We start from the raw sequence: 72,089 nt of genomic DNA, 5'->3' as shown, positions 1-72,089 counted from the left end.
TTAAAATATTAAGATGTATACAGTAAAAGACTTTGGTACACTATCTATTTGGTTATTGGTTAAGAAGTTCTGTTTTCCCTATTCTTCTTCTTCCCACATCTCTGAATATTGGTTATACGTACCTCAGTTAAGATGCTGAGTGATTGGAATGTAACATGCTGGTGCTCCCATGTGTCTGCTGCCCTTGCTTTTCTTGGTAGAGGTTATCAATTTGAGGTGTTTCGATTGGAATATTCCTTCTGAGCATATGAAGGCACTTTCAGATGGTGCACACTGCAACTATGGTGGTGCATGAAATGAATGCTTAAGTGGGCTGCTTTGTTATGAATGATGTTGAGCTTCTTGAGCTGCATTCACTAAGGGAAGACCCCAACTTACAACCATAATTGGGACTGACAAATTGGTCACATCTCGGAATGGATGCAAGTTGGAATTGTGCCTGCATGCGTGGAGTACCAAAGTCTTAAAGCAAACTTTTTAATGAATCTTTTTTCATCATACATTTGACAATAACAACTAAAGCTTACTGGATTTGTCTATTAACCTTGGTGAATTTTTCCACATTCTGGTCCATGCTTACCTTGTTAATTGGCATTCCGAGGTCCCGTGGCCATCTTGGTTTCTGTGCGCATGCGTGAGTCTTCGGTTGGCGCATGCACGAGAGTTAAGCGCCCTGATGATATTGAAATTACATCCTTAACTCTCGTGCTTGTGCCAACCTAGCTCCAATACGTGAACCTACCATGCATGCTCCTACTGAAGACTCACACATTCGCACAGGAATCAAGATGGCTGCACCTAGCCCCAAGATCTCGGAACGCCAACAAACAAGGTAAATACGCACATTTTGGCTCTTACCTGCCCTGTATCCCTGTTATAGTTTGTGAAATAGAACATAAACAAAATAAATTTAATATTTTTTATTTATATATATATATTTTAAAGTTGGGGACTACCTGTCATGCTCATTTGAGCCTTGGAGATGATGAAAAGCTTGGGAGGAATGGAGGCGAGTTGCTTGCTGCAGGATATTCAGCCGCTCAATAGTTAAACTTCTGGTCATTGGAATACTTAGGATGCTGACTTTGCTATGATGATTTATTGAATGTCAGGATATTTGGAAGTGATTATTGTCCATCACTTCTCTGGTCCAAATAAATGTGGTCTAGATCTTGCTGTGGGAGACTTGAACCTGAGTGTTGTCCAGGGAGAATTTCATTATTTTTAAGACAGTCCTTTTGCAACCACAGAACTGCAATAGATTTGACCCTAATGAAAACCCTGCCACAGGTGATGGGGAGAGTTAGTACTTACTTCAAGAGATGGTATACTCCTGTTGTTTTTGTTGGGGTTCCTTGTTCTTCAGAAGCAAATAGAAATTCTCAGTGAAGATTTTTTTTGTGTTTTGAGCAGTTTAGGTCAAGAATTCCCAGAAATAGGAGAGAATACAGTTCTTTGAGGAACTTTGAGAACATTCTTGAAGTGTTTTCCCCCTACACTCTTGGTAATCTCTTGTCATGGTACAGCTCAGGGCCTGTCCACCCTTGCTCACTGCCTACTCTGCCCCTCCCCTTCCATTCTCTTTTTCCTATAATCTTCCTCCCCGTGACCCATCTTACCATCTGTGTCCTTGCAACCTAATAGAGATTGATTTTTGTGCTTTCATATTGAATTGTTGCATGGTGAATTTGAAGTAATAATAAAAGTTTCACACCCGATGTATTGTGCAAACAACTAAAGCAGAATGATATCATAGTTGGATGATACTGATGATACTGTTGGATAAGCATTTTATGATTTGAATAGTGAATTCATCTCTACCTATGCAATTCTGGCACCCATGTTTATAAATTTTAGAGTATCTTTACACAGCAGTTGTCTCTTTTCACCTTCTTCTTTTTCCTTTAGGATGATCACAGACGTACAGCTGGCCATTTTTGCCAATATGCTAGGGGTATCTCTTTTCCTCCTCGTTGTCCTGTACCACTACGTTGCTGTTAACAATCCCAAGAAGCTAGAGTAATGTAATGACGAAAAGCATGATGTTTATCAGGTAATAAACTACATTATGTAAAAAATCATGGAGTTGTAAATTGTTTTGAACTTTCATCATTGGGATATTAAAGCTTTGAGTGTTAAAATAGTTTGTGAATTTTTATTTTGTAATGGAAAACTTTCCAGAAGATTATACACAAGAATTATTTTGTTTTTTTGTTTTACAGTGTGAAGATTAGGACCAATAAATAATTACTTGAAAGATGGAAGCTAGTTTAGCAGATGAAACAAGATACACATTGAATTTCACCAATATTATATTCAACAGAACCATGCTTTCTACTGAAAAATGTGCCTTGTCAATAAATATTTAAATTGCCAAAGTTGTGAACTGACCTCTGTGATTCCTTTAAAATGGTTTGTCATGTAAAATTACTGTGAAAATTGTGTTAATTGTGAAAAATGGATATTTGCTATCTTACTTTTAGTCAAGTTAACGTTTTAAAAACACAATGCTGAAGAAACTCAGCTGGTCAAACAGTGTCCTTTATATGGCAAAGGTTAAAAATACATAACTGACCTTTTGGCTTGAGCTCTTTATCAAGGTATGGAAAAATGTCAGCAGGTGTTTGAATAGAAAGGTAATGGGAGCGTGGGGGGAGGAGCATGGTCGCAAAGTTAAGAGGTAATAGGTGGAGAAGGAAGGGAGGGCACAGCTGCAAACGAGGAGGAGGGATGGCTTGGTGAATAGAGAGGGATGGAGTGGAGAGGTGATGGAAAGAAGGGAAGGGAGGGGGAAAGGAGGGCAGGTTAGCAGAAACCGGAGAAGTCTATGTTAATGCCATCCAGCTGGAGAGTGCCCAGAAGAAAAATCAGGTGTTATTCCTCCAATTTACAGGTTGTCTTGGTAGGATTCTACATGAGGCATGGACAGACGTGAATATGGAAGTGAGATGAAGAACTGAAATGGTTGGTCACTGGGAGGTCCCCATCACTGGTGTGGACACTGCGAAGCTGCTCAATGAAATGATCTCCCAGTCTGCACCCAGACTCTCCAATGTAGACAAGGCCACAAAGGGAGCACCGTATCATTCTTGTGTATACACAAGTGAAGTGTTGCTTCACTTGAAAGGCCGATTTGGGGCCCCAGATTGAGGTGAGGGGGAGGTGTGGGTGCAAGTGTGGTACCTCCTGTGGCCACAGGGGAAGGTGCCGGGGGAGGGATGAGGGCACAAGGGTGTTACAAAGGCAGCAGTCCCTACGGAATGCAAAGAGGGGAGGAGAGGGGAAGATGTGTCTGATAGTGGCTCAAGCCTGACACATTGGTTATGTATTTTATCTTTTCTATATGAGGGACATTGTTTGACCTGCTGTGTTTCTCCAGCATTGTGTTTTTACTTCAACAAGTGTCTGCAGGCTTTCGTCTTTTACTCCTGTTCAAATTAACTTGTGTATTATCATTTGCAGGGCTGACAAGATATGTGCACCTGATATTTGCTCCGAATGGTTAAAGGATTTCATTTCCTGCATGTGTTGTCAAGGTTCTCATTTATCATAGATTTAATTGGCCACATAATGATCATACTCCAATAATTATACAACAGTAATATGTGCAAACTTGTAGGCCGTAAGTCTTACCATTTATGAACTGCATGGAAAAAAGTGTTTTTTTTTTCTTGCCTTCCCCAATGATGTTAAATTCCTTTCCTTTTGCTCTGTCCATTCATTTTTAAGCTTTCATTTTTTCAGTGCAAGTCTTAATCATTAGAAATTGTATCTTACAAAAAAGCATAGACACGCAATAACAATACTCATATGCAAAATTTTTTGAAAACCTGTAGCTCGCTGGATGCTTTTCAGTTTTTTCTATTATCTGGCCCATTTATTTTTATTAATGTGCCAGCTTTAAAACATTGAGATAGAGCATGGTAACAGGCCCTTCTGCCCATAAGCCTGTGTCACATGAATACACCAATTAACCTACAAACTCTAAGTTTTCGGAGGGTGGGAGGAATTCCGAGCACCCAGAGGAAACCCATGAAGTCATGGGGAGAACATACAAACTTCTTACAAACAGCACCCGGTTCGAACCCTGGTTGCTGGCACTGTAATAGAGTTGTGCTGACCACTATACTAACATTGCAACGTTACCCACCTCTGGCAGCTTGTACATCATACTCATTGTCTGAGGAAAAAGTTGCTCTTCGGGTCCCCTTTAAATTTCCCTTCATACATGCCCTCGAGTTTCAAACCCTGGCTGATTAATATTAGCAAAAAAAAAACTCAGTTCCTCATTTGCAAGAGGCAATCGATCTTCAGATTTGCTGGGAAGTTGTTTTCCATGATGGTAGACACAGCATTTGTTTCATTTATCTGGCATTTCCTCATTCCCCATTATGTGCCTGAGGAATTTTTATTAAAAAATACACACTGGCATGTTCCATGAAGTTGCTTTATGTTTTCATATGCATAGAAATTCCTCTTACTGGTGATAGGTGTCTGAGAACATGGCCTAAATCCTTTTAAATATTTATGAATTTATTGGATCTAGGACAGTGCAGACTAGTTATTGTCTGCACTGAACATGATGATCAAATTGATCTAAAACTCCTGTTTGTATATGATATATATCCCTCTTTTTCCTGCTATTGTCATTTTGGAAGCCTCTTAAATTCTACGAGTGCACCTGTTACTATCATATCTGAATTTGGGCAGAATTGATGGAGCTCATTGGTAACAACTGTTCTGTGAATTTTCTTCTTAAATTTTATTCAGTTTCTCAGTGCTGTTAGGCAAAAAGTCCCATAGTTTCAGACTGATGCAGCAAAAAGTGTTTTTGGTTCCAATCATGTTGTTGCAGCAGACTTGCAGATCGAGCTTCACAAGTTGCATTTCAGAAAATGTTATTCTCATTTGTCTCATTTATACATTACTAACCCCATTAATATTGAATAACTTGTAAAGATTCAACATCAAAAACCAGAAAGAAAATAAGCAGCAAAAGTTTTCCCGAGGGTGAGATTACACCCAAGTAGCTGCAAATTTCTGAGAGACAGGAATTAAATTTGTGTATGCTCTCATAATTTTCACTCTAATGTTTAAATTTTACTGCATACCATTTATAGGAAATACATATTTATACATTAATGCAATGATTAAACAAAAAGTATTATGCAACATTTTGGATGGGGAAAGAAAACTTTTGCATGGGAAGTGCTTTGGAACATTCTGGGATGTTTAAGAGCGTTGGCTCATGAGGATTTTATTCATTTACAGGAACGGTGGTAACTTGGTAGATTGTCTTCTGTGGTTAAGATCATTTTGAATCCAGAGGATAGTGGTGGAGTTTTTCTGTGACCAGAGGTATTCCACAAGGACAGAAACAAGCCTTTTGCCCATCCAGCCCATGCCAAATTGTTATTCTGCCTGGTTCCATCAACCCTGCTCTCAATCCATAACCCTCCATACTCTTCCCATCTCAGTACTTGTCCAAATTTAAATGTTGAAATAGAACCCACATCCACCACTTCTGCTGGCAGTTTGTTCTGCACACTCATTACTGTGATATAGAGAATTTAGGTTAAAAAGACTTAAGTTAAAATGTGATGATTAATCAGAAACAGGGAAGCCAGAACGGACAGAGAGTTTACTAGCAGTCAAGGACAGAAGGAGCTGCTGAATATGTTTTTTTAAACCTATCTTTTCATGGTCATAGTGAGAGACATGCAGGAGACAAAGGATTGATAAGAAGTATGAGAAACAGAATTCAGTGAATGTAGAGTTCACAGCGTACGTAACGAACGTGATAATTAATAATGCAGTTATACTTAGAATGTTTTTGTAATACTAACCAATTAAAACAGTATTAATAAGAAGGGGAAGGGCAAATAATAAAGGTATAAAAATCAATGCACTGTATGTATCGGGGCTTAACTGGTGAGAAACCAGTTGAGTCCAACTCTGCAGACTTGTAAATAAAGCTTGTCGTGTCATCAGTTTTAAAGAGACTCATGTGTGAGAAGTTTTATTTCTGACAAATGGGGGCTCGTCCGGGATATACACTCCGGCCGTGAGGGGAGGCGAGAAGAGGGACATCGGAGGCGGTGCACCCCGCTGAGTTCAGCGGCTCCTAGTCCCTTGCTCGTCGCTTCGGGCGGCTTGAGCGAGTGGTATCCGGACAGGGTGACACGACAAGACGGAGAGGAGAAGGGTGACGGTTCAATCCCCGGGAAGACACCGGTAAGTGACGACTTACGATTGTGGTGTGGGGATTGGGTAACAGGTGTAACGGGATACACCTGTTTGGATAAAAACCTAACGGAATAGATTAAGTATAGATCTTTTGTCGTTGTGTGAGGACCCTGTCGCGGGACTCTAGGATAGACCCCAGGGAAACCTCGGCGGTAACCGAAGGAGGGACAGCACCTCCGACGAAGTGCCGAGAAGAGAGGGGTCAACCCCAGGAAAACCTCAGCGGTAACCGAAGGAGGGACAGCACCTCCGACGAGGCGTCTGAGAGGAAGGGAGTAGGGTCCAGAGCGAGAGGGTCCTCAGCAACGATAAACAGATCTAGGTGGGAAAATGGGAGGATCAAAATCTAAGGGCTCGTCTGAAAATTCAGGACAATTCCTGGGAGTACCCCTTGACAGCCCTTTGGGGAGAATGTTTGAAAATTGGGATAGTAAAAGATATCGGGACAAAAACAAGAAAAAGATGGTCCAATATTGTCTCCTTTGGTCAAAACAACCTATTAAAGGTTCCTCGGTCTGGTGGCCGAAATTTGGATCTGATGAGGATTGGGTTAGACAAGCATTAAACATATATGTAAATTCGAGACCAAAGGTGAATCAAGAAGAGTCAGCATATGCATTTTGTTGGGTTCCCTGGCCAGGATCCTTAACAGAATGTTTTAAATTGAGAGTGGCAGGAGAAAAGAAATGGGAACCTCTGGACAACCTTCCCCCTCCTTATATTCCCCCGGTGCCTACTGCGCCCGAGGAAAGCTTATTACCGGAGGGGAAAGGTGATGAATCTGATTGCCCCCAAGGGGGCCGGGATAAAAAGGATGAATTAAGGGAGTCGGACCCTAAACTTCCACCGGTAAACCGACCCTGGACAAGATCCCAGACTGGTCCAGGACCATCAAAGTTTTCAATAAACCTAAATCCCCTAAGAGAAGTTCCTATGGGAGGACCGGGAGGGGGAACGGGATATGTGAATGTTCCCCTAACTAGTACAGAGGTGCGGGGATTTAAGAAAGAAATGAAAAAGTTATTGGAAGATCCTATAGGACTGGCTGAACAGCTTGACCAATTCTTGGGACCAAACACATATACGTGGGAAGAGATGCAGGCAATAATGGGAACATTATTTTCACCCCAGGAGAGGCAGATGATTCGACGGGCTGCCCTCCTCATGTGGGAATATGAACAACCTGGGGACCCTAGACCCCATGAACAAAAATATCCCTTAAATGAACCCAGGTGGGACAAACGAACACCCGAGGGATTGGCAAGTATGAGACAATATAGAGAGTGGACAATTAAAGGGATACGGGAGGCTGTGCCAAAGGGTCACAATTTTACCAAGGCATTTGGGAACCACCAGGGGAAAGACGAGTCCCCTACTGATTTTTTGGAGAGGGTGAGGAAGAATGTCCAACAGTATGCTGGTGTGGACCCTAGTACACCAATGGGTGAACAGCTTATTCGAATTGAATTTGTTTCCAAATCATGGCAAGACATTAGAAAGAAACTAGAAAAGGAGGAGGACTGGAGTGAAAAACCCCTAAGTGAACTGTTAAAAAAGGCACAAAAAGTATATGTGCAGAGAGAAGAAGAAGATCAAAAGAAGGCGACAAAGGTTATGGTACAGACTATCCGACAGATGAATGCTGAATCCAGAGGGGAAAGAAAACAAAACCTTCCTCTAAACAATCCAAAATATCCAAGAGAGGGAAGACCCCGGAGGTTCGTTAAGTGCTATTACTGCAATGAGGAAGGACACTTTAAGAGGGAATGCCCCCGATACAAGAGGGAATTGCGTGCCCTCGAACTTATGGAAGAAGATTAGGGGTGTCAGGGGTTCCAAATGTTAGGGACCAAATATAAGAGGGAACCCCTGGTAAAACTAAAAATTGGTCCCAAGGGAGAAGAGGTGGTGTTTATGGTGGACACAGGAGCGGAACGAAGTAGTGTAATAACTGTGCCAATCGGAACTGAGCCTATAAAAAGTAATTTGACAATTTCTGGGATAGAAGGGGCTCCCAGAATGGTATCAATAATTCCCCAAGTAACAGTGAAACTGGAAGAAAGAGAAGGGGTACAAGACCTCTTGTTATTACCTTCGGCTGGATTTAACCTCCTAGGAAGGGACTTACAGGCTCTCCTAGGTTTGGGTGCTCTCCCTGTGGACGGAGAAGTGCGAGTCCACCTCTGCGCTTTAAAGGAAGAGGATGAACGGCAGATTGACGAGAGAGTCTGGTATAAGGAGGGAAATCGAGGAGGTCTGGACATCCCACCTTTACATGTCACATTAATACCAGGTCATCAGCCGGTAAGGAAACGTCAGTATCCTATTTCTTTGGAAGGGAGAAAAGGGCTACAGCCGGTAATTGAGACTTTAATACGAGACGGACTATTAGAAGAATGCATGTCACCTTATAACACCCCTATACTCCCAGTAAAAAAGTCAGATGGATCCTATCGCCTAGTTCAGGATCTAAGAAGTTTGAATGCTATTGTTCAGACCCGCCACCCAGTGGTGCCTAATCCCTATACTATTATGAGTCGGATTCCCCCAGACCATGAGTGGTTTAGTGTTATCGACTTGAAGGATGCCTTCTGGACTTGTCCGTTAGAAGAGGAAAGTAGAGATATGTTTGCGTTTGAATGGGAAAATCCATGGACAGGTAGACGGAGACAGTTTCGGTGGACTGTATTGCCCCAAGGGTTCACTGAATCTCCAAACCTGTTTGGACAAATGCTAGAACAAATCCTGATGGACTATCCACAATCTGATGATTCCCAACTAATGCAGTATGTGGATGATTTACTATTATCAGGACCCAAGGAACAAGAAATGAGGGGAGAGACCATTAGACTCTTGAATTATCTGGGGAAAAAGGGTCTACGAGTGTCCAGAAACAAGTTACAGTTTGTTGAGAAAACTGTAATATATCTGGGACACCAGATAAGTAAAGGACAGAAACGAATTACCCCTGAACGAATTGCGGGAATCACTAGAATGCCTTTACCCCGTAATAAGAAGGAAATAAGACAATTCCTGGGACTCTTAGGATACTGTAGGTTATGGATAGAGGACTACTCAGCTTTGGTGAAGTTTATGTATGATAAACTGACAAATGAAAATGACTATCCATTGAAATGGACCCAGGAGGAGGAGGGATGGTTCGAGGACTTGAAACATCGCCTAACACGAGCCCCAGTGCTCACTCTGCCCTCTTTAAAACAGCCCTTCCAGCTATTTGTCACTCATAACCAAGGAACAGCTGTGGGAGTTTTAACACAGGAAAAAGGTGGTCAGCGACACCCAGTAGCTTTCCTTTCCAAAATGATGGACCCAGTGTCTCGCGGATGGCCGACGTGTATCCAGGGAGTAGCGGCTGCTGCTCTGTTGGTAGAGGAAGCACGTAAACTTACTTTTGGAGGAAAGATGACTGTGTACACCTCCCATTCTGTGAGTGTTTTATTAACACAAACTGCCCATCGATGGCTGACTGATTCTCGCATATTAAAGTATGAAACCATTTTAATGGTTGGAGAAGATTTACAGTTTGCAAAAATTAATAGCTGCAATCCAGCTCAATTTTTATACGGCAGTGAAACAGAGAAAGAGGTGGAGCATGACTGTGTCGAGTTGACAGATCTTCAGACCAAGACCCGAGAAGACCTTTGCGATACTCCGCTGGGAGAAGGATATGAATTCTACATTGACGGCTCCGCCAGATGTGTTGACGGAATGAGAAGAAATGGGTATGCTATAATAGAAGGAAATACTTGGAAAGTAGTAGAATCCACGAGACTACCCGGAAGCTGGTCAGCACAATCCTGTGAACTATATGCCTTGCAGAGAGCCCTCAGAATACTGGCAAAGAAAATTGGAACGATTTACACAGATTCCAAATACGCATACGGGGTAGTGCATACCTTTGGTAAGATCTGGAAGGAGCGTGGTCTAATTACATCAAGAGGAAAGGAATTGGCACACGAACAGATGATTACTCTGACTTTAGAAGCCTTAACATTACCCCAAGAAATAGCAGTGGTCTACATACCAAGCCATCAAAGGGGAGATAACCCGACAGCAATTGGAAACAGACTGGCTGATGAAGAAGCCAAAAGAGCAGCCATGCAACAAGAAGTCCGTTTGCTGACTTTAATCCCAATAAGGCAAGGCATAAAGACAGCTCCCATTTTCACTGCTAAGGAAGAAAAGAACATGGATCAGCTGGGCGCAAGCCAATTACCTGATGGAACATGGAAAACACCAGATGGAAGAACTGTTCTAAATAAAGAAATAACTCGCAATATTTTAAAACACCTGCATCAACAGAGCCACTGGGGCACCCAAGCCTTATGTGACACAGTGCTTCGAGAATATGTGTGTAAGGGAATCTACACCTTGGCCCAACAAGAGGTGCAAAATTGTTACCTATGCACAAAAATTAATAAGAAGATAATGAGGACAGGGACCATGGGAGGTCAACCATTAGCCATACGCCCTTTTCAACGTATCCAGATCGACTTCACAGAGTTACCTCAAGTTCAAAGATGGAAATATCTGTTGGTGATAATAGATCACTTTACCCGATGGGTAGAAGCCTTCCCAACAATAAATACTACAGCCTCTACAGTAGCTCGCCTCCTCCTAGAGCAGATAATCCCCAGATATGGTATAATGGATTCTATAGACTCAGACAGGGGTCCACATTTTTCTTCAAAAATCCAGCAATTAATTTGTGATGCATTACAGGTCTCTTGGAAATTACATACCCCTTGGCATCCACAAAGCTCAGGGAAGGTCGAACGTATGAATGGAACACTAAAAATCCAATTGACAAAGTTAATGGTGGAAACTAAAATGCCTTGGATAAAGTGTCTGCCCCTAGCCTTATTGAGAATTCGTACTGCCCCACGAAAAGATGTAGGGCTGTCCCCTTATGAAATGATGTTTGGGCTTCCCTTCTGGAGTACAGTTGAGGGGTGTCCCACCTTGGGGGAAGGGGATATATTTGTTAGGAACTATTTACAGGCACTGTCACGCTCTCTTACAGATTTACGAAAGAGAGGACTATTGGCACAAACACCGCCTCTAGACTTTTCTTTACACAAAGTGGAACCAGGAGACTGGATTCTTATCAAGACCTGGAAGACTGAAAAACTCCAGCCCCAGTGGGAAGGTCCATACCAAGTTCTCTTAACTACAGAAGCTGCAGCACGAACAAGAGAGAAGGGGTGGACACACGCATCCAGATTTAAGGGACCTGTAGAGGCGCCACAGGACCCTGATACGAACTCAGATTGGACTTGTATTCCTGGAGAAAAACCTCTTACCTTACGATTTCGCAAAAAGACTTAATTCACAATGTTATTGTTATGTTCTTTGATTTTTCTTAGTTTGCCTATGTCTTTATCAGGTGTGAAATGTAAGAAATGCAGAGATACAGTGGTCCTGTTTCAGGACCACATTTGGGGAAGAAAGGAAGGTAATTTCATTTCCCATACCTCAGTTCCTGAGAAATGCTGGGCAGAAAATACCACTCCTTTCCCTCTTAATGGTTGGAAAGGTGACTCGAGCCCACCATGCCCTGATGGACTCTGGTTTTGCATACACCAACGTACTGTTCCAATGAGAATTTACACTCCACACTTGAAATTGCCTGTCCCTTTAAGACAGCCGGACTTAGTTCGAGTCCATCCAAATAACCATGTAAGTTTCGGAAATGCAATTGGGGGAGATAACCTTTTTGTAGATCTAGCAACTAAAATTGCAGGAACTTTTAATGTAACCAATTGTTGGGTCTGCGGGGGTCCACGGATGTCAGAACAATGGCCTTGGTGGGGAGAACCTCTCAATTCATTGACCATGATTTCCCGCATTTGGACAACTAACCGAACGAGATCAAGAGAAACCTGGTCTCTCTCTAACGTCCCCTCTGGTTTTTATTGTCTCTCACGAGCCGGCAAATACCCAGTAGGAGAAAGTCCCTGCAAGGCTGTATGGATTCGCATTTCACCTGGTGTTTTCACTTGGTTTCCTAAACCTCAGACTTGGTTCTTATCTACTGTTTTTAAAACTAATTGCCTACCCCTGTCTAATAGCAGTATTCAGTTTTGGAATTGTACCACTTCCACCATCACAGGACCATACCAATCAAATCCTGTTCTTAAAAGAGTTTGGGAAAGGGGGTATGGAGTATCCCCAAATGGATTATTCTGGGTATGTGGTAATAAAGCTTATACTCGTCTTCCCTCACAGTGGAGTGGAACTTGTTTCCTAGGAATAATCCGCCAGAATGTTTCCTTCTACCCCACGATCACGGTCATAAATTAGGCGTGAAGATCTTTGATACATTACATCATGCACCCCGCTCTACCACGGTACATTTGGGAGAATGGAGAGATGATTGGCCTCCAGAGCGCATAATTCAATATTATGGTCCCGCTACATGGGCTCAAGATGGATCTTGGGGTTATCGTACTCCTATATATATGTTAAATCGTATAATTCGCTTACAAGCAGTGCTTGAAATTGTTACAAATCAAACAGCTATAGCCCTGCAATTACTTGCATCCCAGCAAGGTCAAATGCGCTCTGCTATATATCAGAACCGTCTAGCCCTAGACTATCTCCTAGCCACGGAAGGAGGTGTATGTGGCAAACTTAATTTGACTAACTGCTGCTTACAGATTGATGATAATGGAAAAGCCGTTCGTAAAATCGCTGATAATATTCGTACATTGTCCCATGTACCGGTTCAAACCTGGCATCCTTTCCCACAATTTAATTGGATGGACAAATGGTTTGGAGGAACCTGGTGGCGTACCTTCTTGTGGGTCATCGGAGGTATTTTATTCCTCCTACTTATTTTGCCCTGTATTATTCCCTGTCTACGCAGCCTGGTGATTTCCATGGTCGAACAAGCTATGCAACCAGGGGGGATGGGAGACCCTGTAAGACTTTTCTTTCAGCGTGAGATTAATGTATCATAAAACATTTTTCTTCCCTAGCTTAGAATCCCCATTTATATCTATACATATGTTCAACACATTTTAAAGAGAGAAAGGGGTGGATTGTGATATAGAGAATTTAGGTTAAAAAGACTTAAGTTAAAATGTGATGATTAATCAGAAACAGGGAAGCCAGAACGGACAGAGAGTTTACTAGCAGTCAAGGACAGAAGGAGCTGCTGAATATGTTTTTTTAAACCTATCTTTTCATGGTCATAGTGAGAGACATGCAGGAGACAAAGGATTGATAAGAAGTATGAGAAACAGAATTCAGTGAATGTTGAGTTCACAGCGTACGTAACGAACGTGATAATTAATAATGCAGTTATACTTAGAATGTTTTTGTAATACTAACCAATTAAAACAGTATTAATAAGAAGGGGAAGGGCAAATAATAAAGGTATAAAAATCAATGCACTGTATGTATCGGGGCTTAACTGGTGAGAAACCAGTTGAGTCCAACTCTGCAGACTTGTAAATAAAGCTTGTCGTGTCATCAGTTTTAAAGAGACTCATGTGTGAGAAGTTTTATTTCTGACAATTACCCTCTGAGGGAAGATGTACCCCAAATGTTCCTCTTAAATATTTCACCTTTCATCCATAATGTATGTCCTCTTGTTCTTGTCTCCTCCAACTTCACTGTAAAAAGCTTGCTTGCATTTACCCATCTATATCCCTTGTAATTCTGTATACCACTATCAAATCTCCCTTCATTCTCTGACACTCCAGAGAATAAAGTCTTAACAGATTCAACTTTTCCCAATAAAAGCTCTGTAATTTTTCTCTATACTTTTTCCAATCTTATTCATATCTTTTCTTTATGTATATGACCCAACTGCACTCAATTCTCCAAGCATGACTTCAACAGTGTTTTATGCAACCAACATAATAATCATCCTATTCCTGTACTGAATACTTTGTCTTATAAAGGCCAATGTGCCTAAAGCTCTCTACAATCCTATCTACGTGTGTGGTCACTTTTAAGGAATTGTGTGTCTGTATTCCTAGATCTGTCTTACTGCACTGGCAATGCCTCACTGAGTAAGTTCTCCCCGGCTTGCCTTCTCAAAGTGCAAGACCTCACACTTGTTTGCATGAAATTCCATCTGCCACGTTTGAAAAGAATAGATCACTGGAAGATAAAGCTGAGACGGATTTTAATTTTCTTATGTATATTTTGGCGTTTGCTCTTAATGGAGAAAGATAAAGGGTATCAAGAATATGTAAAACTTACTTTATATACAAGTGATGAGAAATGAGTCAGACTTTGTAACCAATTTGGAAACACTGGGCTGAAGAATATCCTTTCATTGCTGCAAATTTCAATGATGCAATGAAGTGATGGGGCTTGTGCAGGGAACCAGAACTGGGGAGGTGGAAGAACCAACCCCACAGTTGAGAAGGAGAAGCACGGGAGATGACCCTACAGGGAAGGTGATCATGGCAGTAGACCAGAGAGGGGATCAGAGGCTGAAGGACCCACACAGGCTGCGAGTGGTCAGCAACTTGCGGTCAAAGGACACAGGTTCCTGGAGACTGGCTATAGGAACCAGGTATTTGTATCCTATGCCATAGGTGCTCTGATGTAAAGGATTACATCAGGAGGAGTATGTGTGGAAAAAAAATTGGTTAAGAACCACTGGTGATGAGAGGGATAGAAATTCTAACGCAGAGGGGCTGGACTAATGTGGGACATTTTGGTTGGCGAGGGCAAGTTGAGCCGAAGGGCCTACTTCCATGCTGGATGACTCGTGCTTGAATTGTGCTTGGTTTTTCAGTGAGAGGGGCGAGCGTGGCGATGTAGTTTTAGGTGACACAAGGCAAAAGGTAGATAGTACTTTTTCTTTAAAAAAAATCAGCATAGATTGGTTGAAATCAGCAAGAAATTTCAACCAAGATTTCATTGGACACTCTTTCAAGCGTCCGCAAGTAGCGAGTGCCACGTCTCCCCCGCTACCTCCATCCACCAATGAGCGGCGAGGTTCAACACCGGTGTCATCATGCGTAACCAGTCGAGTGCGAGGTTATAGGCCGAAGTAAAATCCCCTTGGAAACGGGGGGGGGGAGGCGTCGTGTCGCTTTGGTACAGATGTATATTTCAGAATGATATTTCTGAGCTCAACTGGCTCCTTGTTGCTCATTTCGCCCTGTTTTCAATCGAGCTTCTTCCCTGATCTGCCCCAATCGGCCACTCTTTAGGGGGGAGAAAGGAACGGGCCCCGAAGTGCTGACCATGGAGTTAAATTTAAATCGTGTCGACTACCTGCAGGTAGGACACTTGATGCAGAAATCAGTGCATTTAAAAATAAGATTCTGGTGTCTCCGTTTCAATGTAATTCCTGAAAACTAGGGTCCCCCCCCCCCCCCCCCCCGAATCGTAACCTTGTCTGCGAGTGTATTCACAACGGACATTTGGAAGAACTGGAAGCAGAAGTTGGCCAGGCTCCACCATTCAATAAAGTCACGGTTGAGTTGGCTTTTATATTCAACTTAATTTTCCGACCAGAAACGTAAAGTCCTGTGGTCTGAAATTAGATCCTCCATATATTATATGGAATTCCAGATTCAGAATCATTGGAAATTCCTCTTCGTCAACCTTGTGTAATTGATTCCTTAACCTGACACTGTCCTGTGGTTGTAAGCTGCTTGACATCCATTCCTATAACTCCATTCTAAGGCAACATCCTGATGAATCTCATCTGTTCTCTTTCTGTAGCTACTGTATCTTTCCTATTACATAGAACTATACAGGCCTTTCCTCCGTTGATGTTGTGTGAACCTATAGATTCCTATCAAAACTAAACCCTTCCTAACTCGTAACCCTCAATTTTTCTTTTATCCATGTGCCTAAGAGTCTCTTAAACACCCCTCATATTTCAACCTCCAGACCAATGGATTCTAGGCACCCACAAGTCTTTTTTTTTTAAATCTACCCCTGATGTCACCCCTAAACTTTCCTCCCTTCACTTTGTAGAGATGTCCTCTGGTGTTTGCTATACCTGCCCTGGGAAAAAGGCATTGGTTTGTCCACCTTCTCTATGCCTCTCAGAATCTTGTAGACTTCTATTAAATCTTCTCTCATCCTTCTGCACTCCAAAGAGAAAAGTCCCAGCTCTGCTAACCTTGCCTCATAAGAATTGTTTTCCAATCTAGGCAACATCCTGGTAAATCTCCTTTGTACCCTCTCCATAACTTTCACAAACTTCAGATGAGGTGACCAGAAATGAGCACAATACTCTTAGGTGTGGTCTTACTTTGTAAAGTTGCAACATGACCTCTTGACTCATGAAACTCAGCATCCCATTGGCTTTCTTAACTATCCTATTAACCTACGCAGCAACCTTGAGATGTGTATGTACTTGGACCCCTAGATCCCTCTGTTCCTCCACGTGGTTAAATATCTGACCATTAACCCTGTACTCAGCCTTCTGGTTTGACATTCCAAAATTCATCACCTCACACTTATATGGATTGAATTTAATTTGCCATTTTTCTGCCCAACTCTGCATCCATTTTATATCCTTTTGTAACCTACGACAAGCTTCACCACTCCACAACTTCTCCAAACTTCTGGATCCCAGAACAGATCCCCAAGGAGATCCACTATTCACTGACCTCCAGGTAGAATATTTTCTGTCCACTACTACTTTTGCTGGGCAACCAGAACTGAACACAATACTCCAAGAATGGCCTGGTCAATATTTTGTACAGCTGCAACATAACATCCCGACTCTTGTGCTCAGGCTTATGAAGACAATATAGCAAATCCCTTCTTCATTACCCTACCCATTTGTTGTCATCAAGCTATGGAGTTTGTACTCTTAAGGTGATAATAATGATGATGTATATTCTACAATGTGCATGACAATAAACATGCACAGAAATTCTTACTTGCAGTCAAACAGGTACTTGTAAAGGAAAACTGCAATAGTAAACTGAATTAAATTAAAAGAGACAATAAATGCATGATAGATGATAAATATTCACAATAATCCTCGTGCAACAAAAAAAAACATGTATTAGTGCAGGAAATCGTTGTGTTGCCAGAGCAGTCTATAATTTGTGTACCAAGGGAGGTTAAAGGATCTGATAGCTGTTGAAAGGCATTTTTTTTAACATAGAGGTGCTGATTTTCATGATCTGTTCCTTCTGCCTGACAGTAGCAATGAGTGTAGGTTATGACCAGGATAGAGGGGGTTCTTTATGATGTTGGTTATCTTCTTGGTGTAGCAATGGATGGTATGTCAGAGCCTTTGATGGACCTGGCTTTGTTTGCATACTTCCGCAGCCTTCTTTATTCCTGCGTACTTGAATTGAAAAGTCAGGCTGTGATGCAACCAACCAGTGTACATTCCACAGCTCACCTGTGGAAGTTTGGTAGAGTATATGACGACATGCCAAATCTCAGACTTCTTAGAAAATTGAGGTATTGGTGTGCCTTCCTCACAGTTCCCTCAATGTGCTGGCTGTCGGAAAATTCTTCTGAAATATTGCTCATGAGGTTTACTGGTATGATGGTGTTGAATGCCAAGCTGTAGTCAATGACGGTCTAAATTCCATCTGCTGTCCCTGTGTTGACCAGCACCGGGTATTTCCCTTCTCCCAGTGGCCATCCACTGGGATAAATGGCTTTGGGTCACTTAGGTAGGACCGCTGAGCAGATCTGCTGAGGACCCTAGCCTCCATCCTATGGAGCAGGGATCACATTGTTCCACCCAGTAAGGGGGTTGTCTGGTGCGACAGGGTACCTTTGTTGGCCATTTCCTGTCGCATCAGGGAGATTATTAGCTGGGGCCACCTCAGGTGGGGGAGGAGTAGAAGGCTGCATAGTGGGGAACGCGTTGGGAGGCGCAGTGGACAATGTGGGTTTGCACGGGTTTTCTCACAGTATTCCTGCCACGTGGCGAACATGGCAGTGGTGGAGATGCCATGTAATCGGGCATGATCTAACCCAGCACATTCTAGGGCATAATACATGTCCCTACGAGACAAGGGGAATGCGGCTACTTTCAGCATGCTTTGCCTCCACCCAGCGAACCTTGCGGGGACCCCTTTTTCGGGTACTCCCCATTCTAAATACTCCAGCCTTCCAGAAGGGCAATGGCTTCAAGGACAGTTTTGCCACATGCCATTCCCATCAAGGGCAAACCTGCCCCTCTGAGGTCGGGACAGATAGTGGTGACTTGATGCCTCACCAAAACAATAATTACCCTGACGCCCTCAGTGAGTTTGTGCCTGGGAGCCCCACTGTAAAGGTTGGTGATGGGGGCCCATTCCCTGATGACCCTCTTGCTTTCACTAATGGTCAGCATGTCAGGTCCCATTCTAACAGTATGGGGATCCTGGCCTCCACTATAGTCAGTACCTGGTCCCAGAGCGTGCTTCCCTCCTCGATGCCCTCAGGAGGCACTTGCAGGGAGTTTTTAACTGAGTGCTACATGGACAGACAGCCTAAAGTGTTAGCCTCTGTGGGGGGGGGGTGGGGTAAGGCCAGCAATGTAGCGACCTGGCATGGAGTGATGTCCGGGGATTGGACCACGAGGCAGAGAGAGAGAATATGCTGTGCGTTGGTGTTATATACAGTGCTAATCTGTGCTTCTAGCCAATAATGACCCTAGGTGATTTAAATTAGCCAATTCTTCTTTGGCTTGGCTTCGCGGACGAAGATTTATGGAGGGGGTAAAAAGTCCACGTCAGCTGCAGGCTCGTTTGTGGCTGACCAGTCCGATGCGGGACAGGCAGACACGATTGCAGCGGTTGCAAGGGAAAATTGGTTGGTTGGGGTTGGGTGTTGGGTTTTTCCTCCTTTGCCTTTTGTCAGTGAGGTGGGCTCTGCGGTCTTCTTCAAAGGAGGCTGCTGCCCGCCAAACTGTGAGGCGCCAAGATGCACGGTTTGAGGCGTTATCAGCCCACTGGCGGTGGTCAATGTGGCAGGCACCAAGAGATTTCTTTAGGCAGTCCTTGTACCTTTTCTTTGGTGCACCTCTGTCACGGTGGCCAGTGGAGAGCTCGCCATATAATACGATCTTGGGAAGGCGATGGTCCTCCATTCTGTAGACGTGACCCATCCAGCGCAGCTGGATCTTCAGCAGCGTGGACTCGATGCTGTCGACCTCTGCCATCTCGAGTACCTCGACGTTAGGGGTGTGAGCGCTCCAATGGATGTTGAGGATGGAGCGGAGACAACGCTGGTGGAAGCGTTCTAGGAGCCGTAGGTGGTGCCGGTAGAGGACCCATGATTCGGAGCCGAACAGGAGTGTGGGTATGACAACGGCTCTGTATACGCTTATCTTTGTGAGGTTTTTCAGTTGGTTGTTTTTCCAGACTCTTTTGTGTAGTCTTCCAAAGGCGCTATTTGCCTTGGCGAGTCTGTTGTCTATCTCATTGTCGATCCTTGCATCTGATGAAATGGTGCAGCCGAGATAGGTAAACTGGTTGCTCCCCACCATGACTACCAGCCCCCCCACATCTCCATCGGGCACACAAAACTCAAAACGGTCAACCAGTAGCCAATTGCAAGGTGTGCAGTAATGGGTGGCTGGAGTCCAACCTTGATTGACAAGTGATGTGAGTTTCAGGCGGGGAGGACACATAACCACCTGCAATACACACATTCCGATTGTATTGAAGGGTTCTTGGGGTGCAGCAGAAAGCAAGCTCCAAGACTCTGATCACAATCACCAATGATCTTTATTAAATAACCAGTCAAACAATAGAACATTCACACACTCAGACAAGCATGCACATACTCGCGCTGACCCGTACCCAACTGTGAGACCTGCTGGGGAAGGAAGAGGCTCAGTGTAGTGGGAGGGAAGAGGGGGGGGATTCCCACGGGGATTTCACAGCCTCCAACTTGAGGAATATGGAGGACTGTGTCTCTGCTCCGGTATCTCCGTATACTGGAATACCCTGGCTAGCCTCAGGGAGCACAGTGCCCTGTTATCTGCTGATGGCGTTCTCCGTAGCAACCACAATCCAGGCGAGAGCGAGAAAGAGGCCACTCAGACTTAAATATGTCCAGCTCTTCTGAACAGGGGTCAATGATGGCACCTGAATTTCCCACTCTGCAGAGCAGGGGCTAATGACAGGGGCCAGCCAATGGCAGTGCGCTCAGGTTTTTAGGTGGGCACGCACCTGATTGGCTTGTTGCTGGACAGCAGGGTGTAGCTTTTGATAAAAGAGATTGCTGATTGGCCAGTGGTATGTACCACCCCCTTGAAAGCCATAGTGGGCTGATGCAGTTGTGTGGGCACTGGTGATGGCAATGTCTCCCCAGTTTCTCTTCCCTACCAAAGTGGATAGTTTGAGTGTCGATGGGGTGAAGTGCGGTAGGGGAAACAGACTAAAAATGATTTTAGTGGCTCCTACCTGGCTTCTCCTCTGAACCCATCAGCAGTGCTTGCTCTTTTGGGTTGCCCATCAGAGCTATTGGTAGACTTTTTGATGGAGGTACCCATGATGTACCTTGCTGGTGATTTACAGCACTGTTGGTTGCTCTTCTTCTGCTCATTTTGGGGCAGCCTCACTGGCCAAGCACCATGTAGTGGGGCTGAGAGAGAAAGAGTGTGCCAAGGACAGTCGAGGACGAAGTCCAATTGAGGGTTAACGTTTCAAACCCCGTAGCACTCCAAACCATGGGTTGTGCTGTTTGGAGGGTTCCCTGGGTAGTCATCACCTTAATGGAGGTGGGGTGCCCTGGAAATGAAAGAAGGGGGAGGCTGGGTGCAGGATAGGCACACATACACATTAACTGGAGAGAGCCTTAAACAAGTCAAGAGATAAAATACAATCAAACATGAAAAGGTGCAAGCAAGCGTGCAATGTTCAAAGGCAAAAGGGCATCACACATACATAATCCGTTCAAGTATTTACACAGTAAAGTTCCAAGCTGTCTGGTGGCAGAGAGGGTTGCACATTGGAGGCAAGGTGGATGGTTATGGATCTCCCACCCCATTTCGTGCCAGTGAGGCATCCAGACCGCCATCCCATTAGCCATGCCCCAAGAATCTGTATAGATATGTCCCGGGCCAGTGCTGACGTGGATAGCTAATGTGATAACAGCCAGTTCAGCCAACTGACTCGATCCCTCCACCCCTCTGCAGCTAGGGTCTTGCCTGTCACTGGGTGTAGGGCTGCAGTCCTCCAGAGCTGGCTATCATTTTTCCAGCAGCTGGAACCATCCGTGAGCGTCGAAAGGCCACCCCCACGAAATGGGAGGGGGGTTATCGAAGGGGAGTTCAGGGGGTACTTCTTCGCCGGTGGGGAGGATCACGACCTGTTCATGGAGCCAACTTATTCCTTCCGAGCCTGCCTTGGCGCGGTCGGCAATGTACCAGCACCATTTGACAATGGTTGTCTCCTGGGCATGTCCCACTTTATGGGTCTTGTCAGAGGACCTAATTCAGCATATGATAGGGGGGCTGGAGGATGACAGTTTCACCCATGGTCTGGTGCTCCATGGTGAGGACTGCCATGTAGCAGGCAAGAGGTTGGTGTTCAAATGGGGTGTAGCTCGTGGCAGTAGTGGTGAAAGAGTGGTCCAGAATCCAAGTGGAGCTCTGTGTCTTTGCCAGAGGCTCCACTCAGCAGTGGTGTCAGTGCAGGAGACCTGGAGCTCAAAGGGTATTCCAGGCTCGCGAGGCACTAGGAGAAGGGCGTGCTCAACAGCCTGCTATACTGCCTCAAAAGCAGCCTGATGGTCAGGTCCCACTGGAAGTTTGCTGCCTTGCGGGAGACTGGCAAGGTGAGGAATGTGCTGGTACCAGTTACCCAGGAGGCCCACAAAACTCTGGGTTTGAGTCTTGTTGGTGGGTTTCATAAATGAACAAATGAATTCTTTCGCTCTCCACCATTTCCACAACTTCTGATTCTATGCCCACTTTCACCATGAATGTCTAGCCTTTATACCCCTCTATTCCCCATGAAGGTCTTCAGACCCTCTGCTTTACCCTGGAACAGAGTTCAAACTACCTCCCCTTCATCAACATTCTCATCCACCTGGCAGAAGCTTTTCTTGTATTCTCTTGATTTCTGATTTTTCTCACCTAGCCACGTGCACCCACATGGATCCCAGCTATATTTGTCATTTTGTTGTTAATGTGCAACAGTCCTTGTTCCAAACCTACTTTGGTGCCACTCCTCCAGTTTTTCTCTACCACATTGATGACTACATTGATGCATCCTCCAGCAGTCATGCAGAACTCATCAATTTTGTCACTTTTGCTATGAACTTCCAACCTGTCCTCAAATTCATTTGGATCATTTCTGAAACCTCTCTCCCTTCTCTGAATCTCTCTCTTCTACTAACATGTACAATAAACCCACTCCCTCCTACAGTCATCTTAATTACACCTTATCCCACTAAGAGTCTTGTAAGGACTCCTTTTCTTTTTCTCATTTTCTTTGACTCTACCTCATCTGTTCTCCAGATGAGACTTTCTATTTCAGGACGTCTGAAATGTCCTCCTCTTTCAGGGATGGTGGTTTCTCTTTCATTAATAGGTGGAGCTCTCATTACATTTCCTCCATTTCTGGAACAGCATCCTCACCTTTCATCCTACAAGACTTCATGTCCAGCACATCATCCTTCTTCATTTCCTCTAGTTGCAACAGAATCCCATTGACACTCATATCTTCTCCCCACCTCTTTTTGCTTTCCACAAGGATCGCTCTTCATGACTCCATGGTTCATTCATCCCTATCCACCAACCTTTCCCTGTCCCTTGGCACTTTACTATGCAATTGTAATAATTGCATCATTTGACCCTATAACTCCTTCCTCGCCACTATCCATGCAGTCAAACAATTCTTCCAGGTCAACATGCAGGTCCTCCAACTTCGTCTTCTGCACTCATTGTTCTCAATGTGTCAATGCTTGATGAGACCAAGCAGAGACTAGGAGACAATTTTGTGAAATGCCTGCACTCTCTTTTAAATGGTCTGCCATTTCAACTCACCTTCCCATTCCAGCACTGACCTGTCAGTCTTTGGCCTTCTCCACTAACAAGGTGAGGTCAAGCTCAAACTAGAAGAGCAGTACCTCATATTCTGCCTGGGTAGTCTATAACCCAACAGTATGATCGTTGAAGTTTCCAACTTCAGGTAACCCAAATTCTCTGTGCTCCTTTTTTCTCTTGCCTTATATAGATCTCCCTATAACCCCCTTCCCCCCCCCATTCCTTCCAACTTCATTTCCCTACCCCACCTAGTTTCATCTGACTATTATCTACACATACTAGTTCTTACTGTCCATCATCCCTCCCTCATCAGGTTCCACTTATCACATTCCATACTTATCAGATTCCACATCATCTTCCCTCCTCACCTCCGCTCCCTCCACCCTCTCCCTCCCCACTTGGCCCTGCCTGTTGCCAGCCAGCCCCTGCCTTACTCCTCCTCTCACCTCTTTATACTGACTATCTCCCCTTTCCACTGTCAATTCCGAATGACCATGGATAGGCCAATTGAATTCTTTAACTGTATTTAATGTTTATGGTTTTAATAGGATGTGGTGGACTATTTATTTTCTTCAAAGTTTATTTTGTATTTGCTTTTTTCGAATGTCCAATAAAAATCAAGATGTTTTTGTTTTATTTTATTCTCTTAAGGATTGTACAGTAAATTGTGCATTCAGATTCGATAATCCGTTGTTGGGATAATGCTATAAATTTTATTCCCTTTATTTTTAACAAAGGTGGGAGTTACTTCTCAAAAAACTATGAGGCTTTTACCTGCAACAGGACGCCGAGCAACCCAAAAGGTCAATTATTTTTATAATTACCAATGAATATAAATTCATAAGTATTATTCATTAGAATATTCTTTTTGTTGCATGGGTTAACATCACAGCTTTTAAAAAGTGCCATATTTTTATGTTAACTAAAAAAAAAGAGTTAACATAAAAAATACATTTTAAAGAACTTAGAATTTTAGCTGTTAGTTCAGGTAAATAAGAATTCTGCAGCTGCTGATTCACAAAAGTACTGGAGAAACTTAGCAGGTCATACATCATCCATTGAAAGCAAAAGACAGGCAATATTTCAGGCCTGAGTCCTTTTTCAGGAGATTTCTTCATCTTAAAACAATTAGTTTACATTTTACTGGGTCTTGGCAATCTTATCAAGGCCCTCATTGCCTTGAAATGAATAACACGCTAGCCATTTTCAAAACAATCCAGTAATATGTGTGGTCAACATTACTACCAAATTTCAAATTATTAACTAAATTTAAATCCTACATATACTGTGATGGGTTTTGAACTAATTTGTCTGGATTGTGAGTCAGACTTTTGGATTACTGGTTTTGTAATTTTTACTCTGCACCACCATGAAACTATACTGTAGCTGTAGATAATAGTGAACTTTGACCTGTCACATAGTTGTGAGAAGCTTCAAAAAGATCAATGACAATGAGTTACAAGAGTAAAGTTAGTAATGTGAGAAATATCTCTGGCATAATCTAAGAGTGCTGGATGGGAGATAGTGTGGTGGGGCTGGGTGTTGAAGAGTGTGGATGGTTGACTAGGGTGCATAAATGAATTATAGAAATGGAGAGGAGGCAGAGATAGAGCAGCGAGGAAGTGTAGGGGAAGGAAGAGGAGAGGAAAGGAAATAAGTAAGGGAAGGTCGTGAATGGGGAAGGAATATCGAGCATAGAGAAAGCAGGGGTGGCATAGATAAAGAGATGGAGTCCAAATAATGGGGTGGCAGTGAGAATAGAAGTAGAAGGCGACAATAAAAAGTTGTACGGGACTGAAAGAAGACAATAGAGAAAGAGTTTGACATTAAAAAGAAAGGAAGAGGGCATGGTCATGAGGAATAGGGATGAGAATAAATGGAAAACAGCAGGAAAGGTACTGGAGAAAGATGAGAGGTATCAAAGAGGTTGATCAAATTAGCAAAGGAATGGATGAGGATGGAGCTAGGAGGAAGACATTCCTAGGAGTCAGGGTATAAGTTGGAAGAGGGGATAAGAAAGAGTAGGGGGAGGGTACAGGAACAGTAGCTGAGTCGTCAGGTGATTAAACAGTGGTGGTGCATGGAGAGAGTAGGAGTGTGGAGAGAGAAAGGGTAGAATGAGGGGAAAAAGAAAAGGAGAACAATCTGGGAAGAGAATACAAAACAACTATGTGACACATTTCACTGGAGCTCTATTGAAACCATGCACCAAAAACCTGCAGAAACTTTGCTGAGTTGGCTCATAGGGGTTATTACAATGACACAAAATTCCACAGAGGACACAAAGGAGTGATGAGCAGAAGGAAAAGGGCAGAGAGGAATAGTAGGAGCAATGTGGCAGACAGTCAGAGTAGAAAGGAAGTGTAGAGGAGAAGTGGTATCAGTGAGGAGAAGAGGAATTGGAGAATTTGGAGAGGGGGTAAAGGTTGTGCATGAGGGAGAGAATGGGGATAGGGATAAGTGGGAGACTTGTAAAGAATAGGGAGGGAGGTTGAGAGGTATCAGTGCTACTGGAGGGGAGAAAAAGCTGCAGAAAGGGATGTGGGATAGTTGGGGCAGAGAGTCTTGTGGGGGAGGAAGAATGAGGAAGTGAAGAGATAGCAGAAGGAAATAATATTGTTGAGAATGGGAGGGGTGGAATGAATGGGAAAAAGAGCATGTGTGAGGGAAGGGTGAGAGCTATTTGGGGAGGCAGGAAAACTGGTGGAATCAAAGGGAGGGAGCAAATGTGTGAAGGATGGAGAAAGGAAGTGACCAAAAATAAAAGTAGAGAAGGGGATAGAGCAAAAATTAATTACAACACCCCGAGATAATTTCACATTAAGGAAGTGTAACAAGTGTAACTATTGAGAGAGGACAAGAAAGATAGTGCTCTTATCCTGATAAAGAATAATGCAGGTGCCTTTCAAGGGTTTATTTGCCATATGTCATAAGGATATTGGAGACTAGACTCTCGCTGGAATCTGATATTTTAATTTTATTTCAACACTAACATTTTTTTTCAAACTGATTACAATATTTATATATTTTTATTATTTTAATTTTTTTTTAATTTTGTTTAGGTTGTTATTGGAGATCAAGATGGAGTGATTACTTGTTTTGGAATTAAAAAGGGAGAGGCAGTTGTAAGTATCAATGTCAATGCAAGTTTATTGTCATATACAGTAAAACTCCTGGTATCCGCTGCCAAAGGGAAATTAATAGGGGCTGGATAAGTGAATTTTCCATTTGCTTGAGATTGCATGTTGTGTGGATTGGCAAACTAACCCACTAGGAGCACTAATTTTAAAATTTTGGAAGTTTTACCTATTTCTGTGGGGTTTTTTTTGCCATTTGAGGCTTCAGTTGCTTGAATTCTGCATAACGGAAATTTTACTGTAGACGAGTACAATAAACAGGCGGACCAAGATTCTTACTTGCTGCACCCCTACATTTCAGTAGTGCATACGGTTCTTTTGGTGATCCTGGGGTAGTTTATGATTTGGGTTAGGGTAATATAGGGAGGTTCAAGAGCCCTGATAAGATGCTGGATTAAAACTTGCTCTTCAACTTGGAGATAATAAACTTTAGACTTCTGTACTTTCTTCCTGGAGGCAACAACAAGAAAAGAGGGCAAACAGGGTGATGGGTAGACTTTAATTTTTATTGTTATCATATTAGACTGTGAATTTAAAAAATAGATATCAAGTTTTCTGTAGCTAGGAGAGTACCAGGCATTTCTGTGATGGCAGATTTGATTCCAGTGCAATGTGTTACCTCCTTGATCCCTGAGTTAAGAATATCACTGAGAAGCTGCAGAAAATGCTGGTGGGAGCAGGTGAATAGCCAGAGTTTGTGGGGCATTTTAGCAAAATAACATCACTACAAAAAGGAATGAGATCTGTAGGCAGCCTTTAAGGATTTAGAAAATTGTGAAGAAATGGGTTCTCAAAGGCGTTAATCTTCATAGTTGCCCCCCCCCCCCCCCCACCTTTCACTTGCTGGTGGCCATAATGATAGGAAAATAGTCCTGTAAGATTGAAGAGACTATGCAGGAGGGAGGGTTGTATAAGCAAAATACCCCATTATCTGGAATTAAAGCAACTGGGAGCCTCAAGCAACCACCAAAAAAAAATCAAATCAAATAAAGGAGTAAAATTGGCACCCCTAGTGGTCAGTTCACAAATCACGCAATACACAGACTCAATCAACCGGAAAATTCACTTCTCTGGCATCTACCAATCCTCATAGATCCTGGATACCGGGGGTTTACTGTTTTACTGTATTTCTGGGGTACTGAGACAAATTTCAGGACAAGTGGATTTGCACAAGCTGGATAAATTGCATCTCATGGGCTGGGGCCAATGTCCTCTGTGGGTATGGAGGGAGGTCTAAAGTAATTTGCAAGGAGGGAAAATTTGAAAAGGAGAAAAAGATGCGTAGGGTAGGGAGAGCGAAATAGCACCAGAACAAAGAGCATTTTTTAGTAAAAAATCAGACTAGAGTACAAGAATATCATGGAGTTTACAATTCATGTACATTATTGCAAGAAATATATTAAAGGAAGGTGTTAAACAGTAGGCGCTAAACATTCCTGGATACAGATATTTAGAAAGAATAGGGAATAGAAGAAAGGAAAGAAAAAAGCAGTATTGGTGAAGGAAAATATTGCCATGATAGGAGAAAGAATGTTCTTTAGAGTTACCAAGTGATAGAGGTGTGATTACACTACTGGAACTATGATATATGCCACCCACTAAAGGATAGTGAGGAGCAGATTGCAGAAGATGTGGAATTGTAATTGCAGTGACTTCAGTTAACCAAATATGATTGGGTAGCAACAGCATAAGGGAGAATAGATGAAGGAGTTTCTGAAGTGTGTTGAGGAGAGCTTTTTTGATTCAAGTATTTGTGCCCAAGAATAAGGCAACATTGTTGGAGACTTGATTCTGTGGCATTACCTTGGCAAGTAGAGCAAATATTATAATATCCTTAATATTTGTAATGTCTATGAAAAGGATATAAACCATTTCAAGATTAAAATAGTTGGAGAAAGGCCACGAAAAAAATGGGTCCAGTTGGATTAGAATCAAAGCTTGACAGGCAAAAACAGAATTGAAATTTATTTTAATTGAACAATTAAAAGCTTTTAAAGTGAAGTTATTACCGTTTGAGTCAAGGTACATTCCCATGAGGTAGCAAAATGATGAAAAAGTTTGGCAGTGAAACAGATCAGAAAAAAGAGTCTGTAAGAGCAATAAGCTATCAAACGACCATCAAGATCTCACCATATATCTGCTACTTGAGATCTGACTGTCATTTGTGGCCTGATTTGCTTCCTGGGACAATGACAGTAGCAAGGTCTGGAGCTTGTTTGTCACATGAAAGCCACATCAAGTACAAGACCCTTTCAGGTGGACTCTCCGCCTTGAGGGCAGCGGCAGAAGCGGATCTTAACCTGCAGACTCACCTTTCAAGTGGCAGCCCTAAAAGGCTGCTGCAGCGTTGCCTGGTCCACCTGAAAGGGCCTATTCATATCCAGAGGTGCCTCAAAACACCTTCGATCTGATGGAAGCGGGGCGACTACTGCCACAGTACTACCCATCATAAATATGCGGCATTGTAATAGCCATCTTCCCTACCCATAATCCCCCACGCAGGTGGAACCGTTCTCTGTTTCCCACACAGTTCTAGCTGCGTGGTGATTATGGGTAGGGAAGACCACCATTACTATGCCGCATTTTGAGCCGCAGAGAGTGGCCCCAGTGCAGGAGCGGCTAGCCGGGCTATGACATCCCGCACCAGCCGCACCCCTGACATCCCCCTCTGGCCGCCCTTGCCCCAACGTTCCCCTGCCAGCAACCCCTGCCCTGACATTCCCCCGCCAGCTGCCCCTGCTCTGATGTTCCCCCCCGGCCACCCCTGCACCGACAGCCACCGCCGACCTCCCCTCCCCAGGCAGCAGGGCAGTTGAAGGCCGGTGGGGAGGGGGGCTGTCAGGCAGCGGGGAGTTGGGTTGCCAGTTGATAGGGTCATCAGCCCACCCCCGCTTACAGCGGCTGCACATTCAGGTGCCTCAGCAGAGCCTGGCACTCCGCCGATTTTCCCTCCCAGAGGAGGGTTGGTGTTGGTGCCTCGGAGGCGCTTTCGGAGCATTCAGGTGAGTACTTCCTTAGCCGCATGCGGCTTTACAATAGGGTATTCAGGCCACCTGAAAGGGCCTACATTGGCTTCATTTGGTACCAGTGGTTAATAATTTCTTGATTTTAATCCAAGGAATGATGTTATCTGGCGTGGCATACCCTGTAGTTTACCTTGCGTTTTTGAGGGTTTTTTTACTGTAGATGCTGTAGTAGAGTTAATAGGTAATGATTTATTGTCTCCTTGCACTTGAAAATGCTCTACCATGTTCTCAAAAATGTGATAGATTGATATGCTTAATGGGATGTTTTTAAAAATGCAAAAGGTATATGTATCCATGGAAGTTAAAATGTATGATTTCAATTGTACACAGCCAGTGTTCAAGACCTTACCAGGACAGAAAATTTCCAGATTGGAACTAGGAGGAGCTATTGGTACACCACAGGAGAAGATCTTTATAAGTGTTAGCTCGGAGGTGCAAGGGTTCACTAAAAAGGGAAAGCAGTTCTTGTCCTTTGAAACTAACCTCATGGAAAGTATTCGAGCTCTGTAAGTGGCCATCTTCTTTCTTTTACTACTTTCTATTCAATAGAATATCCCATTTAATGGTCAAGAGCAGTCAGGATTTGTATTCTTCCTCTCCTTCATTATCCTTCTGCCAGCTAAATCCCCTTTGTTGCTTTTGATAATATTATCTTTTGCCAGTTAGTGCTTCAATCATGAATTTGCATTTGTTGCCCATTTTCAAATATAATTAGGTAACATATACAAATAATATTTTGTTTCATTTCATCCATTAGGAAATATGTATGCGTGTGAAGTTGTGATTTTCACTCCTGCTGTGTATAAACCTGAAATTCTCACTGCACTTTGGTTTCTTGTAGGTATGTGTCAGGTGCAGATCTTTTCTTGTGTGCGAGTTATATCTATAACCACTATTGTGACTGTAAAGATCAAGACTACTACCTATCCAGTGACAAGATCAATGATCTAATCTGCTTGCCAGCGGAAAAAGTAGGCAATATTACACCAATACTTGCCTGTCAAGACCGGGTGCTTAGAGTTTTAAAGGTAATGTAGTAAAGCACTTGTGTACGTTTGGAGCAATGCTTCAGAGACAGATTTGAAGAAAGTGTTTTGGATTAACTTACTGTCATGTTTATAAAAAAAATGGATTGAGACAAATAAAAAGTTAATATAGTAATGAAGTACCATTTTAGGTCAGCAAAGTTAGCGTAGTGGTTGGTGAAATACTGTTACAGCGCCAGCATCCCACGTTCAAATCCAGCACTGTCTGTAAGGAGTTGGTACATTCTCTCCATATCTGTGTGGGTTTCCTCCGGGTGCTCTGGTTTCCTTTCGCTCTTCGAAATATACCAGAGTTGTTGGTCAATTGGGTGTAATTGGATGGCACAGGCTCATGGTCTGGAAGGGCCTGTTATCATGCTGTCATATGTATGTATGACTGAATTTGTTTTGATATTTTTCCTCAAAGATTGCAAATGATAATTTCATGGCCTATCTCAGGAAACCCAGTAAACTGTTGAATCAACAACTATCTCCTCCAAGAAACAAAGTAAAAATATTCCTTAGGGCTTTATCTGTGATTTTTCAATTGATTTACACTTTGATTTACAAAAGAAACAACTTTTAATAATATAGAAGGCTGAAACCAAACCTTAGTTAGAGGTCAGACACACCTCTCTTACAGTCAGTGTCAGAATGCTTTTCTCTTGACAAGTGAACCTCAAGTAGACTGACCTAAACTGGGATCTCATACACGGATGCCGGATGATTTTGGTATAACCAGCTCCAAACCCTCCACCCCCATGTTAAGCCCTGCCTAAAAATGAAAAACCACATGAAAATCTGTGCAAATAGTTCTCACTTCATTGGATCAGGAATGAATAAAATACAGGAGAAAGACATGTGGCAAAAAGCTGACACTCATGGCAGGAAGTTGCTCAGGAGATGCAGGAGTTTTATGATTGTATGCATTTTGAGATCCTTGTCAAGCCTCAAATGGCGAACATACATAAATACCCACACAGCTTTCAAGACCAAGGTAACCCTTGGAAATATTCATTCACAAACCGCTAAATATCTGTGATGATATATTGCCACCAAAGTCAATAATTTCTCTGCTAGCAAAGTGGAAATCTTCAGTTTTCATAACTGTGATTCTTGCACTTTTACTGGATTGGGCATTTGATCAAACAGTGGTACTCTTAAAAGGGTGACTATTTCTTGAGGGCATTTATGTTTTTTAAGCAACTTATTGCCACAAGTGATCTTTACATAAAGTAACCTTCCGATACGTGCAGATTTCCCTCGCCTCTGGGAGAACCAGTTCCTCCTCCCCACCCCACCCCCCCACCCTTCATCATTGTAAACTCCTGTATAGCAGAAAAGTTCAATAATGTGGTGGTGTGATTCTTTAGTGGCAACTTTGACTTCAGAACCATGAGGGACGATGCTCGTGAAACTGTAAATTCAACCCCTAGTGTCTACACTTCCAGAAACAGCCAGCTGGCACTATTTCTTAAACACTGATGAATTTTCTAATAGTTTTTTGAGACCTTTTTGAAACTGTGTTAGGTACATTGCAGATAAGTTTTAATGCAAAAGAAGGCACAAATGAATTTCTAGACTCTAATCTCCTAATTTTTAATCGTAACCAAAATATATGATACAGAAATGGATAAAACTAGTTTTGGTCATCCTTAGGCAAGGATATAGCACTTGGTTCTATATTTGCATCATATTCCATTTTTAAAAATAGAAGTATGATGGAAAAAGTATAAAAGTAGGAATGAGAGTATCCTCAATCTAATCATTTATGCCTCCTGATTCTTAATAGATACTCTTCTGTTTGCAAGAATATTTGAAATACTGCACATGTTCAATAAATCTAAAAGTTAAAAAATCTGATGAACTTTATATTGCCGAAAGTTGGGAAGAGGATTAACGGAATATTGACCAATTATAATTTTCATATTTTTTAAATGTTTTGTAAAAGTTAGACAGTTTGGAATATTTGAAATCATTTTTGCTAACTTTATTCTTGGCTTACAATCTTGTACTCATTGTATATTTTACAGGGGTCTGATTTGTTGTATGAGGTGGAAGTCCCTGGAATACCTAATGTCCTGGCATTGAACAACGGAAATGGGGGCAAGTATAGAACTGGAGTCAGGAGTAAAATAATAATTGTATGTTTGTGCCCAACAATTGTTATCCACTACTATTGTTACATTGAGTGGAAATTTTGACAAAATATTCATACCACACATTTCCTCCCAAGTGCGTGTTTTTAGTGACATTTGAAGAAACATTTCATTTGTCTAAATATTTTTTTCTTGTAAATGATGTTGGGTATTAACAGGACTATGTATTTTTTAAATATGCGTAGGTGACTCTGCAGAAGAATTAATATATGGAACATCTGATGGGAAATTAGGACTGGTACAGATCACAAAATCTTCTCCATTACATCGTTGGGAAATCTCCAATGAGAAGAAAAGAGGAGGTAAGGGATGTTTTGTATTGCCATTTAATTAGGTTTGGATAAAGGGAAGGAGAGTGTTTACATTTGCTTTACAGCAGTTGTATCTCACACATCTTTTTGGTTCAGTTAACCAATTAATCCCCAAAAAGTGCAGGCATGGTACAAATAACACATTTGAAGCAGAGTAAAACCAAATAATAATCCTGATAACAAATACAATAATTAGTTTAAAGCATGAATAATTAAGATCATTTAATCAGCCTCTACAAATTAATTCTTTCAAGATCATGTGTTTTTTTTCCAGTTTAATTTACTTTTGGATTGTCAGTGACAAAATGATTTCATGTGACTACAGCCAGAGTCTGCTACTGATTTGTTATGTAATTATGTAGATTACATAATTTTTTATTCCTCGTGAATAACAACAGTGAAATGAAGTCCTGAACAAAGTGTTTCAGGAAAGAAGTAGCTGCTTTTCTTCCATGATTTCTTAGTCAATTGCACAATGCTACATTACTGAGATATGAACATACTGATTTTATCCTCTGAACTGTTATTTGATCTAATCTAGGATAGACTGTTGTAGTAGCCCATAATTTTCCTAGATCAAGAAAATAATGAGGAGTTAAACAAGCACTTTGAGCAATGAGAGTTGGTGAGTCAACGTGAGATCACAGCCCAGAAGGGGGAAACAACTGAACTTAAATGACTTAAATTAAATGAACCAACCATAATACAAACCTGTGACTGAACATGTTTATTGCAACCATAACATCTTTATCCATAAACAAGAAAAAAGAGGGGAAGGGAGAGGTGAGCACATTGGCTACCAATTCCATTGCTCGAATAATAATCATCAAACTTCACATAGGTAAGTGCTCCTTTAACTCCTCATCGTTCTTCACAATGTACATTGGTTCACCAACGTGAGAGTTTGTAGTTCAGTGGCTTATCCCCTTCGGTTGGTTTGACAGACCATAATCAGTTTAATGTGTCCCCTTTCTGCAGTCTTGTTCAATCTGCCGTGTGTAAGATGAAAGCTGTGGAACTCAGCCCCTCTGAATTTAAAGATTCTCTCATTCCTCCAACCCCCCCCCCCCCCGGCAAAGGATGTCCCATAAAGGGACCTCGGCCCTATTGGCTGCCAAGGTCGCTGCCGCTCTAGTTGAATTGGTCCCAAACTGAGAAATATTCACTCCAGCCACTCTCATGACCTCCCACAGCCATCTGGCCAACATCTGGGGCGGTGGGAGTAGCCAGCTGATGGGGTTTCTTATAGCATGTAAAGAGGTATTTCTCATTTAGTCTAATATGTTTTATACATACAACATATCTCTTTAAACAATCCAACAAACATAAGCTTTCATCTTCCTCAAAAGCATAATGAAAATTCTGTCCCAACTCTCCCTTGCCTGTTATATTTCAAAATATCTGTAACTTGAATGCTTACACAGTCCTACTCCCAACAAATATAGTCCATATGAATGTGAGACAAAGTTTGTACCCTCTTGGCCGATGTCAAGGCCACCAGTTGGTGACAGTAACCTTAGATAGTCCAAAACAATCTTTACGTCCAAAATTTCCTTATATCAGGTTACCGGGGGACGCAAGTGGAACATTTCTTTCATAAATCTTTTGATCATCTCATGCTCAGAGTCCTGGAACATCAAGAAAGCAGCCAACGCATTCTTCGCTGTATTCACCGCGCTGTAGCTGGCCCCCTGCACATAGAACATATCGATTAGAAAACTCAGCCTCTATCGGAGGGAGGCTGACTGTTCATTCAGTCCAATTTGAGCACAGTACATTTTCCATTTCCCCACATACGAGGCATACTGTTTATGAGTAGACTTTCTCCAAGATGCCCATGGGATGTCCAGAGTTCTATGCTGCAGAGGGTTTATATTGATCCCTGCTCTCCGATCCATCAACCAAACAGACTTAAGTGAGACAATGGATGAGATATCTTTGATTAGCAGACCTCTGCTTTTCGTGAATACCAGTGGAGTCCCCACCATAAGCCTAAGGAGGATGGGGAACCAACATTGGCCAATTAGGCACTACCAGCAAACCCAAGGCACCGTCTTCCTGTATCTTATTCGGGCACTTCGCCACAAAGGCGAACGGGGCAAGCGCATAAAAGTTAAATTTTGACCAGTCTAGGTTAAAGGTGTCAATGGCCTCCACTTGGGGATCCGGCAGCCAGGACACGAATCTTGGAACCTGGGCATTTAGCCTGGATGCAAACAAACCGATCTCCAGCATGCCAAAGGTGTCTGCGAGCCGTTCAGAATATTTCTTACACAGAGTCCACTCAGTGCCATCATTGAATTTCCTGGACATCAGGCCCACCTGTACGTTGATCCGACCTGTCAGGTAGGCGATAGTAACCCAAATGCTCCTTTGAATACACAAGCACCAAGTCTCAATGGCTAACTTGTTACAGGAAGGAGATTTAAGATGTCCCATATTATTGAGGTAGGCCACAGCTCAAGTGTTATCTAACCTCGGCAGTACATGAATGTCAGCTTATTCGCACAGAAAGACTTTAGTTCTAGAAACCCCGCTCACATTTCTAAATAATTAATGCCTGACTTAGAGGCCTCCCTGAACTCTATGTCCGTCCATCTGCCTCCAGCAGAGACCTTAGATTCATGGCTCCCCAACCTTCGCCACTGGCGTCTGACCTCATCTCCAGGTCCACCTTTTTGAGCTCAATCCTCGCATAAGCCTGCGAGATATGGTCGATCCACCATACCAGGTTGGATCTGGCCTCACTAATTAGCCTCATGGGCCTGTCAAAAGTGTCCCCTGGCTGCCTTAAGAGCAGATATTTTGTCCCTTTCCAGGAACCTATAATTTAGCGGGCAGGGAAAGCCGCCACCAGTTACCCAATCAACCTAGCCACCTTTCTTATGGAGGCACAACACTCTGTCATGAGCCCTCTGCAAGCGTTCTTGATCTCTGCCGCTTTATCCTCTGGCAGGGTAAGTCTCATGTCTTCTGTATTAATAATGAAGCCAAGGAATTTTAACCTCTTGGTAGGCACCAACACTGATTTCTCGGGATGTATGAGAAACCCCACATGGCTTAATAATCTCGAGGTGGCTGCTACTGCCCTCTTTGTTTCCTCAAACGATCTGCCCATGATAAGAGTAATGTCTAGGTAACCCATTACCGTGTGCCCCTCTTTCCTAAGCTTGGAAAATACCGGCTTCAGTAACTTAGTAAATACCCTGGGCGCCAAGCTCAGCCCATTCAGCAAAGCCTTATACTTCCATAGCTCTCCCTTCCAGGAAAATTTTTAAAACTTCCTGTGTTGTGGGCAGATCGCGACCGAATAATATGCATAGAACCATAGAACATTACAGCACAGAAACAGGCCCTTCAGCCCTTCTAGTCTGTGCCAAACCATTTTTTTGCCTCATCTCACTAACCTTTACCCAGTCCATAGCCCTCCATACCTCTCTCATCTATGTACCTGCCCAAATTCTTCTTAAATCTTCCAAATTTTTCAAGGCCATGTAATAGCCCTTACGTAACTTAGGCATCTCAGAATATATGTTATCCATTTTAAAATGCCTGTACAATACATATTCATTAAGATCTGATAGATCCAGTATCACTCTCGTGCCACCACTTCTTTTGGATCGCATGAAGATATTTGATACAAACTCGTGTTTTCTTGGTTACAAAGTTCAATAACGTTTTTCCTTTTTAATGCCGTGATCTTGGCATGTACAGCCTCCATCAGTTGTGGTCTGCACATATATGTATATAGACTCTTCCTCCTTATCGGAGGGGATTTCTGTGGGTCAAATTCGATTTTATACCCCTTTACTGTCTGCCGAACAGAAGCATCAGTGGTAATATTACACCATTTATCGTAGAATAGCGTTAATCGATCACCAACCTTTAAAACCTTGTAATTATTGAGTACTCAACTGTAAATGCATAGCGTTCACTTCCTTGACCTGCTTAGTCTGCGAGCTAATGCATTCTGGGCCCACCTACGCGAAGCACTTTGAGCGGGAAAATTCTGCTGCTGCTGTCTCCACGGAGGAAAATTCCCTTGCGTACCTGGGATAGGGGATAACAAGTTCTCTTGCCTGCGCTCTCGAACCTCTGACCACACCAGCCGCTGCCTTCTGATGCTCATTCAAATCTTTCACCTGTTTGCTGAGATCGTCACCAAATAGAAATTTCATTACAGAGTTAGATGGTCTGCACAAATGAGCATAACTTACATTTAGGTTGGGCTTGATCAGCTCCTTCCTGAAGGCATTCAGTTCATAGTTTGCTTGGGATAACAGCCCTAGAGTGTCTTGTTGGGACTCCGATAAATCGTGTGAGAGCATTTGTGCGAATGCAGTGATACCTTTAACCAATGACCCCTGTAGACTTTGCAATTTCATGTCTTTTGCCCTTGTGGGGACCTTCAAATTGTCCCATATCATGGGGTTTACCTTAGACACCTTCAACAGAGGGCAGTTACAGGGCAGGGGTACTTCCTGATAGATTCTTCTAGTACTGTCTCCTGAAAAGCATTCGACACCATATAAGTTATTGACCCTGCAATATCATCCTCTAGTGGCTGGCCGATACCCTTTGGTACTGCAAACTTCGCAGCAATAGCTGGTATATTCTCCTCCTGACTGGCCTGTGTAGTTACTGGCCATTCATCATCTTCCCATGTATAATCATTAATGTCTGAAGGTGTAGGAATCCATGGCTGTCACCAGTTCCTCCAATTTGTCCAGATGACTTACAATTTCGACGCTGGTTGAGGCTTCTGCTCTCTGGCAGGCCTTACTCTCAGGTCCTGATTGAGCGGGTGCCCGATGTGCAGAGACTACACCCTTCTTTAGGCTTTTTCTGGTTATTCTCGCTGGTCGAGTGGGCGGCTTTGCTACACAACATGTTAATTTTGGCTTAGGTCCTACCTGCTCTTGTGTGGGGTACTCCCCCTCGGTGTCACTCGATATACTGAGGTCCAATCGTCTCATGACAATCACCTCATGCAGTGGCATAACAGTATCACTGCTAGCTTTTTGAGGCCCCAGCTTCCATGAAGCCAGGTTGGTGCAGCCAGACTTGGAACCTACCTCAGCGAAGGTAGAGCTCTGTCGCCTGATCCCACCCCCAGCAGAGGTAGATTGGCATCGCTGCTATCGTTTTCAGATCCCAACCTCAATGAATTTTAAAATTCAGTTAGATAAATTTTTACATGATAGAGGAATTAGGGGATATGGGGAGAAGGCAGGTAGGTGGAGTTGGGTCATAAATTAGATCAGCCATGATCGTATTGAATGGCGGAGCAGGCTCGATGGGCCATTTTTGGCCTACTCCTGTTCCTACTTCCTATGTTCCTATGTACCTATGAAGTTAGGTCAGTGCAACTATCATCGGGCCCCACCTTCAATGAAGGTAGGCCACTGCCACCTGATCCCACCCACAACAGAGGTAGATTGGCCTTGTGGCTCCTCAGCTGGAACATTGCACCCCGGCAGGCCCGCTAGATTTTTGGCACTAACGAAGCGCTATGGGGGAGGCTCTCCTCCTTGGGCTCTTGCCACCCTGCCTCTGCCCCAGCCCCTCATCGGGACCTAGGAACCTCCCGCTGATTGTCCCTGACCTTTTCCGGTACACCTCCGCTTCCAAAGGGCTGCATCGGGGCCTCCCCTCATCGGGACCCAGGAACCTCCCGCTGATTGTCCCAGACCTTTTCCGGTACTCCTCCGCTTCCAAAGGGCTGCATCGGGGCCTCCCCTCATCGGGACCCAGGAACCTCCCACTAGCAGTCTCGGAATTTTTACCGCTCCTTTTCTTCTCCGGATGGCTCGTTCAGGGGTTTGATTCCATTTTGTGGATTGCACTCTTGTGATCTCCCTCAGGGCTCTGCTCCTGCAGGCCCACTAATTTAGCACTTTTTTGGGGATCACTCTACTGCGATTCCCCTCTGATTCAGCGCTTTTGCTCCCTTGCCAAAAACGTGTGATGCTGCTCGCAAGTCAACGGATGTAATGGCTGAGCATGCGTGAATGGGATCTCACGTTGACAAAGCAACATACATTGCGAAGAATAATAATTCTTAGCTTCTGCTTACTGCAGTATTAATCTGAATGCAATGCAGATTACAAACCGGCACTTGCAGAGCTGCATGATATGATAAGTAAACAAGAGACGACCCAACCCGATGCACAACAAATCTAAGTCGCAACTTTAACTAGACCTGTGTCAAGAAAATCTGGCCAACTACCACCAGCATGTACCAGAGTTCCCAGCACACTCAATCATTGCTACACCAAGAAAAGGAAGGCAAGTTGGATCACCTTCTACCTTCATACAGACAGAGCTTTCAAAGAGAGGCTCGAGAGGTCAGGAAAGCTGAAGAACGGTTACATGATTTCCTCAAGTCAGTGGTTTGAGCAGTGTTCAAGGACTCAGGTGAGAATCTGATTACACCAGGGCTGTCTCAGACTTTATCAAAACTGCTGTGGATGAGTGTGTCCCCACCATATCATTCAGGTATTTCCCCAATCAGAAGCCCTGGATGAATAATGAAATCTGGAACCTGATGAGAGTCAGATCACAGCCATTTAAGTTCAGAGATCCAGATCAATACAGAAGGAGCAGGTATGACCTACAAAAAGCTATCTCTCTGGCAAAGAGGAGATTCCAGATGAAAATGGAAATAACAAAGGACACCTGACAGCCATGGCAGGGCCGAACTGCCATAACCTTGTTCAAAACCAAGTCCAGTTCAGTAGCAAACAGTAAGCCTTTGCTCCCAGAGGAACTCAATGCCTTCTACTCCCAATTTGACCACAGTAACTGGGAGGAACCACCCCTCCACACCCCCACATCCCCTGATGATCCTATCCTGTCTTTATCGGAGGATGACGTTAGTGCTACCTTCAGGAGAGTGAATTAGAGGAAAACATTCAGCCCAGACGGAGTATCAGGCTGAATATTAAAAATCTGGGCTGACCAATTTACCAATGGATAACTTCAGCATCTCACTCCGACAGGGTGTGGTACCCACCTGTTTCAAACAAGCTTCAATCATATAGTCCCCAAGAAGAGTATAGTAACCTGCCTTAATGACCATCGACCAGTAGCACTTATATCAACAGTGATGAAGTGTTTTGAAAGGCTGGTGTTGAAACATATCAACTTCTGTCTGAGCGACGACATAGATACATTTCAACTTGCCTATCATAGCACCAGGTCTACAGCGGAAGCCATTTTACTGGCTCTAAACAAAGCCCTGAAACACCTGGACAGTAAGATGCAAACATCAGGATGATCTTTATTGACTATAGTTCGGCATTTAACACCATCATCCCCTGAAAAATGATCAGCAAACTCCGAGATCTGGGACTCAACACCCCACTGTATAATTGGATCATAGATTTTCTCACCTCCGGATCACAATCAGTGAGGATTAGTAAGAACATCTCCACAATCTCCATTAGTACCAGAATGCCACAGGGCTGCGTTCTTAGCCCCTCTGCTCTAATCACTACACCTACGACCGCGTAGCTCGGTACAACAATAACACCATCTACAAATTTGCCGATAATACCACGGTAGTGGGTAGTATACAGAAAGGTAATGAGTCAGCATACAGGAGGGAGATTAAAAACTTGGCTGAATGGTGTACCAACAACAACCTTGCTCTCAGTGTCACCAAAACTAAGCTCATTGTTGACTTCAGGAAGGGAAAACCAGAGGTATACAATCCAGTGATCCTTGGGGGATCAGAGGTGGAGAGGATGAGAAAATTTAAGTTCTTGAGAGCTTCTATTTCGGAGGATCTTTCCTGGACCCAACACACTAATGGTATCATGAAGAAAGCGCCCCTACTTCCTCAGGAGTTTGCGGAGAGTTGGTATGACATTGGAAACCCTGTCAAACTTACAGATATGTGGTGGAAAGTGTGTTGACCAGCTGCAAAATGTTCTGGTATGGAGACATTAATACCTCTGAGCATAATGCCCTCCAAAACGTAGTGGGCACAGCCCAGGACTTCAGAATCAGAATTTATTGTAATGAACAAGTCATGAAATTCAGTGTTTTGCAGTAGCAAAAAAAAACTTCCCAACACAGGCAAACCTCTTCCCATCATCGAGAAAATGTACATACAATGCTGCCAACAGAAAGCAGTAGAAATCTTCAAGAACCTACCTGACAGATTCCAGACAGAGAGGCCACATGACCCTCCACAATCAACTCTACAGTGGGTGATTGAAAATTGTCAAGATGGAAAATGTGTTACTCGTGGTGTCATTTGAATCTATGCACGAAAGGAAGCAAGGTTAGGAAGGAATTTTGGAATTTACGACACATGCTGGATGGAGCACACGTTCATGAGGCGGAATGAAAGGGAGCAACTGATGTGTGAAGGAGAAAAAATGTACATGGGCTCCATCACTGTGTCAGATCTGTGAATGAATCATTGATTCATAGAAGGAAATGAAAAGTGACATTATTGTCAAATCGTTCAAGAAATGTGGAATTTTGAATTGGATCATACAGAAGACAATTATCTATGGGCTAACTAGGATGACGAAGAAGATGCAGATGTACTGCCTCAGACTACGAAGAGCATGGATGATGAAGCGGGTCCGTGCTGAAGATATTGAATTAACATTTGCGCCTGAAAGCCTTATAATGGTAAATGTTTACTGCATTTTTTTTTGCATGCATACCATGAATAAAAACTTATGACTGGTAATTATTTTTGTTTCTATTGTCATTATTTATTTTGAAAATTTTTGGCTTAAGATGCATTGAATGCATTAAAAACAAAAATGCAGTAAAGAAAATGTTACTATATTCCCGTATATGAAATTGTGGTTAAAGTTTTTGTGATGTGAGCAGCTACAATATGGTTGCAGCAGAGTATTATGGTAATTTCAATACACAGTCTCCATATTATTACTTTAATTCATTGTGTTTTAGTTATTTATTCATTACAAGATCATTGGGATTTCTGCTACTGACAATGGATTCATGTGTGAATTTCAGTTCCTCAAAAGTAGTATCCGTGTAAAAGTCGACGCCCCCCCCACCCCAAATTTGAAACAAAAATTGGTCCCCATAACTCAACTATTATGCAAATATATAAGGTATTTGTTGCCTCTCCTTGTTGGCCAATGTGTGGAGTAGATAGTGATGCACCTTCCTAAACTGCTTTCATCCTGGTGGTGAAAAGGCACTGTTCCCACTTTCTAAATATTGACCTGCTTCATGAAGTAACTATAATGTATTTTCAAATCCAAATAATGTGATACTGGGAACAGAATTGGGGAAGGCAGTTTTGGAATAATTGAAAATTTCCAAACAAAGTTGAAACTGAAGAGATAAAGAATATTTTTTTGGATGGCTGTAGGTGTTCTGTGTGTTGACTCCTATGATGTTCTGGGAGATGGCGTCAAAGAACTGCTTGTTGGTCGTGATGATGGAATGGTAGAAATCTATGGATTTGATAACAATAATGAGCCTGTCCTTCGATACAAACATGTAAGTCCAATTCATGAATGAAGATTTTAGTGCTCCAATAGTTAATGGATTAAATTTATGCATATAAATCTATGTTTTAAATTGTAATCATCTTCCTCTAGTAGTGTTGGCTATTATTGTTTTTGTCTTTCCCTTTTTCCTTTGTGTTGCAAATGTTTTTATTATTTGGCTTTACTATAATTTCAAGTCTTTTGATATCATTTGGTAATCTGTGTGGTACAATATCTGCCATCTTGATATTGTACACTTGGGCATGGTCAGCATATTTCATTCATTAAATGCCTGTTGATAATTATTTCATTGATTTTCTCTTTCCCCCTTTGTGCTACAGATATTATTCTTTACCCTTCATGCTAATTTCATTATTTAAGTATCATTAGGCAATCTACAAGGATAATCTGATAACCCACGACTCTTGGGACTTCGATGTTGCTGGATTGACAAATTTTTCAGCCAAAGTTTGAATATTTCTGCAATTAATATCCAAAATCACCAAATTCGCTTTTTTTAGATACACACAGTGGGACAATAAATTTCCTAGTAAACCCAGTAGTTTAAAAGGAGCACACGAAACAGAGCCACAGTGAGTTTAAAGAAACCATATCTTCCTATCCTTTGACTTTCAAAACCTATTGAGCTGTTCACAGTTTAACAGTGAGTTTATGGTCTCTGTCAATATCTGTGGATTTAATGCCTGCACTGGCCTTGAGCTCATGCAGCTTGTTGAAATTGTGCTCCAGAGAGAGATATTTCAGATTAAGATAGACACACACAGCTGGTATGAAGGTAATAGAACTAATATTGAGCTATAACTTACATAATATATCTGTAAGAAAACAATCAGATAAACTTTAATTAGATTTCATCTTAGTCATTAATGCTCTAAAGAATATTATTTTTCTCTCCCCTCCCATGTGAAATTTACTATCTATAATGTGGGACTATTTTAAGAAAGCATTGGCCACACATTATTAGTTGTTCTGTAAAAGCCTTTTCACCACCGACAGTTCAGGAGTATGAGAAATATTAATTGTTTGTCAATGGCTGCTTCAAGAATAATGAAGAAATTCAATACCAGTTTGGAAAAAGTCCCAACAGCATGGGATAGTCCCAACAGCATCCCAATAGCACTCAGCATGATGTTGTTAGAGTGCCAGTGACCCAGGATCGAATCTGGCATTGTTTGTAAGGTGTTTGTACATTCTCCCTGTGACCTGTGTGGGTTTTCCCCAGGTGCTCCACCTTCCAAAGTGTATGGGTTTATAGCAGTGGTTCTCAACCTTTTTCTTTCCACTCACATACTACTTTAAGTATTCCCTATGCCATAAGTGCTCTATGATTAGAGTAAGGGATTGCTTAAGGTGGTATGTGGATGGAAAGAAAATGTATGAAAACCACTGTTTTAATCATCCCACCGTGCTATGTGCACGGTTTCATAACTCCAAAGAAAATGGGCCAAAGACAATTTTTCTCAAGCAACATATTGCAGTAACAATTGAGTCTAGAGCACTGATTCTCAACCTACCCTTCCCACTCACATACCACCTTAAGCAATCCCTTATTAATCACAGAGCACTGATGGCATAGGGATTACTTAAAGTGGTATGTGAGTGGAAAGAAAAAGGTTGAGAACCATTGGTTTATAGTTTCATTGGGTGGCATGGGTTTAAATGGCCAGAATGGACTTCTACTGTGTTGTGAATATTTTTTGTTAAATATATTTTACTTGCATTGCTCCACCTACCACTGGCTTTCCACCACTGGTATGCTATGGCTACTGTATTTATTATGATATACTTTGATATTCCCAGCTATTTGGTGGGGGGTGGGGGACGGACAGATGATCAGAAGTTAAAGGAAGTTATTTCTAGCTCCTACCCTGCCATCTTCTTATTCTAGAGTAAATTTTATAGTAGCCTATTAAGCTTCAAGCATATTTTGGGGTGTGGGAAGAAACTGGAGCCACCACAGGAAGTTTATGAGCATACAGAGAATGTCCATATTTGGCACAGATGGCAACCTAAGCTATGATGAAATCTGGGTCTCTGGAATTGGAGTTCTGCAGAATCAGCAATAACTGCTGTGCTATCCAGTGTAAGGATGAGGCGGGCTGCTTAATATCCCTTTCCATGAAAAAAAATTGCATAATTACTTCATCATATGTAAAAGGAAATTTGCGTTATCATTATGAACTGCATATTCAGATGCTTGTGGAGTGTTTAAAAATGAGGTGTGTGTACTGTTGCACTTTCTAGGCTTTGTCTGAAAGTATCACTTCTATTCAAGGAGGATGTGTTGGAAAAGAGGGATATGATGAAGTTTTGACAGCCACGTACACAGGTGTGTAAATAGATCATTTAATTTTTGTTCTTTTCAGATCTGATTAATTTCTTTCATGAAACAAAATCAAATGTATGTAACCTTAAATAGCTAAATAGCCAAATCTAATGTTTGAAGTCCTATGATATTATAGATCATATGTTATATAAAGATTTGCATATTGAAGAAGTTTATCTCGAGTTGTACTAGTCTCACTATTTCAATAAATACAATTGGCATCTATTGTCTGTAGATGAAAAATAATCTATCTTTTGTTGATTAGTTGCTAAGAAGCAGTATATTTCTAGCCTTTCCTCAGCATTTTAAAGTTTGGCCCCTCATCGATTTTTGTGAACATTTCTCTTGGCTGATTCCATTTCATGATTCTACCTTTCAATGAAATGGGGTCCATCCATTGCAGCTTCAGTCTACAGGAGACAGGAAATTTTAAAGATTAGAATGGTGTCAATCTTATCACAGGCTCTAGACATTCATGAAGGATGAGGAGAAATTGTACACGATGTCATCGAGGACATTTTGATAAGAACTGTTTCATTGCCTTTGCAGGAAGAGGTGTGATTGGAGATGTTCAAGCATGGAACTTAAGGAAAGATGGCTATGTAATTGTCAAGTGACAGTGCACTTACTAAAGTTGCCAGGCAGAGTGGAGAAGAATTGAGGATGGATTTTAAAGGAGAAGAATCAGATTTGAAAGGGAGGGATCAATTACCTGTACTATGGCAGTTGAAATATGCATAATGTCAGTGAGCTTGTGGGGTAAGAAGGAAAGAAAGATGCTCAGTAATCTAATAGAATAAAATTCAGAGAGCAGGAGGTGGGCGTATGGACTAGTGAAGTGACCTTAGGAGAAGCTAGTGGGAAAAGAGGAGGCATGCCACAGGTTAGCTTGGTAGATGCCTTGTAAGTTTTTATGGGATTGTATATTTGTGCTCTATATTTGTGCATCTGGACTATACTGTATAAGAATTCATTCTGGGTTATTACATGTTAGCTGCTAGACAATTCCATTTTTATTAGTTTTGTGCATCAATATGTGTTTCATTGATAAATTGGCAGAAGATTAATACCTGACTAAATCACCTCTGGAACATGACATTTTAAAATGGATATAATGAACTATGGACTACATGAGCTAGCTGCTATATATATTTACCACAACTAATTATATTTTAAACTGAAACTCAAGATTATTCTTGTGCTATTTAGTGATGAAAGAAAGCAAGCTTAACTTTTCTTCATACTATTGTGTAAAAAATAGAAATGTTTACATTAAGGAATTGCTTACATTTTCCTTTGATATTACATGCCTATTTATATTATTTCCTTCATAGGCTGGGTGATGGCTCTAACTACAGAGCCAGTGCAAAGAGAGCCAGGGCCATGTGATGATTTGAAAGTAAACCAAGAGATGCAGAATAAAATCATGAATCTGAGGTCTGAAATAATAGACACTTTTATATTTGACCTTTTTTTTTTGAAGTTTGAAGAATGTTTTAAATTAAAATAGTATGTTGTAATTAAATCCACATGCATAAAACAACATTCTAAAATTTCTTATTGTGCAGTATTATTCTTAATATAGAGACATATTAGACAGGAGCACTATTTGAATAGTTATGAATAAATAGAAAAGCAGAAAAAATAGGTATTTCATTGCATTCAATAACTGATTTTCCTATTTGCATCTGTTTCAGCAAAAACACCTCATATGCTAATGTTAATCTTTGTATTTCTTAATTCAGTTTATTTGTGACAGGATATTTAAATTCTATATTGCTCTTTTCTACAACATATTTTGCCATTTTTTCACTTCTGGGACGGTTTTTGATAGCCTACAGTCCCATAGGTGCTCACAACTCTCAGGCATCTAGCAGGTTATTTGCCCAAGGTAAACCTGGTTGCACAGTATGATATTTTCCCTAATAGCCATCAAAATTCAGTAGGGAGCCATCAAAATTCAATAGGGAGCCATCAGAATGGAAACCTCATACTCCTCTGCCTTCTTATCCACTATGAGACCTTAAAGACTTCATTAACCTTGATTAAATATTTTATTTGCCTTCTCTATTCAGCTTGATTTTCATTATGTCTCAATTGGCATTCGCCACACTACTCTTCCAGTTGTATGTCTAATCATTGTTTCATCTGCATTGCCCCAGTTTTTAAGAACATTTTGCACTGTCTTTTCAAGCATCAAAAAGCCATATTGATTGAAACAGGCCATTTGACAAATGATTTTCCTATCCGTTGGCATTCTGGGCTGGTCCGATTTGCCTACATTTGGCCCATATCCTTATCAATCAGTGGTTTTCAAACTGTCCCCCTAAACTCACATTCCACCTTAAGCAATCCCTTTGCCATAAGTACTCTGTGATTAGTAAGGGATTGTGTAAGGTGGTATATGAGTGGGGAGGGAAGGTGGAGAACCACTGCTCTAAACCCAATTGTTACTGAAATATTTTGCTTGAGAAAAATTATCCTTGGCCCATTCCCTTTGAGTTATTAAATCATGATGCATAATGAGGTATAAAACAGCAGTTTTCAAACATTTTCTTTCCACTCAAATACCACCTTAAGCAATCCCTTACTAATCATGTAGCATATGGCTGATTTTGGATTTTAGAAAGGGAAAACCAGAGGTGTACGATCATTGGGAGATCAGAGGTAGAGTATATGAGCAAATTTAAATTCTTGGGAGTCACTATCTCAGAGGACCTTTCCTGGACCCAACAGACTAACGTCATGAAGAAAGCACATCAGCGCCTCTGCTTCCTCAGGAGTTTGCGAAGGTTTGGCGTGACATTGGAAACCTTGGCAAACTACTTCAGATGTAGAGTGAACAGCTGCATCACATACCTCTGAGCAGAAAGCCCTGCAAAAGGTAATGGACACAACCCAGTACATCGCAGACAAAACTCTCCCCACCATTGAGAAAATCTACATGAAAAGCTGCCGTCGGAGTCCAGCAGCAATCATCAAGGATCCACGCTACTGCCATCACGAAAGAGATATGGGTGCCACAAGACTCGCATCACCAGGTTCAGGAACAGTTGCTACCCCTCCTCCAGCAGACTCCTCAACAACAAACTCAATCAGAGACTCATTACAGAAGGCAATCAAAGATTTTCCATTTGCATTAGCACTCCCTACTCCAGAGTCACTGTGTCCATGGATTTGCCTCCAGCACTCCTATAGTCTCTGCAGCCGCACATACTCCTGTTCAGTTCAAACCATCAGTAATCTGAGCCCAGATCCAAACCTCCAACAAGATGAGGAAGCCTTCCTCATCATCCTCTCAAATCCCAATTCCAATACTTGGTTCTCATGAGCCAGTCTCCAGCAGCCTGTGTGAGTCTTTTGACCTCATGTCGCCACCAGCTCGCTGACTGTCTGTGTCCTTCAGCCACAGAACCTCACTGAAACGCCACCATGGTCACCATTCTTAGGGTCATCTTCTCTGCTTAATGGCAGGAGGATTCCTCCTGTTACTGGTGCCCTGCTCCCCCCAGAATCTGCTACTGAACACAGGAGCTGCCATCTTGGGTCCAGACGCCACGGTCGCATGATTTTAAATAAAATACTGTTGGCTCTTTTATCAGGCAATTTTAAAGCATATATGGAGCCGTCAGCAGTAAGACCCCACGGATGAGCACTGTGCCTCCACTCCACATTCTCCCCAGGTCTGCATTAGCAGTAGCACTACCATAACAGCAGCTCTGACCACTAGTCTAGACCTCCAATCAAAAAGCAACCCTCCTCTACTATCCTTTGACTCCTTCCTCCAAGAATAGTGAAAGACCATGGTTTTCAGGTTTCCACAGACCCTAAATAGTCTTAACAACGGACGACTTATAATAAATCATTGCAGGTATTGGGGTGGGGGCTGGTGAGTTTGAGCCCCTTCCCACACCACCAACATGAATTTTGTTGTGATTGGAAATGTTCTTTATGAGTATTTTTGAGGTTTTTTTTGTTGTCAAATTTGCTACCTTGTTTTATACAGGACTTTATTTTATCAGTAATATTTGTCTTCACTGCATTGCCTCTGACCACCTATAATACTCTGACCAATCACCAGTGGCTTATGTACCACAGGTTAAAAAAAATCTATTGTAAGTTCATTAATGTGGCTGACATTTCTCATTCTGGTAATTTTCTGACTTTTTTATGTTGAAGTTCTAATTTGCTGATTGAGCTCTGGAAGTTCTTCAGCATTCCTGAGATGTGCATTCAAATAATAATTAGGATCACTGTAGACTCAACAAACCCATACTTGACAATATGGCATTTTGTTCTTCCTTGTATTTGGAGGCAGATAAGAGTTGTGCTTCACTGCTTATTTATATAGTTAATAGCTGCCCCTTTATTTGCTTTGTTGACTCTGTGCCATTGTTTTCTCACATTCCGATTTCTTTTCGAGACTGATGGTAGTTAGTCATCTGGGTCATGTGCAAATTTGATCAGATAATAGGTTTTTCTATAACTTTCAGAAAAAGTGCTTATTACTAAATATCCTCTTTCTTATATTGGGACATGGAGCTTACTGTAGGATTCTCTTCTTTATTAGGGTGGAGTTGGACCAGTTGCAATTGAAAGTGCTTCAAGAACGTGAGAAATACCACCAATCATCACATTCAAGGGGTGCAGTTACAACAATGCCTGTGTTTAATGTGAATGATAAGTTTACTCTAAACTGTGATGATGCAAGCTATAGCCTCACTCTCGAAGTGCAGACAGCTATTGACAATGTGCTTCTCCAGGTCAGTGCAGGTGTGAATATCATTTTATATTGCATAAAAAATTAGAACATTGAACGATGTAGCATAGGAACAGGTCAATTGGCCCACAATGTCTGTGCAACACACAATGTCAAAATAAACTATCCTATCTGCCTCAACATGATCCATATTCCCTGAACCTGATGAATAATTTTGATGGTTTATTTATTTAAATGTAAAGCTAAACTTATTTTTTTCAGCTTAACATTTTTTTTCTCTATTTGTCTCTGCACAGAGTGATGTCCCAATTGATCTACTGGATGTGGATAAAAATTCAGCTGTGGTCAGCTTCAGTGGGTGTGATCCGGAGGTATGTAAGATTTGTTGATTTTCTTTTAATAACATGGTGTGCTTTCTTCAGGATGACATTAGTGTGTTGGATCAAGGAAAAGACCTCCAAGTTAATCACTCCTAGGAATTTAAGTTTGCTCACCCACTCTACCTCCGGAGCTTAATAGTAGGCATTAGATAACATTAGGGGTAACAATATTGAATAAAAATGCACAAGTACACAAAATATTTATAGGGAATGTGAATGAGTGATTAACACAGTGCAAAAATAAAATATTTAAAAATTAGTAGACTATATGAAATACTTTGGCACTTAAATGGATGGCTTGGTATTTGCAAGCTAACTTGTTTTTACTTTTTTCTCAGCAGAATGGTAATTTTCTTCTGGCTACTTATCGATGCCAAGCAAATACCACCAGGTTGGAACTAAAGGTATGATGAATTCATAATTTTTTTTTAAAAAGGCTATTCCATAATCAAGAGCCAAGTCTATATTCTTTTTCTAATGTTATGAAAATCTGCTTAATCTGTTAACAGTTTACTCCATTTCATCTTGTATCCATCACAAAGTTTTGTATGTCTCACTCGTTTTCAAGGGCTGATGAAAATTACTTTTACTCGAACATTCAGCATTTACTTGATTCAGTTTTATTAGAGTCAAAAAAATATTAAATCATAAATGGATTCTATTTCAAAATGCAAAAAAAATGAATCAGAAGGTCATAAAGCCCCTGGATCCTCTTTCACATTCAATAAGAAAAGTGCATTCTGATCTTGGTTCTATTTTCCTGCCTGTACCCCATATTCCATAAATTCTCAAAAATCTGATTCAGCCTTGAATGTATTCAATGACTGGGATAGGGACCTTCTGAGAGAACCAATTCCCCCACTCCCCTAAATTTGTAAACTTAAATGAGTGACAATTTATTCTGAATCCTTATTACTAGTTTTTGATTTCACTCTGTCAACACATCCCCTGAGAGTCAATATGTTTCAATAAGATAAGCTCTTCATCATCCCAGGAATCAACTTGATGGCAGGGTTTTTTTTTAAGGTTGAGAAAATAAGGCCTAATTGTAAGGCAACTCCATATTCAAAGCATCTCTTAGCTGCCTCTTATGCATTATATCCATACAAGACCAGTGCAGGGTAGCACAGTTAGCACAATCCTATTTCAGCTCTAGTGACCTGGGTTCAAATTTGGTGCTATCTGTAAGGAGTTTGTACATTCTCCCCATATCCACGTAGGTTTTCCCCAGGTTATCTGGTTTCCTCCCACCCTCCAAAATGTACAAGGTTTTAGGTTAGTTTGAATGTAATTAGGCAGCATGGGTTTAAATGGCCAGAATCGGCTTCTATCATTGCTGTAAATATATTTTTAAAAATATTTTAAAATATTCCAGATTTAACCCAAAACATGTACAGTTGAAGCAAGACTACTGTCAAGGCTTTCAGACTATTTTGGGGCAGGGCCCATGGAATATTACTTAATATCTACATAATCACTGAGGCCTCGTGATGCTTCATAAATTATTGAGGGAATCTGTTTGTCCTGCCCTCTGCATCCAGTTCTGGTAAGTGGGGACCAACGGGACCAGAAGCGTTATCTCTGGTTGAAAGACAGAATCCAACTTGAATTGGGCTAATGTTGTTTCAAATGAATTTTTTTCATTCCCACAATGGATCAAAGAATAGCAAGGTAGTTCACATGGGTGGTTTGGCCAATATTTATTCCTCAACCAAAATGATTATCGCAGTTTTGCTGTTTGTTGCTGCTTTCTGTACATCATGCATTGCTGCAAAACAATTGCACTTGTTTGTAAATATTTTAATATATCCTGAGATTCTGAAAGGCAGTACATAGATGAAACTTCTCTTTGGTCTTCTTAATGAGTCACAAAAATTATGTGAGAACTTCTCATAGACTGAAATCTTTCCAAGAGTATTGAAATAGATATTTCTGTCACCTAACATTTGAGGTTCAGGTATCATTTCAAGTTTAGGAATCACCATACAGTAGCCTGCTACCAGTTCCCTGTAACTTCTATTTGCATTAATTTATGATAAGCCATTAAGAGGTAGATTTGTACTGAAGTAACAAAATCTATATTCTATGATTTTCTCCCAAGCCCTAAAATAGTACAAAAGAATTGGAGGATTAATTTAATGTACCACTGTGTACCAGTTTCAAATTTGTTATTTTAAAGGCAGAAGTATACAAAGTAAACTGCCTTTCTGGAATATTAACATCCCTTTCTTTCCACAGATTCGTTCAATTGAAGGACAGCATGGAACATTGCAAGCCTACATTACACCACGTCTCCAGCCTAAATCATGCCATGTCCATCAGTATCAGATCAAACCACTATCACTTCATCAGAGGACACATGTTATTGACCATAACAGGTAGATGTAAAGAAGAAATCATAAAGTCATAGAGTAATATAGGATGTCATACCGCTATTTGATGCAACACATCCAGATCGACCAGTGGGCACCATGCTAATGTGATTCAAGTGCTTGGCCAGAAGCTGCTTTAAATGCTGACAGTGGCTGTGAAGTTGTTAAAAACTAGCCTTTTGATGGGAATGCATGCTAAAGTGGCAATGTATTCTAATTTATTTCAGGGCCATGAGATGTTATTATATGCATGATCTGAAAGGATTTTTTAATTAAACAAATAACCATACATAATTTGAATAGTTGAGCAAGAGGCATTAACTCAATTATCCAATTGCTCGCTATGGTGGAAGCTCTTAAAGCAACTGCTCTCAAAGTGAACTATTCTTTCAAGTAATGGAGATTTTTCAGACCTAATTGAGGGGAGGAGGATGTGAGTGTTGGTGTGAATTCTTCATCAATGGATGATAAGAGGCTTTAACCTGTGAAATCAGAACCATTGAAAGGATTCCATGGTTGTCTTCAAAGAAGAACCTCAACATTAGCTTTGATAAGAACAGCCCTTTAACACGTGATTAAGCATGTCTTTACTCGAGATGGCAGAGGTCGACAGCATCGAGTCCACGCTGCTGAAGATCCAGCTGCGCTGGATGGGTCACGTCTCCAGAATGGAGGACCATCGCCTTCCCAAGATCCTGTTATATGGCGAGCTCTCCACTGGCCACCGTGACAGAGGTGCACCAAAGAAAAGGTACAAGGACTGCCTAAAGAAATCTCTTGGTGCCTGCCACATTGACCACCGCCAGTGGGCTGATAACGCCTCAAACCGTGCATCTTGGCGCCTCACAGTTTGGCGGGCAGCAACCTCCTTTGAAGAAGACCGCAGAGCCCACCTCACTGACAAAAGGCAAAGGAGGAAAAACCCAACACCCAACCCCAACCAACCAATTTTCCCTTGCAACCGCTGCAATCGTGTCTACCTGTCCCGCATCGGACTTGTCAGCCACAAACGAGCCTGCAGCTGACGTGGACTTTTTACCCCCTCCATAAATCTTCGTCCGCGAAGCCAAGCCAAAGAAAAAAAGAGATCCTGGCAGCTTGAATGTGTATTTCCACTGTGTGAATAGAAGTCAGGTTTACATTCTACATACAGTGCTCTCTTAGTAAATTATACAATGGAATTTCATAGGTTTTCTTTTGCAATGGTATTACAGTGTTGTAAATTAATTTAAATTGTCTTTTACTTTGGTGTAAAACAAAAGTACATTGTTTTCTTACTTAACAAAACATACCGGTAAATTGTTTTGTGAGTAGAATAATTTGTGACGACTGGAAAGTGTATGGACCGCAGGTTATTTAAATTTTTTTAAAGAAATGGTATAGGAGATGAGGAAATGGTGTATGCTGCTTAATAATCTAAAGTTTAGATTTATTAGAAGCCTGAAGACTGTCATCTATTACTGGTATCACTATATTAATTCTAATCTCTCAGTTACATGAATACTGTACTTCACACTGTGCAGACCATAATGATCTAGGGTGTTAGGAATGTTATAATCAGCTTCATTGTTCTTGGCTTGGATAGGAATGCTTCTGATCAGCGATACTTGATTCTTGTTGGAGAATGTGAAATGAGGTTCATTTCTAACAGTTACTGAATAGTCTTGAAAATGGGAAATGAACTGTATCTTAGTATATTCTTCCAACTTCAGACAAAAGGGGCAACAAATGAAAGTTAGAGTGAATATCATTGTAATTCTACACGATACTGAATAATATTTACTCCTTTGTTCCCCATCTCTTTTATCACAGACCAGTAAATTCACTGACACTCACAGGACAGTTCAGTTTTGCAGAAATTCATTCCTGGGTTGTCTTCTGCTTGCCTGAAGTACCGGATAAAGTTCCAGTGGGTGACAGCATTACGTTTTACTTTCAGAATACATTTCTGGATACACAGTTGGAATGCATCTACAGGTGAGACAAATGACTGTCAATTGTGTCATTGTGTAATTATTGATCTAATTACTATTTTAATATATTTAAATAATCTTAATCATTTATTAGCCAGTGATGTGAGACTTAATTTGCTCTTTGGTCAATATTAACTTGTCAAACACGGGTGGGTCAGGGGAAAATCCAGAAATGTTTACAGTGATCTCCATAAATATTGTCCTTACATTACCCCTCCTCGATCTTTAAACTCATAAAATTCTCTTAAATCTTTTAATTTATTTATCTGTCTTTTATATTTTATTGTTATTCCTTATATGATATATTGAGGAAATTTAGTTTACTGTATTGTTTTTGGTGTATCTTGCAGCAAGTAAGAATTTTGGTGCATCTGTAAATTGCATTAAATTGCATTAAACTCTCATCATCAGCCAGCCTTCTCTCTTCCATGTTTCTTAAGTTCACCCTGAACTCCGCTGCTCTACACCAAAACTGCACCTAGTTTAAATACTACAGCTTCACTCTTTCCAAAACCCTACATTTTGTATATTTCCTACATTTTTCACTTCACTTCCAGCAGTTGTGCATTTTATCACTTAGGCCCTTGATTCTGAATGTTTCTCCCTCTCCTTTCATATAATTTATTCTTTAAGGTATTTCTTAAAATTTGCCTCTGACACAGTTTTAGTTTACTTGTCTTAAAACCTCTTTCTATGGCTAATGGCTAATGGGCAGTCTCATCAAAAAGTAGTCCTCTAAATGAGCCTTTGATATTTTGCTACATTAAAAGAAAAATATAAATGCCAGAGTTGTCTTTAAAAATTGTGTTATTTTGTGTCTCTTGTTCATGCGCAATAAATTCAGTGAATTACATATATTAGAAGAATTGCTTTTCCTTCTGCAATTCAACTAATTTTGCTGGGACTAAGAATTATAAATTATGCATTGATATCCATTGCTTTTAAGTATGAAAAGACTGATCGCTGAGTTGGGGTGGGGAGATGATCGATCTCAAAAATACCATATAGACCACTGGAGAAAATCTAGATGGATGTGGTCCAACCAGTTTGTCGAGAACCATCCTGCTTATTTGGGGATACAATGATAACGACTAACAGCAAAAATCTCTAAATGTTAATTTTTTGACAAATCCAGAAATGCTGAGTGGAAAATCCCTAGGGTAAATAGCTTTAGGAACTATCATTTTGTAATACTTGGATCCTTAAACAGAAAGACTAATGACGATGTTTTCTTTCAGATTTTTTCATTGAACACTGCTGGATTTGATTAATAAAATTAAGATCATGAATAGTGATGTGCTTGATTAAATTATATACTGTTTTCTGTCACTAACTCCATTGAGACTTAGCTATATTTTGTATATGGTTTGTTCATAGATCTATTAATTTAAATAGAATTTACACTGATATAAAATGTATTGTCTTTGTTCAGGTGTGATCGAACAACACACAGGGACTATAGAAAGCATTTTATTTGTTTCAGTTTATTGTAAAATTATAATTTTGTCCTTTGCTGCTCTGGTAGTTTTCATTTTAAGAAATGTTTAATAAGTGCACTTTGAACTAATTTTAGAAAAGGTGAAGGAACTTTTAAATCTGACAACATCTCTACCATTTCCATTCTGAAGGATGTATTAACTAAAGAAGCTACAAAAAGAAAAATCAATCTCAACATTTCTTATGGTGAGCACCAAGCCATAATTTATTTCAGATATCCTAGAATTCCATTATTTATTAAATTTTCACTGAGGGGCTGTGTTTTTTTTCTTAAAGATGTCAATGAGGAATCAGTAAACTACACTTTAAAACTGATCCATCCCAAATTGGAACATCAGTTGCTGTTAGCCAAGAAAGTCCAATTGATTGATGCTTTGAAGGTAAGTTGTTTGGAAAATGTAACAACTGTGTGGTAAGATGTTTAGATGTTGTGTGTATTGAATGTTGCCATTTAAAATTGTTCATTCCTGCTAAGCACAGTCCTATGAAGCAAAGAAAGAAGTAGTCACCCTGAGTAATCAATGATATTGATAATATAAATACATTTTCTGGAAACTAATGTAGATGTAAAGTAACATGGATTGGGCATTTTTTGGCCACACATCACTTCTCTCAGCCAGGTAAGCTGCCACATTTTAGCTTACCATGAAATAAAACACAGAAGTCTGCAGACACCATAGTTTATTTATAATATTTTATTTTTCATACTGTGATCCATATCAACCAAAATATATACAAACATTTCTCATTAAATATACACAGTGGCATTTCTCCCTTTTTTTCCCCCCCTACCTTCCCTTCCCCCTCCAAAACCAATAAATATTCAACATATACAATACAATAAACCATTAAACAATATCATCACACAATGAAAAATAAACAAGAAAAATGTGTCATCTACATTGCACACTGGATCAAGTCGTTTTGTCTTATCATTTTAGGGGGTGGAGGTCCGAGGCAAGCCCTCTCTATTATGTTCCATGTATGGTTCCCAAATTTGTTCAAATAATGTGACTTTATTTTTTTAATTATATGTTATTTTTTCGAATGGAATACATTTATTCATTTCCTTGTACCATTGCTGTATTCTCATGCTCTTCCATTTTCCAAGTTGACATTATACATTTTTTTGCTACTGCTAAGGCTATCATAATAAATCATTTTTGCGCTTTATCGAATTTGAGGCCTAATTCTTTACTTCTTATATTACTTAGAAGAAAGATCTCTGGATTTTTTGATATGTTATTTTTGGTGATTTTATTTAATATCTGATTTAGATCTTCCCAAAACATTTTCACTTTCTCACATGCCCAAATTGGATGTACTGTTGTTCCCATTTCCTTCTTACAGTGAAAACATCTATCTGATAATGTTGGATCCCATTTTTTTTAACTTTTGGGGCGTGATATATAACCTGTGTAACCAATTATACTGTATCATGCGTAACGTTGTGTTTATTATATTCTTCATAGTTCCAGAACATAACTTTTCCTATGTTTCATTTTTTATCTTTATGTTTAAATCCTTTTCCCACTTTTGTTTGGGTTTATAGCTTATTTCATCATTTTACTTATATTGTACCAGCTTTTCATCCCACTTATATGTTCCGGTACCTTCTCCCCTATTTTATCTAGTTCTATCTTAATCCAGTCTGGTTTTTCCCTTGTCTGGTAAAAATTTGATAAATTCCTTAATTGAGGTGCTCTATAATAATTTTTAAAGTTTGGTAACTGCAAACACCTTGGTTGTACCTCTCTGTTAATTTATCCAATGCTATCCTCGGTTTCCCCCTTTTGCACAGGAATTTCCTAATTATTCTCTTTAGTTCATTAAAAAATTTCTCTGTTAAGGGAATTGGTAACGATTGAAATAAGTATTGAATCCTTGGGAAGACATTCATTTTAATGGAATTTACCCTCCCTATCAACGTTAGTGGTAATTCTTTCCAATGTTCTAAGTCTTCCTGCAATTTCTTTATCAGTAGCTGATAATTTAATTTGTCCAGATGGCTTAAGGTATTATCTAACCTAATGCCTAGGTATCGGATTGCTTGTGTTTGCCATTTAAATGGTGATTCTTTTTTAAATTCTGTATAATCCACATTACTCATTGGCATCATTTCACTTTTATTTGTGTTTATTTGCGTTGATCTTGTACCCCGATATTTCTCCATACTCCTTCAATTTCTTATGTAATTCTTTTATTGATATTTCTGGTTTGGTTAAGTATACTATGATGTCATCTGCAAATAAACTGATTTTATACTCCTCCTTTATTTTTATCCCTTTTATTTTATTTTCTGTTTTTATCAGTTCTGCCAATGGTTCTATTGCTAAAGCGAACAGTGAGGGGGAGAGGGGAGATAACAGACATCCCTGGCTAGTTAAATTGGTTCGATACATATCCATTTACTGTTACTTTCGCCAATGGTCCATTATATAATGCTTTAATCCAATTTATATATTTTTCAGGTAGATTGAACCTCTGAAATACTTTGAATAAATTATTCCATTCTACTCTGTCAAAGGCTTTTTCTGCATCTAAAGCTTCTTATTTCCTTGAACTGCATGAATTAGATTAATAAATTTACAGACATTATTCGCTGTTCGTCTTTTCTTAATAAATCCAGTTTGATCTTGTTTTATTAATTTTGGTACACAATCGGCCAATCTGTTTGCTAATAATTTTGCTATTATCTTATAATCTAAGCTAAGTAGAGATATTGGTCTATATGATACTGGTGTTAATGGATACTTCCCTGTCTTTGGTATTACTGTAATTATTGCTGTCTTACATGAATCTGGCAAGTTTTGTGTTTCTTCTATCTGGTTCATTACTTCCAGGAGAGGAGGCATTAATAACTCTTTAAATGTTTTATAGAATTCTATTGGGAATCCATCCTCTCCTGGTGTTTTATTGTTTGGCAGCTTTTTTAATATATCCTGTGCTTCCTCTATTTCAAATGGTTTTATCAGTTTGTTTTGTTCCTCTTCTTGCAATTTTGGCAATTCAATTTTAGCTTAAAAACTCTTCTATTTTATCATCTTTCCCCTCGTTCTCAGTTTGGTATAATTGTTCATAAAATTCCTTAAAGTTTTCATTAATCTCTATTGGGTCATATGTAATTATCTTATAATCTGTGTTGAGTAGAGATATTGGTCTATACGATGCTGGTGTTAGTGGATCTTTCCCCGTCTTTGGTATTACTCTAATTATTGCTGTTTTGCATGAATTTGGCATATTTTGTGTTGACAGCTTTTTTTTGTTGCACTTTACTCCTTTGTGTCATTGCATCTTTCAGCTTCACAATTTCATTATTCCTGCTTACTCTCCTACTATTACTTACTTATAGTTTGCTGATGACTATGCACTGTTGCCCACTCTCTCGAAGACTTACAAGAGATCACCAGTCACTTTGCCAGTGCTGCCAAGAGCTACAGATTGAGAGTTAGCCTGAAAAATTCACAAGTTTTGTACCGACCGGCCCCTGGTTCAAGCTACAAAGAACCAGTTGTTCTCATTGATGATACTCATCTCAATGCTGCCAACAGATTTTGCTACCTATACAGCACAATAGCATCCACAACTTCTCTAGATGTAGAGATTGAGTCAAGAACCAGAAAGGTCTGCTTTGCCTTTGGCCAGCTGAAAGATCGGATTTGCTCACAGAACATCAGATTGACCACCAAGTGCAAGGTGTAGAGGGCCATTGTCATATCAGCCTTGCTGTATGGATGTGAGACATGGTGCCCATATCAGAATTACTTACGTGAGCTTGACCAACTGCAGCAGTGTCTCCTATGTTCTCTGATGAAGATCACCTGGTAAGACAAGGTCTCCAATATCAAGGTCTTTTCTTGAGCTAGAATGCCAGCAGTTTCAACCTTGGTGATGTCAGCCCAACTGCACTGGGCAGGATATGATGTCAGAATGCCTGACGGAAGACTGCCCGTGGACATTTTGTGCAGCCCTCTGTCCAGTGGTACCCGAAAACAAGAAGGCTAGTGACTATGGTACAAGGATGTTCTACACAGGAGCCTCAAGAAAGCTGGCATTGCCCTTTCAACATGGGAGGATCTGGCTCAAGATTGTTCACAGTGGAGGGACATCAGAAAAGGTATAGACGCTGCTGAGAATGAGCTCAAAGAGGCAACAGAGGAAAGGCACAGGAAGCACCACAACAGAGCTTCTGTCCCTGCTGCCCCTCCAGGCCTCACCTGCCAAGTGTGTGGCAATCAGTGCCTGTCAAAGATCGGCCTGTTGACCCACTCCAGGTCACACATATCAAATCCCACAAACGGATTGAAAGGAACCATCATCATCCTATGGGATGGATAGCCAGAAGTAGAAGAAAAGATTTCATACTACTATTATCCCAAACATCAGCCCCACTTGGCTAATTCTACAGTCCCATCAGCAATTTCACACTTTCTCAACTCTCTTTGAACACGGACATCCATGCCCAAGATGGCAGCGCCCATGCTTGGTAGTAGTCCATGAGGGGTTCCAGACCCCAGGCATCCAGAGAGGGAGAACACCCCCCCCCCCCACCCACAACTGAGAGGAAGGCTGGGAGATGACCCTACAGGAAAGGTGACAACAGCAGTGGGGTGCTAGAAGCTGGTGACGGAAGGAGTCAGACCAAGCTGTAGACTTCTGGAGACTAGTCTGAAGGACTCACAGCAGACTGCGGGCTGCTGGAATCTGACTCATGGGAACCAGGTATCGGAAGCAGGATTCGAGAAGGTGCCTTGAGCAGGAAGGACTTCCTATATGGCCTCAGGCACTGAAAACTTTTTGATCTAGGAACTTGAGTTTCCAATGCATTGGACAGGAGACTGTGCTGCTCCAGAGGCTGCAGGAGCGTTGGAGAAAAATCCATAGACACTCAATGTCTCTGAAGGGACTTTCCTTTGTTTCTCATTCTCTTGTTGAGGGCACCTTGTGAATGGTGCGCCTTTGTCCCTTACATCTGGTAAAAGTTGACGAGTTTTGTGCATTAGTACATGATAATAAGAAATCTTAGAACATCAGTCATCACAACGTGGAGCAGGAAGGCTAAAAGGGCCCATTTCTGAGCTGTATGATTCCATGAATAAAATGTGCAATCACCTAGAACTAAATAATAAATAATGTCGCATCTGGCATATGAATAATAATGTGCTGTGCCACTACTAATTAATATTTATTGTAAAAATAGAATGTAGGGAGGCTGTGAAATCAAGATTAATCACTTATTCCTTTCTATTGCAGGAACTGCAGGTTTATGAAGGAAATGTAGATTTCCTAATACCTGAATACCGTTCCATTTTGGTGGAAGCTGATAGTCTGCTTGAGGAATATAAGAAACAGCCTGCTCACTTGGAGAGATTATATGGCAAGTGCAATAAATAGGGAAAAGAAATCCTGTGAATAATTGAAAATGTACAATTATGCTTAAAGATGTCTCTTTCAATTGCCAGTTATGCACCAGTTATTTTATTTTACGGGTCCTACTCTCCCTCTAAAAGTATCATGTGTTCAAAATGATTAGCACAGTTAATACTTTTGAAATTATTCTCAGTAGGACTATTCCAGCTAAACCATCTGGTGATGCATTAAAATGTGTAATGCTTAATAGAAGCAAACCCATGCATCAAATTATTTTGTATGTAAAAATGTATGTACTCTGACAATAAATCTGAAATCTGATAAGAGTGTGATATGGTTTCACATTTGAGGGTTATTCTGTGGTACTACTAAATATTTATTCAGTAACTATTATGTTAATTTACATAGCATTTTTGACATAATGAAATTACCTCAAGGTATCCTACTGGTATGGGTGTCACACAAATATTTGACACTAGGTCACATAAGCAAATATTATGGCAGCTTGGACAAAGTAGTTTTGAAGGAAAACTGACCTGGAAAGCAAAGGTGTTTATGAAGGCAGCTGATGACATGGCCAGTTGTAGAGAATCATGTGCAATGACTTCACTTTCCATTTCTGCACTGGGGCTACACCACAGGGCAGAATTGGAAGAATGAGGAAATTTCAAAGTTATATAACAATCAGGAAGGATATAATCAGGCATTTAAAAACCAGGAAGAGAATTAAGACTTTGTTGGAACAGGAAACTGTAGATCAGATAGCACAGGGTTAATTAATGAGGGCAACTTGATATGAAGTAGGATAACCAGTAGCAGAGTTTTGGCTAAGTTTACATTATCATAGAATTAGGTTGGATGAGCAGCAAGCGAGCATGGTAAAAATCAGGCCTTGAAGTTGCATAGGCATAGATAAGACATAAAAATCCATCTTTTGATATGGATGTATTTGAAAGTTGATCTGAATGTTAGACACAAACAGAGATTAATTATAGTTTTTATCAACTTGCAACAGATGCCAGGAAATGTTTAATGTCCACATCCAATGGGACAGAAAGTCATGGTTTTGGTCTTCACAATATTTTGTTAATCAAAATTTCTGCTTATCCTCTACAATGTTGGACAGTCATTCTGATAGAGACAGTGAATGGATCAAGAGTGGGAGTGGTAGGGATGAGTTGAATTTGTGTGAAATTGAAAAGATACAGGGCAGTGACAAGGATATTAGAAGTAGCTGCAAATGTGGCTGACCAAGAGTGGGAAGGAAAATCATTGCAGGTGATTCTGTACAATTAGTTGGAACTAGATGAGTGCATTCCTAACCAGTTGTAAAACATTAGAGGGGATAGTAATGTTAAAATTGTCAAAGACTGCAGATAGGCCTAGAATTTTGCAGAAAGATATTTTACCATGGTCACTGTCACATTAATATTTATTTTTCTTCTACAGCAGTGACTTCACATTTCCGTTGGTTCAGGAGAGTGTTAGTATTGTGTCAGTGGCAGGAACTAAAGTGATTCAGATCTGGTGTGGCAGAAGGAATGGGCATAGATATAGGAGAAGACAAAATTTTGAAAATTATACTTAGTGTTATACTGTGATTTTTTTTTAATGCATGATTGAGGATGAACCTCATTCAAATCACAACAGAAGATTTATAATGCTTACAAAAGCTAAAACTTGAGTCCAACCATGAAGTCTGCCTTGTGACAAGGAAAAGCTAGATAATTATCATTCTTTAACATGAGTGCCTCACCAATATTCTCACATTTTAAGATTATTTTCTTTAATTCAATGATTTCCTTTCCTTCCCTTTCATTTCATACTCTTCTGAAATTTGTGCTTTGGGAACCAATGCACATGAGTTCTAAGACATTTAGCACTTCACTTAAGCATTCATGTTTCAGCTCAGACAGATAGTTAATAATTTCTTTGTGTAAGGCATCACAACCAAAACTGATTGCAATCTCATCATGTATCTCCAAACATCCATTTAAAATAAATTCAGTGAGTGACAAGAAGGACACTTGGTTAATTCTTTTCAACCAGCAGCATGGAGCACAAAATAATTTAATTTCTTCGATTATGATAACGACCAGTATTCAATACTGGAAATTGCATTGATAGCCATAAAAATTTGACTTTTTTTAAACCCTTCCCTAGTCTAAGGATGTAGAGGACAAATACAATGTCCTTGAAGTTACATGGGCATTTGCATTCATAACACACACTCTCTGAAACACAGAAATCCAAAAGTTTCACGGATATACTTCTGCTGGACAAGCCATGCTCTTTTCACAATGTTCATTGGTGCAATCAATACAACATCATAAATATAATTTTTTACACCATATTGCAAAAAAAAATCTCTGCTCAAATCCATCATTCAACTCTTATGTCCCTAGCTCTTGAGATTCAAGTAAAATATTTTTAAATTCTGATGAGAGTTTCTGCCTCCATTGCCCTACCTGACAGTGAGTTCCAGATTCCACTCCTTTCCGAATAAACAAGTTTTTTTCCCCACATCACCCCTTCAATCCTTCTGCCAATCATTTTGATCCATGTTACCTTGTTTTCAATCCCCAAAGGAAATGCACCTTTCCAATTTACTTGGCCTATGCCCCTTTAAATCTCCTCTATTGTAAAAATTATAGTGTTGGAAAATTATATGTTTTTCTACATTTAAATGATATATTTTGGCATCTTTCCCAGACTTATTCACTGACATTATTTTGCTTCTCTAATAAAAAATTTAAGACATTATAGGGATTAGCATATTTTATTTCTTGATTTGCTATCTTGACTACTCAGCCTACTTGAAGACATCACAGTGGCTGGACCTCTCTCATCCTGTACTGATGTCAAATATCATCTGATTACAAATCATGTTTAAAATGCATATTGCAAAACCCAATTACAGTTTCAAGGTCCCCATGTTGTAATATTTCTGCCACTTATTGGAATATCCTGGTTACCTTTGCAGTGACAACGTGGCCTTCCTAACTTATTGAATCCGCACTATGTTAAACAGTTTGTCCACATTTTATGCCATGTTTCGATATGTAGTTCTCTGTCTTCCATGATGTCTGAATAAAATTGATATAGAAATGAGATTCAACTAAAAACATAAAAACATTGTACAATATTACTTGAAAAGTCATAAAAATTCATAGCACTTGAACAATTCACCATGGGATTCTTCTTTATGATTAAACTATTTTATTTTTCTTCCCCACCCCCCATTTAGGCATGATAACTGATCTCTTTATAGATAAATTCAAATTCAAAGGTACGAATGTGAAAACCAAAGTTCCTCTTCTGCTGGAAGTTTTGGATAATTATGATCCAAATAGTCTTGCGGCATTCTTTGATTCAGCATAGAGTAAGTATACAAAACATGTTGAAAAACATTTGTAAATTTCTTGACAAAAGTAGTGTGATTGTAAGACATTCTCTGTAAATGGTATAGGTATTCCACCTAATGGCCAGAATTCACATGAAGTTATTATCTTACTGTGGAGCTATTTAAGAGGTGAATTTCACTGTTGCTTTGGTGGAAGAAAAAAATGGAAAGCAAAAATAAATTTTATGCTACATTTCTGCATTTCCATGAATTACCCTTGATTTTTGTCCAGATAGCCCATGTGAAAATGTATCTCTCCGTACCTTGAAGTTTTCTCAGGTGTTATACAATACCATGTATCTTTGAACTTGTATATTTTCAAAAGGCCTTTTATCCCCCCCCAGAGTTTGAAAGTGTTGACTAAAACTTGAGTGAACAAGATTCACTTTAACTTAATAAGCTATTTTATTTCTTTGTCTAATTATTTTTGATAATTTACTTTTTTTATATGTACATGTAAAAAAGGAATTAAGGTGTTTTGTTTATATATCCTTTCCTTTCACTAAAATGTAACAACAGACACAGTTTGATTTTTTTTTTCCTAATTCTTCCTGGAGCAACACCATTGTTTATCTATCACTCCAAACCTAAAATATCTTTCTTGTAGGCCAATGGCCCATATATGATTTTAAAGTACATTTGATGTTTTGTGAGAGCTAACATGTATTCTGTTTTGAGTCATAAAATATGTAGATACAGGATTTTGTTTATCTATTTTACCTAGCTGGATCATATTACATGTAAGTTGATGTACTGATCATTGATCATTGATTGTATTGTATTGATTGTGTCTATTAATATTAAATTGGAATACACTTATCAAGCTTCTATTTTACATTTTCCTGGCTTGGTCTTATCCTTCTTAAAAAAAAACCCACAAAAATACAACAGTTTTGGAAATATGGATTAAGGAAATAACATTTGATTGAACAATATCATTAACTTGATGCAAATGTATTTTTATATAATGGATTCTTGGCGTATAATCCCGATTACTCAGTGTCTAGGAAAAATGTCCAGAAGTTTCTGGAATATAAGCAAGAAAATATATTTTTAGGGACAGTAGTGTGACAGAATATAGATAAGTTTTTGGGAGATAAATTGGGGCAGATTTTTTAGTGTAGGTCACATGCAAAGACTTTAAAACAGATCTTATTTAAAATACAGGAGCTCTGCTCATGCTAGACATGTCGGCGCCAACAGTCTTTGCAGAAGCTTTGGAGAGTGCCCAAGAGACTTCACTAATGGATTGTTGTTTACAAAAATACAACAGATGAAAGAGCTTGTCGGAGCCACAGATTGTCTCCAGTGGAACTTGCTGTTCTAAGAGGGTCATGTGGTTTTGCAAGCAGAGAGCGTCAAGGAGGCTTTCTGTGTGTGTGTGTGTGTGACAAACACACACACATCAGTTCTACAGTGTTACAGTCAGCAGCAAGCTTGTAGAAAACCCCATTTGGAAGACGAGTTGTGAGTGCTTAGTTTAGCCTGGTCAAAGCCCTTGTGGTTCATGCAAGAGAAGAGGACTGGAAGTCTAATGTTTCATAAGAAATTGGAGAAACAAAAAGGCATTTTGTAGTGACCTGAAAGAAAAAGGTTATCATCTGGAGAACCCTGAGGGGGCAAGTTTCTTCGGCAAGACACTGAAGTGGCTGGTGTCCAGCGTAAAATAAATCTCTCTTTGAAAACTGACAAGAATCTTCCTGAGCAGAGCAGTAACCATTTACCTTTGAAGCACCAAAGCCTGGTGAACTTTACAAATGTTAAATTCTGTGCACAGTATAAGAATTGCCTGCAATCAGTGAACTTGGAGGAATGAGAAGTGAGATTGGACTGTGAACCAAAGAACTTTTCTGAACTTACACACACATTACATGTACATACACTTAGAATTAGAAGAGGGGTTAAGTTAGGTTAGTTAAGTCAATAGTGATGTTAAAGTGTGATTCTGTTTTCATGTTTAAAGATAATTAAAAGCAACTTTTGTTTAAGTAACCATTTGTCTTGGTGAATATCTATTGCTGCTGGGTTTTGGGGTCCTCTGGGCTCGTAACAGTAGTCTGTTTGACTCTTTGGGTTTGTCCTATTAAACAGTGAAATTATTAACGATCTGGGAGCTGTCCATCTAACTGCTTTCATACTATTAACTAAACAATTCAGTCTCAGAATTTAAAATTAACAATTGACCTGGCAATATGCAAATATTTTCATTTGTAATAGTTATTCAAATTTTTAAATCAGCATTGCCATTGTCCAAAAGTTCACCATTGGGATAACTGATGAAATGGAATACAGCTTTATTTATCTCTTGTATATTGAAGGACTAATATATCTTGTATCTTGCAGTCCTAACTGAGAACATGAACTTTAGTTTTGAATGTTAAAATAGTCAGCTATTTACTAATACTCAAATAATGGTATTTTTAAATAGGATGGTTATCATTCTTAATTTTTTCACAACAAAATTTACCGGAACTTAATTCTCCTATTTACTCTTCTTATACATATTGCCATTTTGACTTCTGGTTAAGCAAATTCTTGATTTTAACTTATTCATCTATGTTTTCAAATGCTGTCCTCTTTCTGAAAAATCCTTTGATCCTTGAGAAAAATGTATTTATATAATTCTGGTTTTTTTGGCTCATGTCTGAATTTAATCAATTTCTCACCATGCCTCAGGTATTAAGATTGAAAATATTTGGAATTCCATCACTAATCCTTTCCACCTGTCTACCTTTCCTTTCTTCCTTTACGTACTTCTTAACACACATCACCAAGAAAACTTTTGGGGTAATTTCCATAAACCTCCTCTGGACCCTCTCTAATGCCAGCACATCCTTCCCAAAATGGGGCCCAAAACTGTTCAAAATACTCCAGGTCTGGTGTACCAATGCCTTATAAAGCCTCAGCATTGCATCTTTGCTTTCATATCCTTTAGTCCTCTCAAAATGAAAACTAACATTGCATTTGCCTTCCTTTCTACCAACTCAATCTACAAGTTAACCTTTAGGGAATTCATTCTGTGCCAGATGCTTTCTTAGGGTTCACCCTCTTGAAGGTGAATAGGAGCAGAGTCACCTCAGAATTGTAAGCAATTCAACCTTTTCAGTTCACCAAATTCCAAAGATTTTCAGTTTTTCAAGAAGAAATTCCTCCATATCTCAATTTTAAGTGGATTAAACCAGCCATTCTCCCTCCCCTTCCTGGGGACCACAGCACATTTAAGAAAAGTCTCATTTTCTTTTCACCTCATGTCACAAATTTTCTTTTGTGTGTTTGATATAGTCAATAGGAGAGAAGTATGGAAGAAACCAAAAATTGACTGCTGCTTCACAGAGAAGAGAGCCCATACCCAAAACAATGGTTGAAAATGGCTCTACTAAACAATATCCTGAAACAACGGTCGACTGAACAGCCATATTCTATCTCAGATATTACTGCAAGGAGAAATATCCTTAGAGCTACAAGCTCATAAAGATCCCTTAGATAATTTTTTATATGTGATCATTTTCTTCTGAACTTGAGAGAACGGACCTACTTTTTCTTTCTTATTATAACATAAGAAGCCAATGAACCCATTGGGTCCAGCAGAACAATCCCATTGCCCCACTCTTCCATTACTGTTGTTATAAAGTTGTTATGAGCCCAGAGGACCCCAAAACCCAGCAGCAATAGATATTCACCAAGACAAATGTTTACTTAAATAAAAATTCCTTTTAATTATCTTTATGAAAACAAGATCAAACTTTAACTTGTTACTAACTTAACACTCTTCTCATTCTTAGTGCATGTGTATATAATGTGTATCTAAGTTCAGAAAAGTTATTTGTTTCACAGTGCAATCTCACTTCTCATTCCTCCAAGTTTACTGGTTGCAGGCAATTCTTATACTGTGCACAGAATTTAACATTTATAAAGTTCACCAAGCTTTGGTGCTTGAAAATTAAATGGTTACTGCTCAGGAAGGTTTTTGTCAATTTTCAGGGAGAGATCTGTTGTTCGCTGGGCACCCACAACTGATTCCTTTTAATTAGCCACTTCAGTGTTTTACCGAAGAAACTTGCCCCATCAGGGTTTTCCAGATGATAATCTCTTTCTTTCAGGTCATCACAGAGTTCCTTTTTGTTTTTCTTATTTCAAATGAAATGTTAAGCAGCCAGTCCTCTTGCATGAACCACAAGAGCTTTGACCAAACTGAACTAAGCATTCACAACCTGTCTTCCAAATGAGGTTTTCCACAAGCTTGCCAGCTTGTCCTGTTCCAGTCCCAGCTGCTGCTGCTAACTGTAAAACTGCAGTACTGATCTCTCTCTCCCAGAGATAAAGCTTGTTTTACTCTCTCTGCATGCAAAACCACATGATCCTCTTAGAACAGCAAGTTCCACTCCAGACAGCCTGAAGCTCCAAGAATTCTTTCATCTGTTATCTTTTTGTAAACAACAATCCATTAGTGGTATCTCTTGGACACTCTTCAAAGCTTTTGCAAAGGCTCTTGGTGCCAGCCTGTCTAGCATGAGCAGAGCTCCAGTATTTTAAATAGGATCTGTTTTGTGACCTACAGTATATGTATGTGACCTACACTAAAAAACCTGCCCCAATTTATCTCCCAAAAGCATATCTATATACAATACAAGCACAACATAATCTGTCATAATATATTCTCCATCGACTTTGATTATTTTACCATTTTATACAAAAGAGTAATTTAGAGTACAAACTAACCTACCTGCATATCTTTGGGATGCAGGAAGAAGTGGAGAATTTGGTGGAACCTAATCTGCCACAGGGAAACTTGCAAACTGCACAAGTACACCACTCAAGAACAGGGTAAAGCACCGAAGGCCACCTGTGAGGTAGCAATGTTAAATGCTTGCCACTGTGCCAGATCAATCCTTCTTAATAGCTAATGCTGAGATGTACATGTTGCTTGCAATTAAGGTGAAATAGATAGCACAGTGTTAGTTGGATTGGCTATTACAGATGGAAATTTTCTACTGTTGTCAGCAGATCTGATCACTGTGTAACTTCAATCTGTTAACTTCAGTGGATAGATGAAAAACCAAGAATATTCCTACCCAAATTTGGCTAATGTGATACTAATTTGAAAAATTCAAAGAAGCCAAGATTGAAAATTAGGCTCTGAAGCTATAGTGGATGAATACTGGACATGATTTCTTTATACCCATGCTGGATACCAATATTACTTAGTTGCTCAGGGCCAACATAAAGAACCAGTCAGTCCCCTTTAGAATTGGGATAGTGTTGGCTTTTTTGCCACGGCAAAGCTATTGGAATGAGGTTCTAACGCTAGAAAAGTCCATCCAATTCCTTTTACAGATTTCCATGTATGTAAAGAGATAGGCATCCAACAGAAACATTGATTATCTCTTCACAACATTTCAACATCCTGACAGAGGATTCTTTACCCAACTATCATAATTTTATATTTCAAATGTTTACATGATAATCCTTTTTAATTGCACTTGAATTGTGTTTTTTTAATTTTATTTTAACTTTTCCAAGACTCGTATAGAACATTATTACATACATCATATAAATAGTATTTTTAAATTACGGTCTCCTATGATTGCCACATGCATAGTGTTTTAACCTAACTCTGTATTGTAGCGTTTGCGCTAAGCAAGCTTGGAGAAGAACGACATGAACATCAAGGCCTTGAAGTCGAGATTAATTTATTGCACTGGCTGTCCATTTATATGGGCCCCAGGTGCTTACATCATGGCCCCGCGTTATCGGAGCGCTGGAGTGGGATTGGCCAGCGTTACCACCAGAGTTCCCCAGGCCAATGGGTTGGTGGAGTGGTTTCACAGGCATCTCAAGGCAGCCTTGATGGTCTGGCTCAAGGGTCCCAACTGGGTAAATGAACTGCCTTGGGTCCTGCTGGGGATTCGTACCTCACCGGAGGAGAACTTCAATGCCTCGGCGATGGAGATGGTCTATGGCGCGCCTTTGATCATTCCCGGGTAGTTTCTGGTCCCTGACAAACACCCAGAAGATCCCGCGGGAACTCGCTGTATTTTTTCTGTAATATTTCCTACACTTCAAAAGGATTTCTTTTAACAAAGTTCATCGAGTATCTTGATACATGAAAGATCTAATACATATGCAAGTCCTTTTTCTTTTCTTTAATATTTTGTGCCGTGGATCAGAGCCCTGAGAAAAAGACTGAGATTCTCTGATTTATTTCCATGAGACCTTCAGAACAGATGGCTGTAGGTGATTTTGAAATTGGCAATGTGAACTATACTTGTTTGTTGAAAAGCCAGCATCTAATTCACTGCACTATCTTAAACTCCTTATATAATATATCACATAGTCAAATTAATGTTAGGGTTTGGTTGATGGTTTCAGCTGATGGTGTTTTACCTAGCACTGATAATTCTCTGAGCAACAACAATTCGGTATGTAATGGATCTGTGTTAATAGTTTAATGTTAAAAATATATTTTATCTAGATATGGTTTGATAAGGTAGTTTTGGGTGGACAGGGCTCATTTACATTCTACAGACACATATGGTTCTTAGCAGCTGGTAGCTGGCTTCAGCATCAACAAATGTATTTGCATTTTAAACACTATTGACCACAGACCGAAGAATCTGATGTTGCATTATAAGGAGAACAGATGAAAGAATTTTTATGATGATTTTTGAGATAAGTGGAACAATGGATTGTTTGCTTGAGTATACAAGAAGCCATTTTGTTAGTAAATTCCAGACAGTCTGGATCCAGGAGAGAATCATCAAAGTTAATTACTTTGATTCTATGAGCAAGTGGACAGAGATGTTTTAGCACATAAGTGTCAAGAAACATTATGAACCACAAAGACAGAAATGATGTCATACCATGTGACATGAGAGATTTGCGAGAAATATATTATCAAAATCAGACATTTTGGATTGGTTTCATAAGTCAAGGCCCTATGTAACACACATAAACAGGAGTTGGAACCTTGTGAAAGATAGGGTTGAATTACAGAAACCAAAATAGGTGCTGTTATGTTTTACTCATAATAAAATGAAAATACAGAAAATAAATGGATTTCAAAAAAGGAATCTGCTTTCTGACTGCTCTTTTGAAAATAAAGAGTACAGGCAAATCATGGAAGAAAGCTCCGTGACACTTAAGAAGAAAACTGAAGGGGGGAGAGAATAACCGTTACTGTGAAATCAGTTGACGCTTGCGAGCAGGTTCGCAATCCAAATGGAAAGGGGAGTTGTGGTTGCCCTGCAAGGGATATGGGGCAACTCAGAGAGGGGGGGGGGACTTTTGGGGTTAAGAGAATATTGGATGTGGGAGTTGTTGAAGTATTTTATCTTTTAAATGTGTTGTCATGCATTGAGTTTAAAAAGGGAAAAGTGAGAGATGAAAATGGGGAAAGGGGGGGATGGTGGTGAGGAAGCGGAAATTAGGTGTAAACAGGATATGAGATGGCCATGTTGAACTATATGACTATAAACATTAATGGAATTAAATGGAAAAGGCTATTAAATTTACTGAAAAAAAGAAAAAAATAGATATAGCAGTTGTGCAGGAAATGCATCCAACTGAAGTGGAACATAACAAATTGAAGAGAGACTGGGTAGCGGCAGCATCATATAATTCAAAAGCTAGAGGTGTAGCTATATTAATTAATAAAAATGTACCAATCAAAATAGAG

The 72,089-nt window shown here is 40.4% G+C and overlaps 2 protein-coding genes across 6 annotated transcripts in view; both read left to right on the top strand.

Annotated features, from left to right (window-relative positions):
- LOC138757580 (dolichyl-diphosphooligosaccharide--protein glycosyltransferase subunit 4) overlaps window positions 1-2,378 on the top strand; it is a 6,235-nt gene extending 3,857 nt beyond the window's left edge. For both annotated transcript variants that reach the window (XM_069925164.1, XM_069925165.1), the window contains exons 2-3: window positions 1,909-2,053; window positions 2,223-2,378. In XM_069925164.1, the coding sequence (XP_069781265.1) occupies window positions 1,910-2,023 (114 nt within the window). In that variant the 5' untranslated portion in view covers window position 1,909 and the 3' untranslated portion in view covers window positions 2,024-2,053; window positions 2,223-2,378. The remainder of the gene's footprint in view (window positions 1-1,908; window positions 2,054-2,222) is intronic.
- Window positions 2,379-15,259: 12,881 nt separating this feature from the next.
- bbs7 (Bardet-Biedl syndrome 7) lies at window positions 15,260-71,583 on the top strand. Of its 4 annotated transcripts, XR_011353708.1 has the most exons (21): window positions 15,260-15,516; window positions 23,944-24,009; window positions 26,269-26,331; window positions 29,700-29,875; window positions 30,211-30,397; window positions 32,428-32,500; window positions 32,739-32,855; window positions 42,232-42,362; window positions 44,618-44,702; window positions 46,034-46,136; window positions 49,270-49,462; window positions 49,716-49,790; window positions 50,138-50,203; window positions 52,038-52,177; window positions 53,984-54,148; window positions 55,718-55,827; window positions 55,918-56,021; window positions 60,895-61,018; window positions 64,259-64,393; window positions 69,159-69,264; window positions 70,040-71,576. XR_011353708.1 is itself a non-coding variant. In XM_069925160.1 (20 exons), exons 1-19 carry the CDS (start codon window positions 15,481-15,483, stop codon window positions 64,390-64,392), a joined length of 2,148 nt encoding a protein of 715 aa, XP_069781261.1. In that variant the 5' UTR covers window positions 15,260-15,480; the 3' UTR covers window position 64,393; window positions 69,159-71,583. The 4 variants fall into 4 exon arrangements, 3 of the variants coding, with proteins under 3 accessions (XP_069781261.1, XP_069781262.1, XP_069781264.1); XM_069925160.1 differs by having other exon boundaries at window positions 69,159-71,583; XM_069925161.1 differs by lacking the exons at window positions 69,159-69,264; window positions 70,040-71,576 and adding an exon at window positions 64,481-65,204.
- Window positions 71,584-72,089: the final 506 nt, after the last annotated feature.

The sequence above is a fragment of the Narcine bancroftii genome, chromosome 3, assembly GCF_036971445.1.
Source record: "Narcine bancroftii isolate sNarBan1 chromosome 3, sNarBan1.hap1, whole genome shotgun sequence".
NCBI lineage: Eukaryota > Metazoa > Chordata > Chondrichthyes > Torpediniformes > Narcinidae > Narcine > Narcine bancroftii.
The sequence above is the reverse complement of the archived record's forward strand: the minus strand, read 5'-3'. Positions and strand labels throughout refer to the sequence as shown.

What these genes read in the sequence shown, in the direction of transcription:
- bbs7 (XM_069925160.1), top strand. Translation starts at nt 15,481, where the DNA reads ATGGAGTTAAATTTAAATCGTGTCGACTACCTGCAG. An exon ending in CAATGAGAAGAAAAGAGGAG is followed by an intron (nt 32,856 to 42,231) that starts GTAAGGGATGTT and finishes GGATGGCTGTAG; the next exon opens with GTGTTCTGTGTGTTGACTCC. An exon ending in TTGACAATGTGCTTCTCCAG is followed by an intron (nt 49,463 to 49,715) that starts GTCAGTGCAGGT and finishes GTCTCTGCACAG; the next exon opens with AGTGATGTCCCAATTGATCT.